Raw genomic sequence first — 72,089 nt, forward strand, 5'->3', positions numbered from 1 at the left:
CCTTTGATTCATTTGTTTGCAAATTTCATTGAGTATGAGAAAACACGACATAGCATAGACAGGAAGAGCAAATGCTACTGCTTTGATTAAAATCTCCTTCCCTGCATGAGAAAGCAATTTCCCTTTCCACCCAGATAATTTAGAATCTAGACGCTTCAAAATAAAAGAGAAAGTCTGCACTTTAGATTTTCCAACAGATGAAGGAAGACCCAGATATATTCCATGAGAATTGACCTCTTTAATATCAATGGCAGAGACTATATCAGTCCGGAGGTCATAAGGGGTTCTGGTGCTAAACAGAACAGCAGACTTTTCAGGATTGATGTGAAGGCCAGAAACTTCTTCATAATCTTGCAATAAAACATTTATCTGTGATGCATTAGAAATAGATGCAGGGGAAAAGATCATGCTATCATCAGCAAAAAGGAGATGGTTAATTTCTGGAGCGAAACTGGAGAGCCTAAAACCCGGTAGTCGAGGGATACCAAGATTGGGACTAAGCCTTTGTGAAAAAGTCTTTTGGCAGAGGATAAAAATGTAAGGGCTTAAAGGACAACCTTGTTTAATCCCTCTTTGTGGCACAATAGGTTTGGACAGGGCACCTTTGATTTTGATTTGATATTCAACAGTGGTGATGCACTGCATAACCCATTGGACCCATTTAGAATCAAACCCTAGATGTCTCAAAGTAATTTCAATGTATAACCACTCTAATTTGTCATAGGCCTTGCAAAGATCCAGCTTAAGAGCCATATATCCAGATTTATATTTGGATTTGCGCATAAAGTGTAAGTACTCATGAGCAAGATATATATTATAAGAAATGGCACAACCTGGAACAAAGGCACTTTGAGTCTAACTAATAATAGACTTCAAAATGGGTTTTAATCGATTAGCCAAACATTTTGCTATAACTTTATATGGAGTAGTGCATAGACTGATGGGTCTAAAGTGAGAGACATCCTGAGGGTGAGTTCTTTTGAGAATTAGGGAAATAATGGTCTTTTTAAGATTGCGCAGCATAAACCCCCCATTAAAAAAGTGTTGCACAGCAAGGGTGAGATCATTGCCAATGATATCCCAGTGCCTTTGAAAGAACCTAGTAGGGAGCCCATCATATCTAGGGGCCTTGGTGCCCTTCATTTGAAACAAAGTTCTTTTAATCTCATCAGGAGAAAAAGGTGAGCAAAGAAGGGAGTTATCTAAAGCTATAATGCATGCAGGAGTGCTACTGAGAAACTCATGGGGAGGGATAGGGTGAGAAGTAGTGAAAAGGGAATTGAAATTAGACCATATTACAGAATTGATTTGAGAGTCTTCAGACAACTAGTTACCCAGATGGTCTTTAATTTTTGTGATAGAATTTTCCTGCCTCCTTTGTGCAGTGGAAGCATGGAAAAACTTTGTATTTCTATCACCTTCTTGTAACCATTGGACTCTAGATCTCTGGCACCAAAAATTTTCTTCTGCTAATAATTGTTTCTCAAGTTCTCTTTTCAACTCAAATTCTTCCTTAGCAGAACTCTCAGAAACAGATTTGGTCTGACACTCTTCCAACAATTGGGATAACCTAGAAAATTCCTTTGAGGCATTATGGAAAATAGCTTTACTCCATGACCTTAATGATTTTGTGCAATTCTTAATCTTTTGATGTAATCTGTATGCAGGGGAGCCAAAGTTGGGTGAGTTCCAACCAAAGGAAATTTGAGAAGTAAGGTCATGGTGATCTTCCCATTTGGTCTCATAATGAAATCTCATGGGACATTTATTTGCTAGGTGTAGGGAGACCTCTAAAGGGGTATGATCCGATCCAACCATAGCATGTCTATGACCTTGGATACTTCCAAATAAATCAAGAAAGTCCATATTGATGAAAGCCCTGTCTAGGCATTCTTTGACCAAATCAGTCCCTTGTCTTTTATTAGACCAGGAGAACTTTGGACCCGTGCATTTAACCTCAAGAAGATTACAAGATTCAATAGCATTTCTAAATCTATCCATTTGGGCCAAGGGTTTAGGTCTACCTCCTAACTTCTCATCATTATGCAAAATCTCATTAAAATCACCCAGAACTAACCAAGGAGAACTTACAGATCAACCCAATTGTGTAAATTCCTCCCAAATTCTTGGTCGTTGCTCCACCAAGGGGTGTCCATAAATGAGTGTTAGGCGAAACTCTACACCAGAAGAGACCACCACAATTAGCAAATCAACAATATTAGAAGAAGAGATAACCGTGATAGAAATATTACCATTCCACATTATACCAATTCCACCTGAATTGCCAATTGCATCCACACTAAAATAGTTATCAAACCTAAGTTTCCTTGATGCATTAAAAATTCCAGCATTTTGATGTTTTGTTTCAAGTAGAAAAACCATGCTGGGTCTAATCTTCCTACATAGCTTCTGTAAGTATTGTTGAGTCAGAGGAGGGCCAAGTCCTTGACAATTCCATGTTAATAGCCTCATTTAGGAAGAGAATTTGGAACACGCGCACCATTCATTTCTCATCTATTGAGGTAAGGTTCCAAAGCTAGCGGGGATAAAGAAAAAAACATGGAAAGGAAACACACAACTATACATTTCCCATAATAAAGAAATAAAGAAAGAAACGTGGAGACTAACCACACAACTATAATACAAAAACAAAATTGCTACACTAGCGCCTTTAAGAAACCCTGTAGAAAAGAAGACAATAAAAAACTTGCAAATAAACTAAAAGAAAACATGGGAGACAATCACAAACCTAGAGAATAAAGAAACAAAAAACACAACACCAATAAATCAAGAAGCACTGTTTGAAATAACAAGGGTGATCATTTTCTGTGAGCTCAGAAATTGAAATTGAAAAGAAAAACAAGCTTCCAGATCTCTTGCTAAACCCCATGCATTTGGTAGAGAAATAAATAACATAAAAGCACTGATTCGGTTGATTGTGATGATTTTTGATATAAACAACACATTCCAATCGAGCACCCTCAGCAGCTGTTAAAGCTCTGTTTTAACATGGTGTCCTCATCTGGGAGAAAAATATTCATCACAAAATCGAATTCTGCACACAAGTAAAATCGATTCACAATGAAGAAACAGCAAAGCAGGTGAGAATAAAACATCTAGGGTGGGGAAGATTGGATGATTAAATAAAACGACAATGAATCGATTCACAATGACAACAAATCGGATGATTAAATGAAACAACAAAACATAAAATAAAACTAAATGACAAAAGGGAATACTAGAAGAAGACGATTTCAGAAAGGAAAGTTAAAAAATTGGTGGAGAAGATATTAACAATTTTTAATGGTTCACCGTTCACCAAAGTATAAAATACCCTATTTAATGGTGGTTGAAGAGATTGAACTACTTCCCAAACCCTGCAGAAAGCATGTTCACAAGAAAAAGACCAGAAATAAAGAAGAAAAGGTCCCAACCTCTCATGGGAGGGAACGCCTAATAGCGTCCGAGAAAACAACTGGGGCGCTACAGGTCGGAAAACCACCGGAAAACAAATGCTTCCGAGGAATGAAGACAAGTACCTGCCGGCAGATGCAAACAAAACTTTCACATAGAAAGAGATAGCAAAGTCTCCAGAGAGAGAACTCAAACAAACCCTAACACAGAGGGTAAAAGAAAAAGCCGCCGATTGCAGCTCAACTCTGTCGAGCTCCACTGGAAAATCTCACGCGGCAGCTCCGTCCCACCTAGTAGCCTTGAGCAGATGTTAAATGTGAACAAACAAAACACAGCCGTGTTTGGAAAAGAGACTAACTAACTGAAACAGATCCCTGCAGCATCCAAGATACACCAAGTAACATTAATATTAAATATTCAGTACAACAAGGTAATAATTGACTTCAGCATGTACAATCGAAGTTATCAGAAACCTTGTTTCCCATGTAGCCCATGAGACCAACTCCCACTGTGAAACCTTCAAGTTATTTATGTGCCTCCTCAACCTCCTATGAACCCAAACTTATACATAAATTCCTACCATCTGCTTGCCCTTCCTTGCCAAGTACCTGTAAAACACTTGCTCGACCTTAGGGGGTTGAGGTACGTCTCCGACGAGCAAGTCAATACCAAAGATTCAATACCAAAGATACATGATCTCAAGAATTCAAACAATTGATCACACAGAATATCAATGCTTACCCTCTTATGCCTGCTTAAGGTGTTTATATAGTGTAAGATATTAGAGTTAGATTTGGAATATAACTCTTGGAAGAGTTATTTACCCGACTCATCTTTTAGATGATTGCCTTATTGTAGAAGTATACCTTGATTGGGTCTCTTGATAAGATGGTCGGATCGACCTCATGAACTAGCATCGGGTTAAGCTTTACAAAGCCAATGGTTGGACCGAACAAACCTACAGCTGAACCGGTTTGTATAGAATGATCATTTTAGTAATTAACATAAGCCCCCCAGTCTCTTGGAGTCGTAAGCTATGTGCTCGACCCAAGAGATTATGTAGTGTCCGGGCATTATGCATTTGGTCGGTCCGATCAAGGTCTCTTTTTTGAAAAATGTAACGTCTTACTTATGAGTAGCCGTCATTAAAGCACAAGAATCGATGCACGTCTTACGAAGTTGCATGAGATTAGACCCATGTCACAACCATCATCTCTCATTAAATGTTGATCATCATTGCGAAAAATCTTTTCATCTTCCACCGTCCACCTGTTTGTCGTTATAACCCTTGGATGAGCATCTTTTGATGATTGCATCACGACCATGTGTTGGAGGAGACCATAGGACCCTTAGATGGGAATCTAGTCACCATTCAAATAGCAGTCATCTCCTTCCTTTTGCTCATTGCGTTTCTACAGCTTTTGGAACTGAAAAATCGAAGTGAAAACAGAAGCTTTCACCTTCGAAGTTTCCTTCACTCTTCTCCCTTGAACTGTTGCTTCACTTCGCCCTTTCACAGTAAACTTGAAACAGTAAGTCTTCTCTGCTCTTCTCTTTCATTTTGGTGGTTTTTTGTATGATAATCAGTTAGGTTTACATCTTTGAAAACCTTATGCGTTTTTTCCTGTTTTTCTTTTGTTTCTGCGTGTATTTCTTTCCTCATTGCTCCACCGTGATTGTCCCTTTACTTCTTAGAATACCATGATTGTAGTCAAGAGAACTTCTGTTGCTAAACAACTTAGAGGAGGATTAGGCGACGAGAACCCAGTAAGTTCTGTTTCTGTAGAAGATTCAGATACCGAACTCCCCTTAAATCCCAATCATGACTCTCGTGAATGGTCCGACCCCTCTACCAACCTTACTGGTCGTGATCCACCTGGTAATGACGGAGAAGAGGTCAGTACAGATTCTTGACCAGTTGTTGTTCGGCAATCCTTGAGTTCCCGTGCTCGTTTCAAAGTTGAACAAAAGAAGTAGAAGGATAGCCTTTCCCTAGAAGAGTACAAACTCGAACAAATCAAAGACCTTACTCCCGACCACATTGATTATGACCCATACTCCTCTGGTCCTGATTTTTTGCCATCATATATGACCGAAGAAAGACTGGAATATTTTCATCAAAAGTATGATATTCCTTCTGATTATATCCTTCGTGTCCCAACTAGTTTCAAAAGGGCGAAAACCCCACTTCTCGAAGAATTTTCCCTATACAAGGATGCTTTGAAGAGTGGTTTTTAAACATTGAAGTTTCTTGGTGTAGAAGAAACACAATTGGGTTGACATCTATCAATTTCATTAACCCGAGAAAATAACTAATTCATAATATGTGGAATTGAAATGCCTTTACCATAAAAAATGAATTTGTTTCTAGTATTTCAAATACACCAAGACAAAATGGTCCAAAGAACATCTATAATATGCATCTCCTTGTAAGCATGAAGCTTGGTATGGATAAAATTGATCCAATCAATCATAGAAGAACCATGAAAAGTAGTGGTATCAATTCCAAGGGGAGACAGGCGCTAGCATTCTTTTGCATAAGGATATGAAATAAAGCATGACATATAGTTTCAATGGAAGAAGCACATACAAGGCACATTGGGGATGGGGAGCAATTTTTATGAAATAAAGAATCACACATTGACAAAGCTTCATGAGATGCTTTCCATATGAAATTTTTAATTTTGGAAGAGTGGGGATGTTCTAGATTTATTTCCAATGAGAAGCTATTGAGGATGATGAAGCAATGTTGCCATGATAATCAGCAGAGGAGAGGCATAGAAAGTAAGCAGACTTAATACTAAATGTCCCATTTAAAGATTTACTCCAAATGTACTTGTCAGGTGTGTTCAGGGAGAGGATAGGCAAAGTTTTTATTTGGTCCACTTCATTGTTGGAGAAGAGGAAAAGAAAGAGAGGAAGGTTCCATTGTAAAGATTGCCAGTCAATTAATTCACTGACTTTTGTTGGGCCATTGGCAAATGGAGTGGAAATGATTTTATGGAAAGGGGAGCTAGGTAACCATGCATCCTTATAAATGAGTGTATCAGAGCTATTGCCTACTTGCTTGAGAATACCACGGATTAAAATCTCTTTACTTGCTATAACGCTTCTCCATCCCCATGAGCAGTTCCTAGGACATTCAACTTCAAGGATGGATTTATGATGAAGGTATTTTGTAGAAATTACTTGTGCCCATAAACAGTCATGATTTGTTAGTAAACGCTAGCTCTGTTTTGCTAATAAAGTTTTTTTAAAACATTGAACATCACGGAATCCCAAACCCCCTTCAAGCTTCCTCATGCATAGGGTTTCCCATCTAACCCAATGAATACCCTGGCCTTTGTTATTTTTCCACCAAAAGGTGTGGATTACCATTGAGCATTGCTCTATCTCATCTGGAGATTTCATTGCCTGGAGAACATTGAAAGTGACTTGCTCTCCATTTACCCTCATAGTTAATTCTCCTTTATGCACATCAATCAAAGTCTTTCCAGTGGCCAAGAAGGGTCTTCCAAGAATGATGGGCACATCTCTATCAGCTTCAAAATCAAGAACAATGAAATCAGCAGGGAAGATGAACTTATCAACTCTTACCAAGACATCTTCAATTTTTCCTTCAGGATGAGCTAAGGATCTATCAGCCAGCTGAAGTGTTACTGTAGTTGGCCTTGCTTCTCCCACACCAAGTTTCTTGAAGATTGACATTGGCATAAGGTTAATGTTAGCTCCAAGGTCACAAAGGGCTCTCCCAATATAATTTTCTCCAATAGCACAAGGAATGGTGAAACTCCCAGGATCCTTTAATTTTTGAGGAAGATTGTTCAGCAAGAAGGCACTACTCTCTTGTGTCATGGCTACTATTTCAAACTCTCCAAATCTCTTTTTTTTAGAAAGGATGTCTTTCATGAATTTCACATAATTTGGCATTTGTTCAAGTGCTTCTACCAATGGTATATTGATGTGGAGCTCCTTCAAAACATCCAAGAATTTCTTGAACTGATGGTTTTGTTGCTGCCTTTGAAATCTTTGAGGAAAGGGGGGGGGGTGGTTTATAAGGCACTTTTTCTGGAGAACCCCGTTGCAATGGAGCTGTAGCTGGTGGTTCAACACTTTGGTTTTCAAAATCAGATTGGTCCTTTTGAACAACCACTGGATCTTCCTTTTCCCTTTCTTCTTGGACAGGAATAGGCTCCTTCGGTTGACTGGAGTTAAAATGAGGTGGCTCTAGATGTTTCCCATTCCGTAATGAAATAACCTTGCAATGCTCTTTGCCTTCACGCCTAGGATTTTCAATATCACTTGGCAATGATCCTTGAGGTCTGTTGCTTAAAGCATTAGCTAGCTGCCCAACTTGATTCTCCAAATTTCTCAATGAAGCTGCTTGGCTCTGAATAATTGCATCATTCTTTGCCATGTATTCTTTCAATAGGAGCTCAATTGATGAAGAAGGTTCCATAGGCTGAATCTTCACTTGCTGTTGAGCACTTGGAAGCTGATAAGGTCTAGTTGGGATAGATGATGGGTCTACATTCTGTCCTTGACCATTCCAAGAGAAGTTAGGGTGCTGCCTCCAACCAGGATTATAAGTGTTGGAATATGGGTTATTAGCTTTGCTGAAATTACCAACATAGTAGGCTGATTCTGGGTTAGATGGACAACTATCAAAGACATGCTGGGTTTTATAGAAGGTTCATAAAAGATTTTTCACAAATATCTAAACCATTGTGTAGCCTGCTTGAAAAAGAAAGTCAGTTCAGGTTTAATGAAGCATGTATGACAACATTTTTAGAGTCGAAGAAGAAGCTAATCTCTACACCCATCATTGTGGCACCGGATTGGTCTATTCCCTTTGAGGTCATGTGTGATGCTAGTGATTGGGCTGTAGGAGCAGTTTTGGGATAGCGTAAGAATAAGGTATTCCATTCAATCTATTATGCTAGTCGGCCCTATCAGGAGCACAACTGAATTACACTGTCACCGAAAAAGAACTCTTGGCAGTTGTGTTTGTATTTGACAAATTTAGAGCTTATCTAGTGGGGGCAAAGGTCATTGTGTTCACAGATCATTCAGCCATCAAATATTTGATACACAAGAAGGATGCTAAACCAAGGCTGATTAGATGGATCTTATTGCTTCAAGAGTTCAATTTGGAGATAAAAGATAAGAAGGGGACTGAGAATCAAGTGGCTGACCATTTGTCTAGGTTAAAAAATCCAAACCAAGCAGCTGAATTTGAAATTAAAGAAGTCTTCCCTGATGAACAACTCTTTGCTGTTTCCCTCTCACAAACTCCTTGGTATGCTGATTTTGCTAATTATTTAGCAAGCGGACTTCTACCCCCTATGATGCCCACTCAACAAAGGAAGAAATTTTTACATGAGGTTAAAATGTATTTTTGGGATGAACCATTCTTATTCAAGCTATGTGCAGATCAAATATTGAAGTGTTGTATCCCTGAGGTAGAAGTAGAGGATGTGTTGAGGCAATGCCATGACTCCCCATATGGTGGACATTATCAAGGAGATAGGACAGCAGCAAAGATCTTGCAATCGGGGTTTTATTGGCCAAGTATGTTCAAAGATGCCTATCAATTCATTCAAAAATGTGATAGATGTCAAAGAGTGGGAAACGTCTCAAAAAGGAATGAAATGCCCTTAACCAATATCTTGGAAGTAGAATTGTTTGATGTTTGGGAAATTGATTTCATGGGGCCTTTTATTCCTTCATATGGCAACCTTTACATTTTAGTAGCAGTGGACTATGTATCCAAGTGGGTGGAGGCTGTTGCTTGTTCAACTAATGATGCCAAGGTGGTTATTGACTTCATGAGAAAGAATATCTTCACTAGATTTGATACTCCAAGAGCCATAATCAGTGATGAAGGTTCACATTTTTGCAACAAATATCTTGGAGCTCTATTGTCTAAATTTGGAGTTCGTCACAAGGTTGCCTCAAGCTATCATCCCCAAACAAATGGACAAGCTGAAGTTTCAAATAAACAAATCAAGTTGATTTTTGGAGAAAACAGTATGCCCAACAAGGAAGGATTGGTCCATAAGGTTAGATGACTCCCTTTAGGCCTACCGAACTGCCTACAAAACACCTTTTGGAATGTCACAATATCAACTTGTGTTTGGAAAGGCTTGCCATTTACCATTGGAACTAGAGCATAAGGTATACTGGGCAATTAAGAAATTCAATTTTGACTCTACTTTGGCTGGTGAGAAGAGAATGCTACAACTCCATCAACTTGATGAATTCAGGCTCCAAGCATATGAGAATGCCAAACTCTACAAGGAGAAAGTGAAGAAATGGCATGACAAGAAAATCTTGCAGAGGGTATTTGAACCAGGTCAGCAAGTTCTGCTGTTCAACTCCAGACTCAAACTATTTCCAGGAAAGCTGAAATCAAGATGGTCAGGTCCTTTTACAATAATGACAGAATTTCCACATGGAACAGTGGAGTTGCAAGAGGGCATCTCTAACAGGAAATTTCTAGTCAATGGGCAGAGAATCAAGCATTATTGGGGAGCACCATTGGAGCGGGACAAATCTTCAATCAACCTTCAAGATGCTTAAAAAGAAGGGAGGTCACTTAGATTTCATTATTTTTAGTTTAATTGTGTGCTATTAGTTCATTAGGTGTTGAAAAAAAAAAATGAATGACAGATAATTTGCTAACATGTATCTTTGGTGTGCAGGGAGTGTGGGGAACAAAAAGAGAATGATTGGGTGTTTTGCCAAACTTATCATTAAATCAAACTGCTGAACAGAACATGTTTCAATATCCAGCAAATTTCACTATTTTTGTTGTAGCGATGTGGCCACAATGCTACTACAAAGTTTTGATCCTCAGCTATGGGTCTTACATTTTCTGTTGACACATTACATTCTCTGTTGAAAATTACATTCTGTGTCGTTGCTATAGCAAAGCTGCAGCAACGCCACAACAACGATTAAACCACTCACCCGACCCGGTTTCATCTCAAACCCAACCAACCCATCAAAAATACACTTCAAACTTCTATTAGACCATGTTGAACCCATACTGATTCGAACCAATTTCATTTTTTTTTAAACCCTTCTAAACCAATACCAACCCAAACCCATAAAACCTCTCATTTAAAACCGAAATCCAACAAAACACTCAGCTCACTTCGTCGACTCTCACAGCTCCATCGTCTCCTCCACTGCAACTCATCATCCTCTTCTCTTCCATTTTATGTTTTTCAAAGACGTTCACACCTCCATTTATCTACATTCACCCACCAAAGCAACCTTCTTCTTCACCGATAGCCCATCTTTCAAAAAAACCCTAACTTTTTCCCCCATTCCATCATCGAATCACTTCTCAGAGGACTACCGGTGCTGTACTAGGTTTCGGGCATGTTTTTGTGGTATCTCGACCTTCCATCTTCCCTACACCACATCAGCTAAGTGTTCTCCCCATTTCTTTTCTTTCCTTCTATATTTTTGAACTTTCGATTTTGCTGTGTTTTTGTTGAATGTTCAATTTGTGGTTTGTGGGTTATTTGTTTGTTCTTATGCTGTCTTAGTGTATGTTTTCGTTAGGGTATATGCAACTTTTCTTATTTGTTTTAGGTGTTATTTTGGAGCTACAATCACTTGCACACACCAATACAACATTTCTGGGTCATTGTTACCCTATGCTCATATCCTCTGTTTTTGTTCTTGCCATTTGCACCTAAAACAACATAGAATTTGTTTGTTAGTGTTTGTTTTTGTTTGCTTAGTTATAGTTCATTGTTTGTTAATTGTTTGTTCTTGTTTTCTACTTTTATGGTGTCTCTGTTTTTGTTAGATAAGGTCTGTTTTAGTGTTTGTTTGATTAGTTGTTTTTATTATTTTTTTATTTTCTACAATTTGTTTGATTAGTTGTTTTAGTGTTTTTGTTAGATAAGGTCTGTTTTAGTGTTTGTTTGAATTCAATATTGGTTGTTAGGGGCCAACCTTGTGCATTCCATTTGAAATGGCCCCTAAGAAGAAGAGCAGAACAGACCCTAGTTCTAGTGCTTCAATGGGTCCCTCTTATTTTGCCTCTCCCATAGCTGAGAACCGCTTCACATCCATCTCCACCAAGAACTTTCTTCCGGAGAAGGGGTTCAAATTAAAACCCAATGAAGCACAAGCCTTTCCATTCATCCCATCCATTATAGCTAGGCATCATTGGGAACAATTTTGCACCCATCCTGGTGCCTACATCCCTTCCCTAGTCTACGAATTTTATGCCAATCTAACTGCCCCATCTCAGGATCAGGTCTATGTTAGGGGGATGCACATACCTATAGATGGACCATCCATTAATGCCTATTATGCATTGGACAATGTGGAGGATGAGCACAATGCCTATCTTGCTTCGGCAGATCCAACTGCCATGCATAACATTATCCAGACTTTATGTTCTCATGGCACGGAGTGGTCATCATCCACCCAAGGTGCATTAACTATTGCCCGCCACACCTTGCAACCAGTAGCCAAAATTTGGTACCATTTTTTACAGACCCACTTGATACCCTCCACGCATAGTCAGACTGTTTCAGTGGATAGAGCTTTGCTCCTCTACTCTATTTTGGAAGGGCATCGGGTTAATGTGGGTCATCGCATTCATGAGGCCATTTGTGCTTGTGCTGCTCGGCAGGGTGGTAGTTTAGCTTTTCCATGTTTAATTACTGCTTTATGTTTGGCTAACCATGTTGATGTGCAGGCTTCTGATGTCCATACACTTAACAAAGGTGCCATTACACACTTCAGTATCACTCGCATGCTTACACCTAGTTCAACTCCCCCTTCCAATGCACCACCTCCTGCTACTGCATCAGCTATTCCTCCCACTTCTTCTACCTCTGGTGCTCCATCCTCTAGTTACACTCAATTGGAACAGCGCCTCAGTCAAGTAGAAGCCACCCAATTTCAAATGATGTTGGAACATCAAATCTCTCGTGACCTCTTCCTTGGTTATATGCGTTATGTGGCTGCCCGTGATCGCGCCCTTGAGTCTAACTTAAGGATGAATAGCTACCGGTTCCAATCTTTTCTAGCTTTTCCCAACTACCTCTTCGCTAATCCTTGGGGCCAAGATGGGAACTACATTCCTAATATAGATGAGGAGGATGAAGCTGAAGCTGCTGCAGCTGCTGCTGATGATGAGTTCCATTCCTTCGATGATGATGATGAGGCCTGGCTTGTTCAGGGAAGTTCTGTTCTCTCTCTTCTTTTACTGTGTTTTCCTTTTATTACCTTACTTTCTTTTCCTTTCTTTCGCTGTGAGGGCACTGCTCATCTTTAGTTTGGGGGTAAGTTTTGCAATGTTCCAATAATTGCATATGTTATCTTCATGATATGGATGTCCCAGTTACTTAATTTTCTTGACTTTCTTTTGTGGTCTGTATAGTTTAAAGTTGTTGTCCAGTTTTAGAGTAGCTATTTTGGGTAGATGTTTTGTGTAGTTAATCTGGCTTTTCATGAAATTTGGATGGTTGTTAAGGAATGTGAATGTCAGTGCCTCTTACTCTGGTTTTGTTGGAAATCTTAGCACAATTCTGCTATAATGATCTGATGTCTGCATTTACTCATGTTTGTGATGCCATATTATTGATGCACCAAGTGATGTTTCAAGCTCTAGAGAACCTGGGGAAAGCTGGATCAATGTGAGAGTTTTTAGGATTTTAGAATTGGTTAAATGAGAACTTCAAGACTTACACATTAGGGATCCCCATTTGGCTGTTTCCAAGAACTTTGTGCATTGTGAATATTGATTGAGGTTTGACCCCTTCCCTTCCCTAAAAGAATAATGCTCCGCTGATTTGGGTTGCCTAGTAACCAGGAATATGCATGTAACCCATGTGTATTTTTGACGTCAACAGTGGCCCGAAATATGAGCATAAAAAAAAATAAAAAAAAATAAAAAAGAGAGAAAGAAAGAAAAAGAGAATAATATTCCGCTGTTTTGGGCAACCTAGTAACAAGGAATATGCATGTAACCCATGTGTATTTTTGACGTCAACAGTGGCCCGAAATATGAGCATGCAAGGCACTCTTGTTTGTGATCTTGTTGAGTAACCGGGTATCTTCATCACAAATGAGCGATATTCGCGTAAAAAGGCAAGATGACAACATTAAAATAAAAATTAAAAAAAAAAAAAAGTTCATAAAGAATAAGTTTGGGGGTCAAATGCTCAAAAGAGTATGAAACAAGTTATTGGGGTTGTAAAAAGATATGGATTCCTAATTAGTGGAGAGGTAATCATTTGGTCAACATATTAGATCAATGAACTAAACTTGATGACCATGATTCAGCTAGACTAGGGTGATCTGGGGCAAGATCCTTAACTTTCACACACACACTTGAGAGCATCCTGATGAGTAAAGTATGACATCTAAGTGTTATTGGCCAAATGTGTTGGATCTGAAAATTTAGAAAAAGATTGAGAGGCAACTTCTGTCTAACACTCATCCTATTGCATGATTAAGCCAGGTTATTTGCTTTTCTTTTCTTTTGATTTCCTCATGCTTTCATTAGTAGTTAGTTGTTGTTTTCATTTGTCTTTATTGCTCAAGGTCAAGCAATGTCTTAAGTTTGGGGGTGTGATAACTCTATGAAATAGAGTTAAGATTTATAACTTTTATACTTGAGATGGCTTGATTTAGGAGTATTTTGTCTTTGTTTTAGTGATAGTATTCATTAGGTGTTGTCTTATTTAGTCTTAACATGTTGCATTTTGTTTAGTTCATTTTTGTCACCATTGCATGAATTTCCCTTCTTTTTATGGATGAATTTGACTGTTTCTCTTTCTCTTAAACATGTAGGTGAAGATTCATAATAGAAGAACATGTCCTCTAACTTTGTTGTAGAGTTGTTGCTGCATTGTTACAACAACGGAGCAGAATATTCTCAGATCCAATTCAAATGGAATTGACCAAAAAGGGCTAACTTAAGTGGACAAAATTCTTGTAAATACATGATGGTTTTCAGCCCTTGATCTCAGGAGGAAAGTTCTAATCCTATGGCCAGAATCTAACCTAATGATTGAAGACATTTATGGAAGAAAGAGAAGAGAGGCAAGGAGGAGAAAGGAGAGACATTTGACCAAGGTGGAAAAATAGAGACTCGGCTGAGAGGAAGGAGGTAGAGAACGAATGCTGGAGCTCTTGTGGAAGCAAGGAGCTGCTGGAGTTGCTGATTTGCTGGAGAAGAAAGCTGGAGCTCATGTGGAAACATTGAAGCCTTAGTTTATTCTTGTTTTTATAACCCTATCTTCTTACTTTCTAGTCTCATGTCAACTATACTTGGTTTTATAGAATTGCTCAATTTTTTTGCATATCTCATTGGGAAGTTGAAAGCATGACATAGTATAGATTGGAAGAGCATATGCCATTGCCTTGATAAGAACCTCTTTACCATCTGAGGAAATGAGTTTTTCATGCCAACCAAGCTTTCTTCTTAATCTATCAGTGATGAAAGCAAAAGTTTGTGTTTTTGATCTCCCAACTAAAGAGGGTAAGCCAAGATAAATGCCATAGGATGGAGCTTCACAAACATCTAGGGTGGAGATGATATCAGTGCAAAGATTCTGGGGGGTTCTATGACTAAAAACTACAGTTGATTTTGAAGGATTGATGTGTAGGCCAGATACTAGTTCATAATCCTAGAGAAGCACATTGACTAATGACGCATTAGTCAATGTGTTTCTTCTACACCAAGAAACTTCAATGTTTAAAACAACAATCAGCCTAATGTTTTATCTTTTCTTGGTATACATCAGATTTATATAGATGGGGCTTGGAACAAAACTACTATACAGGGAGGTCGTGGAGCTATCTTATGGGATTCAATTGGATGCTTTATAGCTGCCTAGGCTAAGATCTGCCACAGTTCATCAGCCACTTATGTGGAGGTTGAAGTTATTAGAGATAGACTTCATTTAGCTTTAAACTCTTATGTTAATAGAATTATTTTATTCTCAGATTGTTAGAGTATTATTTCTATTTTAAATGGTAGTAATCAACCCATTGACTGGGTGAGTATGAGTATTATTAGAGACATTCAGGAGCTTGCTGAAAATTTCTCTTTTGTTGAATTCAGGTTTATTCGCAGATCTTTAAACTTTGCTGCAGATACTATTGCTCATGGAGCAAATCTATTTGCTCTTTTTAGGTTTTGGTGGTTTGTCCCACCTCGTTTTATGTGTGTAAACAATGACTTTTTTTCTCCGGATTATTATATGGGATATGTTAATATAAGATTGATAGCTGTTGGGCAAAAAAAAAAAAAAAAGATGACAAAGGTATCAAATACCTTCATTCCATTAACTTTTTCAGTTCATTTCTAATACAAACTAACTAGAAAAGGTAATTAACCTTTTCAGTTCATTTCTAATACAATCTAACTAGAAAAGGTAACGGAAAGAAGTATTTGATTCCTTTGTTAGCTAAGGGGGAGGTAAGTGGTACTTTCCAACAAAAAAAAGGTCTAAGTTGTCAACTAAGAGGGGAGGTAAGTGATACTTATACAATTAATTTTTGAATACTAGTAACTAACTCTTAAGAGTAAGTTACTAAAAATAACAAAGATTGTCTAACAATTCTTTGAGATTGAATTAGGGGGGAAAAAACAGTTATTTTAGAAAGGTAAAATCTACTTACAAAATTACATAGATACAAGACTTCACTTTGAGGGTAATTTAGTTAGTTCATAAGAAAATATTAATTGGGCAGGAAAAATTAACACAAAATTTGGGACTTATTAGTTCTTCTAAAAAATAAAATCCATTTGAGTAAAATTTGTTTAAAAAAAAATCTTATTAGATAAATCTTTTTCAAAATCAATTTATCTAGGAAAATTTTCTTTATACATAACACTAGGTTCTATGGTTAATTGTACTCTCCCATAAAATGTCCATTACACAGTTGGATCAAAACTAATTTGATGGCCTATGTTAGAACATAAGTTGTGTATAACTCGAATACCTCAACCATAAATTGGGTATGACGTCAACACTTTTATGCATCATGAATCATTCTTTTATCAACCGGTGTCCATCTTTAACCTACCCTTTCTAGAGAAATATAAATAAATTTCTGTTTCATAAAAATTAAATCAATAATTTACATGCTTCGTGTCTAACATTTGCTTTCAAGCAAGCTACTCAGTTTGGATCTCTGAACAACATTGGTGTCTTGTCAATAACGTATATATCACCTACTCCCACAATTCGAACAACAATACCACTGAAGCCAACATTAATACAAATAATATATTTGTGAATCTAGTACAACGAATTGTTTCGGTACAATTCCCTTAAAACGAGGCCGACAACTATGTCCACCAGGTCTGATTGATTCCTGCAGTTATTTAAAGGATAAAACATTAATTAATGATGTTAAAGTAAACTAAAGAAATCTTGTGAAAAAGAACAGTTAGTAGTGTGTTGTGACGAGTACCAATGCCTAAACATAAGGGAGTACTTATAACCCCCCCAGAAGGAAATGGATTTTGCTTACAAAGATATAAAATCCACAAAGTGGAAAGACGTAAGGCTGTCCTGCCTCAAAGGACAAGGGCCTCCAGGCAAGGGAGTGAGCAATATTATTCTCCTCCCATGAACAAAAAGGAATTAAAGAACAGTTAATAAAGTTTGATGCCAGTTTTTTAGAATAGATGCCAAAGAGATGGGACCTTGAATTGGAAGAGTGAAATCCATGTTGCAGCTGAATTAGATTGGAAGCGTTCCTTCGATCAGAACTCCTCTTTTGTGCAGCCCATCCCACTCGCTATTGCTTCAGCATACACCCACCACATGAAGTTCCTTAATTTTTTGAATCCATTGTACTGCCATACTCTCTTTGGTATGTTCTTCCATTGGTGGACACTTGAGGACGAGGGTTATGCAACAACCTTATGGTTAACCAGCATGTGATATGCTGATTTTGTACTAAAAGCTCCACTTCTCGTAACCACCACCCCCCCCCCCCCCAAAAAAAAAAAAAAACACAAAACAAAACAAAAAACACTTGTCTATTAGGTGAAGGGACCGTAACTAATTGAATCTTCAAAATTGCCCTAACATAACTAGGACAAAGCCTCTGGTCGAGCACCTCCTTCATCCATGTCCTCTTGGTTGATCAATTCTGCAATCGTATTTATAGGGCATCCCATCAGTTTCTCCCCCTCAACTATGAAGCTATTTAGAGGCAATCTAGTTATCCAACAACAACAACAATAAGGCTTGTCCCAACTAAATGGGATCGACTACATGGATTCTTGCCCTCCAATCAGTTCTGTTCGAGGCCATGCTAGATACAAGGCCTAAGGTATACATATCATTTCTCACCACTTCTCCTAAGGTTATCTTAGGTTTACCCCTAACTCTTCTAGTTCCTTCAATATGGATTATATCACTTCTCCGTACAAGGGCATTTATAGGTCTCCGTTGAACGTGGTCGTGCCACCTCAAACGACTTTCTCGAAGCTTATCACTTATGGGAGTAACTCCCAGACCAACTCTAATATGATCATTTCTTATCTTATCCATCCTAGTTTTGCCACTCATCCATCTTGGCATCCTCATTTTTGCTAAACTGAGTTTATCCATTTATTATTAATGGACTCTTCTGTTTCCACCATCTACAATAGTCGCTTTTAAAAGGTCAAGGCACTCTAGAATACTTCTCTAGGCCCATGAAGGTCGATTCCAAGGCCGAGCTTCAAGTACATTTGAGTTAGGAAAATAGATGCACTTCTAGAAAATTCTGCCCATAGAGAGTTGTGTTAAACCATAAATGCCAAGTATCTTTACATAACAAGGCCAAATTGTGAAGAATCGGATATCGCAGACCAATACCCCTTATTCCTTGGATTTCACATCTCAGTCCAAGATACTTAATGAAACTTCTTTTTCTCCCTTTTTTGGCCCCAAATGAAGTTGCTCATAGCTTTCCTTACTTTCTATGATGGAAGACTAGTAAGGAGAAGTGGAGAGCAACATATGTAGCTAATACGCATGTACATACTTGACTAAGGTGATCTGCCATTCAGATGGAGGTGATTGTCCCACATGTCTTTCTAGAAAGCTTGTTGAAGACATCCTTCTTAGACATGCTGATGCGTCCAAAATCTGCTCAGCCCTTAGATCTCCTTGTGATGACCTGCAAAACGAAAGCGTCAGACGTGGCCCGACCGCAGGGGTCGGGATTCCACCTCCGAAGGCTAAGTCAGTTGATGAACTTAATCACAAATGGCTCTGCTAGAAGCACAGAGCTAACGAATGAAGAACTGGGAAAGTGATCTAGATCGTAAGCCTCTGATAGTTTACGTCTACCAGTGTGTATGTGAATCTGAGTCCCCTTCACCTCGTAGGCAAGTAAGGTTTATATAGAGTGTACCTTCGAATCTCCTTCATTGGATGCACTTGAGCCTTCTTCGAGTAGTCGTTGGATCTTATCAGTTAGATCTGTTGAGCGATAGACTTCTACTAGTTTGAACTAGTAGAGGACTCCTGAGATAACCTCTAGGTTATCTGATGATTATCCCTTCAATGATGATAAGTGACAGCCGCCAATTTGTACCTGTCGTCATTAGGGTAATTAACCTAATCCATAAGTCAGATTAGGGCGTGCTTGTAGCTGATTTAGTTTTCTTCCTCAGCAAGCTATCTTCTGGATCCGGTTCACTCGGAAGTGAGTCGGTTCCCTTCGTCTCTACTGGGGTCAAGGGTTAAACCGAGTATGAACCCGGTTCAATCATATTTCCTCCGTATCATGAGCCCCCCAGATCAAGCGTTCGGTCGATCCTGAGGGCTTGGTTTTTAACTGGGTTCTTCTTCAGGCAATAGTCTTTGCGTATCCCATTAAATGTCATATCACATTTAATGCGGTGGTCACTTTTCCTCGAGCGTTGTGAGGGCAATGCCATGCGTCTCTTTGCAGTTGACCTATCGTGGCTCACGTAACCCAAACGACGGTTTCTGAATGCCTGTTTCGGATTCGTGAGTTCAAACTTTCAAAACATCTTCCAATCTCGACCGTTGATGCTGAATCAATCTCGATCGTTCCGATCCCCGAACACTCGTGTGGGTGTTTTAAAAGCGGTTCGTTGTCTTCGTAGGTTTCATTCTTCTTGTCTGGAATTTGAACCTTCGTCGTTTGCTTCGCGCCTTTTCGCTCTCGTGCCTTTGCTTCATTGAATCAGTAAGTTTACTGATCCTTTTGCAAAGTTTAAACTTCCTGTCTCCAGTCTTTTTCTTTTTGTACCTTACTAAAACTAGTAATGGCGGATAATAGGGTTTCTTTGGTACCCAATGCCAGTAATAGTAGTGGTAACGAAGCTTTTGCTTCCCTTCCTTCCGAACAGTCGGATAGTGATAACAAAACCCTAACTATCTTCTGGCGCAAATTTGCTGAAGTTTCCCAAAAAAGTTTAGGGAGAAAAGCTAAACTTCCTCCGCCCTTCTCGAGTCTAGATCTTCCAAGATTCCTAGGGTGACTATCGAGTCTTCTAGGTAGTCGAAACAAACCTCCAGGTCTAATGGTGGACGTGGCTCTGTCCCCTCCGTTTTCAAGGAGGAAACCCTTCTTTCAGCAATTCAGGATTTTGATTTTCCTTCTTCTTATCATATTAGGGCTCCCCTCTCTGTCGAGAGGGTTGATTCGACCCTTCCGGGTGAGTTTTCCCTGTACATAGATGCACTAGAAAGCCGGGTTCGCTTTCTTTTTTTCAATCCTTTGTTCTCAGCCATTCTGAATCACTGGGACATTTGCCCTGGAATGCTCCTTCCCAATAGCTTGCGTCTCTTTGTCGGCTTCTTGGGTTTGTGTTTTGAACTTGGCGTTACGCCATCTCTTTCTCTTTTAGTGCACTTTCATATTCTTTCTATCTCCCATCCTCCCGGCTGGGTTTTTCTGTCCAAACGCAATAAGGATGAACTTGATTGAAGGGGCAACATTCTTGCCAAAGGAACTTGCCCTTCCAACCACAAAAGATGGCATGAATGATATTTTTTCTGTCGAGCGCCTCAATCAGATCTCAACTTACCAACCGTCTGGAAACAGTGTACTTCCTATTCTGAAAGTAACCGGGGCCTTCCCTTATCCAAAGAAGACGAGGCGGCCGTCAAGAAGATCAAATCAATTCCATGGTATCAAGAGATACATGGACTTGAGGTGGAGTATAACTCCATCCTTCAGTACTGGGGCTTGGCTCATTGTGAGCTTCTAACCATCATCCTTTAATTTTACTGAAGTGATATGTCTTTTCATAATTCTTACTCTTGTTCCTCTTTGCAGTGCCTCCAAGAATGAATCCTGAGAACCTGCAGGTGAAGGCCGCTAGGGCCGTTGTGACAGCTGAGCAACGGTCGCCCAGAGCCTTAACCACTGATCAAGAAGCTTTTGTTCCCTCTCCCGACCCTTCTTACAGGGGTATCAGGAACATCAGGCCCGTGGCTGATGCTTCGGGTAAAGGGAAGAAACCGATGGTGGAGAGGACAAATGTCTCCTCCTCGCTAGAACCAAAAGGAAGCACGATACAGTTGATGCTTTCTCCCATAAAAAATCCAAAAATTCTGAGGATTGTGAGGAGGTCTTTAGCCCTCAGTGGACCTTGAAGCCGACCGATAGGGTGACACAAGACCCTGAAAAGGCTGCAGAATGGAGCTCCCTCAGTCTTATACCTTCTGATCGTCGGGAGTTTGAAACTCTGGACGATGATGCCCTTGTTAGTCAGTCCACAAGGTACCGGTCTTCCTGCTTGTTCATTTTTTCATAATCTCTTATGACTTCTTCTGATAATCTCCTCTTCTCCAGGAATGCTGTGTTGAGCTTTTATCAGCACATGGAAGCATTGAGCTGGGTTGGCCGCAACGGCTCCTTGTTGCAGACTTGTGAAGAGAATTTGGCCAAGGCCAATTCTGAGATAGACCAACTGGCAGCAGCTGCCAAGGAGCTGCAAAGAAAGCATGACAAGGAAATGAACTCCCTAAAGGAGGCCCTCGACTCTTCAAAGGCTCGCGCTGTTGCTGCCGAGCGCGAGGCTAAGAAGCAGAAAGCAGCTGCCACATTGTTCGGTGACAGACTTGAATCTAAGTGTGCAGAGAACAAAGAATACTTGAAGTTGGCGATTCCCAGCAAGCCTGAGCATATCAAGCCAAAGCTTCGAAAGGATTGTGTTCAGAAGTACCTGAACAGCGTACCTTTCTCCAAACTGCTGGGTGCTCTCAACATCCAAGCTTACCGTTTGCGGCAAAATGACATCTGGGAAAGAATTCTTGAATCCAACCCTTCCTTCGATATAGCTCCCTTTCGTGAGGTGTGTCACAAAGAGGTCTTCGACTGGGCTCGGGAAGAGGATGATCCTTTTCCAGCTGACCCAAAATATGAGGATTATCTTGCTGATGAACTGCCACTCCAAGAGGAAAAGTCACAGGCCGAGTCACAGGTTGCTGCTGAAGAGGACTCTGACAACGACAATCCTGAGGAAGGCTCTTCTCAGGATCCTGAGAAAAGCTCTCCTATACAGGGCTCCTCGGGCAACAATGAGGGAGAGGCTTAGGGAGTTATCTTTTATTTTTATTTTTTGTAAAGATTGACCTCCTTGTTAATGAATAGATACTTCCATGTTTGCCTTAATACTTCCTCATCTCATATTGAAAGCTTGTCTTGAATATCAAAATATAAATGATAAAACTTATCACTTAACTTCACATTCCTTGACGAATGATAATCTTGTAAAGATATCATGAAGAGATGTTTTGGAAAGATGCGTTAGCCTTTATTCTTCCTCACTTCTTCATTTATTGCAAAGTCTACACGTTTCCCTTCTGCTACCTGCGAAGTCCAAACGTTTTCTTGCTTTGGTATACCATTCACTGTTTCCAATGTATTGGTAATACATCCATTATCCCAATGGCAATGCGACGGTTGGAGATATTCTTGTATTAGGTGCTTATGTCCATGTGGCCTTCTTTTGACCGTTGATCTTGCTTGTTGAAGATTTCGAAGCATTTTTTCGATCTAGGCCATTGGTTGCCTTTGGCTCTCAACCGTCGTCTTAATACCTAAGGCTATTTAAAGCTTTTGTGGGTACTCTCCTTCTATCCTGCTATCTGCAAGTTAGATTTGCAAAAGCGACATTCCATCCTTTTGCTTGCTTCCGTATTCCTCGTACTCCAACAATAACTCTATCAGCTTTTGAACAAGTGAGCTTTTTTCTATCATCAATCTCTTCCCCTTTCCCCCTCAGTAAACGCACCAGTAGTAATACTAGGGGTTTATTTAATGGGTATTCCGAGTAATGCATATCTGACAGAGAACTAGGGTTTTCCTTCCTTTTTTTTTTGTGTTGTTGTTTTTTGTACTGATACGGCTCTTTCTGTGTACACCGTGGCTCCCAGAATCGATCCGAACTTTATCAGAGCGAAATCTTATAAGAAAATCATTCCATCGGTGGTTGGGGCCAGTGGGGTGGTTTCATCTGGTGAATCTCTAAACGTAAGGCGACTGCTGTTGGTGAATCTTCAAGTCAGATTCCCACAGCTTCTACTGATGTCACCCCTACGTCTCTTCTGCCTGAAGTGATCGCTCGTTCTTCCCAGGAAGATCTTGATCACCCCTTTGTTGATGGCGCTGCTGATGCCCCTGCTGTAGAGACCGTTCGTGCATCCCTGAAGGAGACCCTTCGGGCATTTGAGGCAACTATGTTGGCATCTAATAAAGGTGCGGTCCCAGCAGGTGTTGTTTCTATTTCCAACTCTAGAGCTTGTTTGGCATCCTCTACCTCTCGTTTGGAGCCAGAGGATTTTGCCACTAGGAAGCGTCGTCGGTTGGCAAGTGATGAAGCTCATCCTTCTCTTGATGTAGCTCATCCTTCTCATCCTTCGCCTGAATTAGTGTCAAACGAGTTTGACAAAGCATTGGAATGGTGCACTGCTGCTCGAATGACTTCTGAGAGCGCAGTTCCTTCCAAACTTCCAGACGAGGTCTTTATGAAGTCAATGGTGATGTAAGTCTTTCTTCATTAACTTTTGATTCTAAATGTTACTCTTCTGCTCCTTTTTAACGCAGAAGTTGTTTGCAGAAGCCTTACTGGTAACTTCCGCAACCAAGTGGAAGCAGCCTCTAGGCTCAATAGGTTGAGCAATGAAGTTTCCAGGCTTCGGGAAATCTCTGAAGCTAAAGACGCTGAGGTTGCTTGCCTTAGGAAATTAGCTTGGGAGGTTGTAGGAGAAAAGAATTCGGTGATCGATCGTCTCCGGTCAGACTTGGATGATGCCAGGGAGAAGATCCGACAACTGGAGCGAGGAGTTGGAAAGTCAGGAGCCAAAGGATCTTAAGCGTTACCTCAAATGCAAGTTGTCATTCCTTTGCCTGAATCCCTTCCAACTGATGTTCGCAGAGCCTGCGTCTTCAAGTATTTACACAGTAAGCCCTTTGTTGATATGCTGAATGCTTATAACTTGCAGGCGTACATGGATGGTGAGAACTAAGTATGGGAATCGATACTAAGGAAAGATCCTCATTTTGATACGACTCCCTACAGTGCTGTTTACCAACCTGGGTCTTCCTTCTCCTAATTGGACCAAAAATAAGATTGATCCTCCGCCTTCTGATCCGGCTATTATGCATTTCCTGGAAGATTCTCATGTTTATTCTCCTCAGGAAGGATTCAATTATGAAGAGCTCGCCTTGAATGCAAGTTTGGTCGAGGACCATACTTCTTCTGGACAAGCTGGACAAAGAGTATGAAATTGCAGAGGATTTTATACATACTGAAATGCTTTTCGTAATCCTCATTTCTCCTCTTCTTTTCCTTGAATCCATACTGATGCTTGACTCATGTGTTTGTTCTAGCAAAGTTGTGCTGATCTTGTATGACTTCTTAATTATCACCGATGATGACTTTCTTTTCTGACCGAAGATTGTATTCAACTCTTGTAATCTTATGTTTGATGTAAAGATTGGCCTCTTTCGGTCTTTTGAAGAAATAAGAAATTAACTTCATCTTGAACTTTGCAAGTCACTTGAATCGCTATTGCACTAGGTCTTAGTTGTTTAGAACAATGCCTTTACTTAAAGATTTCCAGAGAAATTCAATAAGTCTTGAAGGAACTCACTAGGGTTTTAAACCGATGCCTTTACTTAAGGATTTCCTGAGAAATACAATAAGTCTTGAAGGAACTCACTCGGGTTTTAAACCGATGCCTTATAGTCGGATCTTGTTCTTAAATGTGGTGTATGATGACCCCCAATCAAAAGATAATTTGTTGAAAGCCAATAATTGCATTGATTGAGTTGAAAATGATTACATCACGAACAAAATTGAAATCATCATCAAGGATAAAATTTTTTGAGATGCCTGGCATTCCACGAACGGTCCAACTCTTTCTGGGTGTTGATGTTCTTCAGCCTGTAAGCTCCTGAACCGACTGGTTTTACAACCATATAAGGTCCTTCCCAGGAAGGGTCCAATTTTCTTTGGTGGCGTTGGTCTGAAGCTAAGGTGTTTCTCAACACCAAATCTCCGGCTAAGTACCGACGATTCTTTACTCGGGTATTATAATGCGACGCTATCCTTCTTTGATAATGTTGAGTTCGTGCTATTGCCTTTGCCCGAACTTCGTCCAACAAATCAAGACTGTCAAGCAGTCCTTGTTCGTTCGCTTTTTCCTCGAACTCTCGATCTTGTAACGTCCCCGCCATTATCTCCACAGGTGCCAATGCTTCGGACCCATATGCTAACTTGAATGGAGTTTCTCCTGTGGGTGTTCGAACCGTAGTTCTATAAGCCCACAGTACATTATGAAGTTCTTCGACCCATAAAGCCTTGTCAGCTTCTAGTCTTCTCTTTATTCCTTCCAGCAGCGTTCGGTTAGTAACTTCTACCTGTCCATTGCTCTGGGGGTATGCCACTGAGGACATACGATGCTCGATCATATAAGTTCCACAAAATTGCTCAAATTGTGGACAGTCGAACTGAGTACCATGGTCAGTAACGATAATCTTTGGAATCCAAAAGCGATATATGATTGACTCAAGCACGAATTTCTCCACCTTTTTCTCTGTGATTGTTGCCGAGCACCTGGCTTCAACCCATTTTGTGAAGTTATCAATTGCTACTATCAGATATTCCCGTCCGCCCGATGCCTTGGTGAATTTGCCCATGATATCAATTCCCCACATTGCAAAAGGGATGGGATCTAGAATTGAAGTCATGGTTTCCGCTGGGCGCTTTGATACCGTAGCATGAATTTGACAATTGCTACATCGACGAACATATTCCATAGCAGCTTCTTAGATATTAGGCCAATATAAACCAAGTCTTAGAATTTTGTGTGCCAGGGCTCGTCCACCCATGTGAGCCCCACAAATTCCTTCATGAACTTCAGCCAAAGCTGATTTTGCTCCTTCGGGACCTATACATCTTATAAGGGGTCCAGAATAAGACCTTTTGTATAGTCTTCCATTCTAAATGACAAATCTTGCTGATCGTATCTTGATCAGTCTTGCCTTTTTCGGATCCTCAGGTAGTTTGTCATCTCTCAGATATTCGACTATCGGATCCATCCAGCAACGCTATGCTTCAATATAAGAAATTTATTTCTCATGATAACTTGGAAATGTTATCTCTTCATTGTAGACCGAAGGGTCTAGATTTTTTTCTTTGGCATTGGCTAATCAGGATAGCTCATCTGCCACTGTATTTTCATTCATCGGAATCTGAGATATCTTCAAATTCTGAAATTGCTTTTGAAATGCCTGCACAATCTCTTGATATTTCTGCAAGCGAGGTTCTTTAATACCATACTCCCCCTGGACTTGGGTTGACTATAAGTTGAGAGTCACTGTAAATAGTAACATCTACAATGGACAATGCTTTTGACAACCGAAGTCCCGCTATCAGGGCCTCATATTCTGCTTCGTTTTTACTAGCTTCGAATGCAAATCTCAAAGCATATCGAATAATAAATCCTGCTGGACTTTTCAATAGAATTCCAACTCCTGCTCCATCCTTATTACTCGAGCCATCCACATATACCTCCCAATTGGTGGGTATGATGGGATCTTCAATAGTGTCTCCACTGGTGCAATAGTTTCTACTACAAAATCGGCTAATGCCTAAGCTTTGATTGCCGTTCTGGGCTTAAAGCTCACTTGGAACTCACTGAGTTCAACCGACCAGGCCACCATCCTTCGAGACAAATTAGGTTTATTAAGAACTTTACTAAGAGGGAAAGTCGTAAATACCTCTATTGGATGAGCCTGAAAGTATGGCCGTAGCTTCTTGGCGGCTATCATGAGAGCCAAAGCTTGCTTCTCAATCTGCGAATATCGCATCTCCGCATCAAGTAACACGTGACTCACATAGTAAATTCGCCACTGTTTCTTATCTTTCTCCCGAACAAGTACTGCACTGACCGCCGAAAGGGACGCCGCTAGATATAGCTGTAAGATTTCCCCCTTCTCTGGTCGGGATAAAAGTGGTGGTTGTCCCAGTGCCTCCTTTAACTCCTCGAAAGCTTTCTGGCATTCTTCAGTCCAGTTTGCTTCCTTGCTGCCCCTCAAATCTTTGAGTGCCTTGAAGAATGGTAAACACTTCTCTCCAGATTTGGAGATGAAACGATTCAAAGCGGCAATTCTCCCTATTAAACACTGCACATCACGAACAGTTTTGGGAGCCTCCATGTCAATCAGAGCTTGTATTTTGGCAGGATTAGCCTCAATACCCTCTTGTGACACAATGAAGCCCAAAAATTTGCCTAAAGAAACTCCAAAGGCACACTTTTTTGGATTCAGCTTCATTTGATACTTTCGCAGTACTGAAAATACCTCAGTTAAATCTGCAATATGATTTGCTCTTGTAAAGCTCTTTACTAGCATGTCATCAACATAAGCTTCAACATTCTTCCCAATTAAATCCTTGAAAATCTTGTTGACAGCCCTCTGATATGTAGCTCCTACATTTTTCAGGCCAAATGGTATGACTTTGTAATAGTAGCTTTCACGATAAGTTATGAAGGCCGTAAACTTCTCATCTTCCTTATTCATAAGGATCTGATTATACCCTGAGTAGGCATCCATGAAACTTAGAGTTTCATATCCTGGAGTCGCATCTATTAAGAGATCAATCCGAGGCAACGAATAGCAATCTTTAGGGCAAGCCTTGTTGAGGTCTGTGTAGTCTGTACACATCCACCACTTCCCATTTTCCTTCTTTACCATTACCACGTTGGCTAACCAAATTTTCAATTGGTTCTATGAAACCAAAATTCTTCAGTTTTTCAACTTCGCCCCGAACGGCTTCGTATTTTTCAATGGAAAAATTTCTCCTTTTCTGGATAACTAGTTTCACCTTCGGACCTATCAAGAGTTTGTGCTCTGCGACAGCCCGATCAATTCCTGGCATGTTCTTGGTAGACCATGCGAATACGTCACTATTCTTTTGAAGAAAAAACTTCAACTCATCCTTGAATTCCTCCAACTGCTTAGACCCGATATAAGTAATCTTTTTCTCATCCTCGGTACACAGTCTGATTTGTTCCAGCTTTTCCACTGGCTCGGGCCTTTGCATCTCTGCTTCTTCCCGATCATCTTGAATTTCTATAGGTAGGGTAGTCACCCTCCTCGGGCCTTCCTTGTCTTTTAAATAGGCAACGTAACATTGCCGAGAGATCCTCTGGTCAGAGGAAACTTGACCAATTCCCATGTCAGTCGGGAATTTTATCTTCAGGTGTTTCGTCGAAACAATAGCACCTATCTTGGATAAAGATGGTCGCCCGAGGATAACATTATAAGCTGACAGTTCCCGAACCACCAAAAAATTGATTCAGACGGTCGTCTCCTTAGGAAAACTTCCAATAGATAAGTCCAACTGGACAGATCCTTCCGCCACTGCAGATGATCCTGCAAAACCATATAAATGTGTGGATGATGGCTCCATCAAGTCCTCATCCACTTTCAGCTTTTGATACACTTCATAAGAAATTAGGTCAGCTGCAGACCCTGTATCAACCAAAACTCTATGCACTTCTCGGCGCGCATTCTCTACCTTGATGACTATAGCATCATCGTGAGGTAGACAAACGCCTCTTTCATCCTCCTCGCCAAAGGTGATAAAATCTTCACCATTTGGCTTCTTCCGCTTCTGCGTCTCTCCGGTTCCGAAAAATTTAGATTTTGTCTTTAAACTCCGGAGTGATTCGGGTTCTGGACCTCCGAAAATTGTAAGGATCGTTGATCCAGTAGCATCAATCACCTCCTTGTCTTTTTTAGACTTCAGAGCCTCCTTTGATTGTTTTGAACTAACCGAACGATCCCTTTTAGGAGCGGCCTCGCGTGGCTCACGTGGCTCACGTGGCTCCTCCCTTCTTCTGCTAACAAAATTGGACAAATGTCCCTGAGATATTAATCTCTCAATATCTGCTTTTAGATGACGACAGTCATTTGTATAATGACCATAGTCCTTGTGGAGTTGGCAATATTTTTCTCGATCCTGCTGCTCTCCAGGCTTCAAAGGAATTTTAGGTGGCCACTTCAAAATATTTCGCCTTTTGATGATATTCAGAATATCAGCCCGAGGAGCATTTAATGGAGTATACTCACTTTTACCGGGAGATCTTTGCCGCCAAGCCTGAGGTTTTCCAACCCAATCGCGAACATTCTTCTTTGGCTTCGCTTTTGGCCTCAGAGCCTTCTGTTCCTTAGTGGAGGCTTTGTTGTCTCTTGGTGTGCATCTAAGATCTCCATTACTTCAGCCTGGCTCTGGCATCTCTGTACCAACTCAGCATAAGTTGCAGGCATATCCTGTAGTAAGAACTCCAGGAGTTTTCGGTTAGTGAGTCCAGTGAATAGAGCAGTTTTTGCTACTTGCTCATCCAAATTCTCTATCTCTATCGCTACTCTGTTGAATCTTTTCAGATACTCTTTGATCGATTCGCTTTTTCCTTGTCTGATAGTAAACAAGGTTTCTTCCGTTTTCTTGACATGGATTCCACTCTGGAATCGTCCTATGAATTTGCGCGCCAACTCATCAAAGTTTACAATCCTTCCAGATAGAAGGTTCGAAAACCACTTTTGTGCCGCTCCGGTTAAGGATGAACCAAAAACCCTGCAGAGAATTTCATCAGAATTACCTGCAACTGCCATAGTCTGTTGATAATAGCCGATGTGGGCCGTAGGATCTCCGGAGCCATCGAATGTAGAAAAGGTAGGCAAACGGAAGTTGTGGGAAACTGATATCCTGCAATTGGCTCGGCAAAGGGGGTCTTCCGAATAACTGAGTAAATATCCTCGGTTATCCTTCCCCTAGCCAACTGCCCTAGTTTTTTTTATTGATGTTGGCCAATTCCTGACCAATCTGAGTCGGGTGATCCTCAACAATATGATCACGAACTCGAACAACACGATGATCATGAGCTATTCGATCATCACAAACGGCCCGTCCATCATGAACATTCCGCTCATCGCGAAATGCTCGATCATCACGAACGGTTTGTCTAACAGTCAGCGAGTGAGTCCTCACCCCTGTATCCAACCTTGTATTTGTATCGATTGTACTTTCCTGTGGTCTATCGAACCGATCGTCCTGCCTAGGTTGATCGTCCATCCTCCAAGGCCCTTGGTCACCTTCACGAAAGTTTTGACCGATATTCCGATCATCAGCCAATCTTTGATCACGTGGCAATGCACGCCTCCCTGAATCGCGATGATCAGGCTCTTGTGGTAATACCACCCATCTGGTGAGCATACGGAGTGCTTGACTCACCTCCAAGAGTTGAATTTTTACTTGATTCAATTGATCTTGGAATGTCTCTGGAGGATTATGTCTTCCCTGACCACCATCTACTTCAAGAGGTGGTAGACTTCCCTGGGGAATATCTGGGTTATTCTCCCCAGGAATTTGAACACCGGTATCGCGTTGTGCAGCGGTTGCTGCAGCTGCTGCCGATCTAGTCACCATGGCTTTACATGTCATATTCCCACAGACGGCGCCAAATGATGCGTCCAAAATCTGCTCAGCCCTTAGATCTCCTTATGATGACCTGCACAACGAAAGCGTCAGACGTGGCCCGACCACGGGGGTCGGGAGTCCACCTCCGAAGGCTAAGTCAGTTGATGAACTTAATCACAAACGGCTCTGCTAGAAGCACAGAGCTAACGAATGAAGAACTGGGAAAGTGATCTAGATCGTAAGCCTCTGAGTCCCCCTCACCTCGTAGGAAAGTAAGGTTTATATAGAGTGTACCTTTGAATCTCCTTCGTTGGATGCACTTGAGCCTTCTTCGGGTAGTCGTTGGATCTTATCAGTTAGATCCGTTGAGCGATAGACTTCTACTAGTTTGAACTAGTAGAGGACTCCTGAGATAACCTCCAGGTTATCTGATGATTATCCCTTCAATGATGATAAGTGATAGCCGCCAATTTGTACTTGCCGTCATTAGGGTAATTAACCTAATCCATAAGTCGAATTAGGGCGTGCTTGTAGCTGATTTAGTTTTCTTCCTCAACAAGCTATCTTCTGGATCTGGTTCACTCGGAAGTGAGTCAGTTCCCTTCGTCTCGACCAGGGTCGAGGGTCAAACCGAGTATGAACCCGGTTCAATCATATTTCCTCTGTGATAACACCAAAACTCGGGGGGGTTATGAAAATATTTGAGAAAAAAAATTTAACGGATACATTCCAACGGTGGTTTTTTTAGATATTTTGGGGAAATCTTTGAAGTATTAGGACTAAAGGTGTGCAATTACTTATTCAAGTTAATGGCCTGACTGCTGGCTATGCAATAGTTTCCAAACAGCCCTTATAGCTTCACAACTTGAGTGAGCATGACTTGGGAGAAAGAGCACAATCATCCCCAGCGAGGAGGTAGCGACCGGCTGGGCTTGACCGTTAACTTGAATGCCTTTTATATTATGTTTTATTTCTTCCATGTGATGATACCACTCAACACTTGTGAACATTAAATAAAAAGTAAAAGGAATCGGGGGTCCCCTTGGGATATACCCCTTGTTGGGGTGGCTCTCCCGGCTTAATATAATGATTCATGTGTCAAGATCATTTGAAATCAAAAGCTTGGGAACAAAAGCTGATTGGATTGGATTGATAATACTCAAGAGGATCTCCTTCAATTGGCCCACCATGATATTTAATATGAGTTTTTTTTTACTACACCTTCAAGGTTAATAGGCCTGAATTGTTCAGGTTTTTATGGTGTTGGACTCTTTGGAATGAAGCAAACATAAGTCTTGTTTAATTCTCGGTCCAACTCTCCCTCACGAAAAAACTTGATGATGACCTCCACAACTTGGGTTTTTGTGAGTACACCTCTTCTATGCTTGTTGTGCAATGGTCATCTTCTTATTGCAACTTAAAATCATGTTATTATTTTTGCCTTTATTTTCACTTGTAATGGATGAATAACTAAAGACATTCAAGATGAGGTCTCTCGGTGTATGGTTTTTGTTGATAATATTGTGTTAATAGACAAGACTCAAGTGGGGATTAATACCAAGTTAGAATCATGGATAGCATAATGTAGTACTGTATTTGATTGATAAAATGGTAGCCAAATAGGACCTTTCACAGGGAATCAAGTTCAAATTTGATAGATTTAAAATGAAACAGAATTCAGATATAAAAGAGGGCTGAAACTAGAGTGGTATTATAAGGATAGTAGCATAAAAGTATGGGCTGAATAAATCTTGAATATAGGGGCAAAACCATAATGAAGAAATTGAAAGGACAATATGAGGGAATTGAGAATAAAAATGTAACACCCAAGCTTCACACCGTAAGGTGGATCAATTGGATCGAACACCAACCTACCTTGATCAAACAAGGACTCTCCATAGAGAAGGAATGCTAACAAACAAATTTGATTTCAATTGATGAGTTTTGAGTTGTGTGTCCTCACCTCCTACATAAGTTTCTTTAAATAGCATTCTAAAGAGACATAAACATTAATAGTAACATCCAACCACTAGCTAACACCACCTACCTATTAATAACTCAACTACTACCTACCACTTGACAAAGAAAAACTCTTTTGACAATGAGTTCTTTTATTTTCAAAGCACAACCACTTTTATTGAATTTTTAAGAACTAGACTTGGGCTTAGGTCTAGACAATGGAGATCAAAATATGTGGGCTAACTTTAACCCACTAAAACAATCCTAGCCCATCAATGGGCTTCTTCTTTCTTAAATATGTCTTCAATTCTACATCAACTCTCTCTGGCTTAAAAACATTCATCTCCGATGAATGAATGAATGACATGAAATATTCATACAAATCGGGGTCAAGTTTCTTGAAATTGTCAGCATGAATCCAAGTGCTATCATGTCGTGGACAATTCTTCCATTTGACGAGGAAAGCATGGTATCCAGTGCCACGACCAGTGGTTTTGTAAGAGTCACCCATAACCTCCTCAATGATCTCAGTGATTGGTGGCTTGAGTTGGGGTAGCCTCAACATTTGTTCAATGTCTCCATCATTAGAGTGGTGTCCTACATTAAGATGTAAGTCACCCACGTTGAAGACATTGCTTATGTTCATTTCTTTTGGTAGCTCGAGTACATAAGCATTTAGTCCAATGCGTTTCAGCACATTGTATGGATCCATCTTCTTTGGATGGAGTTTGTTGTTACCCCATGTTGGAACCTTTTTGGATTGACACGAACCATCACCATGTCTCCCGATTGAAACTCCACATATCGTCAATGACGAGCTGCTGTAGCCTTGCAGACATCATTACTGAGACCTATTCTTATATGAACATCAGCATGTACCTCTGTGATATGGCACAAAAACTCGTCAGTCTCAATACTCATGCATGCTTATGGTGGTAGTGGGATGAGGTCTATAGGCTGTCGGGGTTGAACTCCAAGTAGAAACTCAAATGGAGTATGACCTGTCGTATGATTAATTGAGCTGTTGTAACAAACTCAGCTATGTCGATTATGGACGACCATGTCTTCTCATTATCATGTACCAAGCACCTCAGTAAGTTTCCACTTTGATTCACCACCTCTGTCTGCCAGTCAGTTTGTGTATGGAATGTAGTTGAAAAATGTAACTTTGTGTTAGTTTTCAGCCACAATGTCTTCCAAAAGTAGATTATGAACTTGATGTCATGATCTGAGACAATGCTACTCAGTAGCCCATGTAGTTGTACAGCCTCCTTAAAGAATATCTTTGCAATGTGAGATGCATCAAAGGTCTTGTGACATGGTATAAAGTGAGCCATCTTTGAGAATTGGTCAACCACAACCATCATAGAGTTGTATCAATCTTTTTTTGAGGGAAGCCCAAGTATGAAATCAATACTAATATCAATCCAAGGTGCATGAGGAACTGGTAATGGTGAGTACAGACCTACATTTGGCTTCGTTTCCTAGGCTAGTTGGTAGACTCTACTCTCTTGATTACATTATCAACATCCTCTGCAATATGAGGCCAATAATACCAATCAGTAACTTGTACTAGTCTTATCCCTCCAAAATGCCCTCCCAAACCTCTACCATGCAACTCCCATATTATGTGATGTCGTAGGGAGGAATTTGGAATGCATAACCGATTTCCCAAAAACAAATACCCATAGTGAAGTGAGTATTTATAATGTTGCCTGCCTTGCTCTAACTCCTTGTATGGCATGCTGAAATCTTTGCTAGATGCATACTTATCACGTATCTGATAAATGCTAACTGCATGTGCTAAGAATGTGCTAAAAGTAAGTACTTTTCGACTCAATGCAACAGCCACTGTATCCTCCTTTCTAGCTTTGTACTTCATTGCAAACGCAAACTCTTGTAGATAAGAAACCCATTTAGCATATCTGTTCCTAATCAACTTCTATGAATGTTTATACTTGAGGGCCTCATGATCAGAATAGAGAATGAACTCTTTGCCAAAAAGATAATGTCTCCAATGGCGTAACACATGTACAACAACATAAAGCTCCAGATCATATGTCGAATAGCATCACTTGGCATCATTGAGTTTCTCGCTATAGAAAGCGATGGGGTGCCCTTCTTGCATCAATACACCTCCTAGACCAGTATGTGAGGCATCAGTTGCTACCTCAATATACAGTCAAAATTTGGTAGGCAAAGTATTGGAGCCTCTGTCACCTTTTGCTTGATAAGATGAAAGGCTTTGGTTGCCGCTGTTGTCCACTTAAACTCGCCCTTGCCTTGCTTCAAACACTCAATAATAGGTACCAAGACTGCACTAAAGTTCCAAATGAATCTCCTGTAGAATGATGCAAGTCCATGAAAACTACGAAACTCGATGATTGTCTTCGGCATAGGCCAATCTATTATACTTTTTATCTTCTTTGGATCAGCTTCAACCCCCTGTGATGAGACAATAAAACCAAGGAACACTAACCTTTGGTAGCATAAAGGAGCATTTCTTGAGATTGAAATATAGCTTCTCATGGCAAAGCACTCTTAAGACTTGTTGTAGATGATCGATGTGATTATTTGGATGATTGTTGTAGATCAATATATTATCAAAGTATATGACTAAAAATTGACAAATAAAAGGACAGAGTATGTGTGCCATAACCCTCATGAATGTGCTAGGTGCATTCATCAGACCAAAAGGCATGACTTCCATTCGAATAGTCCATCCTTGGTCTTGAAGGCAGTCTTCCACTCGTCTCCAGGTCGAATACGAATCAGATGATAGCCACTTCTAAGATCTAATTTAGAAAAGATCTTAGCCCCCGGATAGCATGTCTAACATGTTATGAAGCCGTGATATAGGAAACCTATACTTGACTATAATCTTATTGATTGCTCTACTGTCCACACACGTGTCATGAGCTATCCTTCTTTGGAGTGAGTAATGTTGGTATGTCACATTGACTTAGGCTCTCCTAAATGAATCCTTTATGTAGCAACTCATTCACCTGCCATTTGAGTTCTTTGTGCTTTGTTGGGCTAAGGAGATAAGCCGGTAGGTTTGGTAACACCAAACCCGGTACCAAATCATGGCATATTGAATATCACGCATAGGAGGTAGCTCATTAGGCAACTCATCAGGAACCACATCAGAAAAATCAAAAAGTAACTCTTTGATGGGTGGAGGGAATGTCACCTCAGGTGGAGGGGTAACTTCCCTTGTAACAAGAGCCAATACCAGCCCTATACCATAGCTAGTGTGAGTGAACTCCTTGTGAGGAACAACCAATAGCTTCTTTTGCAGTATGAACAACAACTTTTGTGCTTCATTGGTCCCCTTTTGGTTGGTCCTCAAGGACCTCCGCTAATGCATTTTAGCTAGGACATTGACTGCGTGGAGGACAGTGTGAAGTCCTTTTAACTTGAATACACACTAGTTTTTCCCCCGTGATTGTAACATCATTATCGTGCATCCATGGTTGACCAAATAGAACATCAGTAAGATGCATAGGGATTACATCACACCATACCTCTTGCTTATATCGATGGAGCTTCAATGGTATGGAACACCGTTGATTTACCTCCAGAGTATTCCCATTCAGTAAGGATACTCGATATGGTTGAGGGTGTTTCTCCACCTTCAAGTTTGCCTTATTCGCAAAAGTGTCTAAAGTAACGTTGACGCAGCTCCCACTATCAACTATCACCAAAGCAGTATTATCTCCAGACTTCATACGGATGTAGAAGATACAATTGTGCCGCCAATCCTCTCCTTTGGTTTCAGCCACCAAGATGTGGCTTACTATAGGAATGCCATAAACATCACATCTACTAGCATCATCCTCATCATATGCAGCTTCGTCATAGTCACCATCATCGAGTGGGTATGAGAGTAGATCAAGATCTTTTTCCACTGCTGACTTTTCAATCTCAGCAATAGCATTAATCTTTTGACGGTGTGGGCAATATTTAGCATAATGTCCAGCTTCTTGACAATGAAAACATTGTGCTTGGCTGCCACTAGTCATAGAGCATTGCCTTATCTTGTCGGGTAGGATATGTGGGTTGAGCAGGGGTTGTTGTAGTAGGTTTTGGTGTTGGACAATTTCGCGTAACCTCCCCAGCTTGGTACCCACACATTCTCTACATCCACAACGCCATAGGCCCCATTGATTTGAGGCCATAAACCCAATTTGAAAAGTGACAAGATTTGATCTCCCTTTTTTGAATTCCTATACGAGAAGAAAGAGAGTCAAATTGTTCCCTATATTCTGCAACTGACAAGTTCCCTTGATGAAAAGAAATTTACTTGTCTTGTTGTTGCAATCGAAAAGTAAATGACAAATACTTCTCTCAGTTTTTCCTTCATTTCCTCCCATGTAGTAAGAGCTCTACCACGATCTTCCGACTCATATTCACGAGTTCTCTACCATTCACATGCAGCTCCAACTAGCTTGATACATGCTAGCTTCATCTTTCGTACCTCCGATAGTTTATACCAATCAGAATAGTCATCCAACGTTGCTAACCAATCATAAAACACTTGAGGATCATGCTTACCTAAGTATTTTTTGAATTCAAGCGCAACCTTTTGAGAGTCACCAACATGCCTATTGAATGTAGGTTGTTCTCCAGCGAAAGAACAACGAAATAACTTCGTAGGTGCTCCTTAAAAGTTGGTTGCATAACTGGAATCCTTTGGAGGTCTTCTCCTTATATTTCTCCAAGTAGGAAATTGGCTATAGAATGAGCTGGTTGGAATTCATCACCAAGTGGGCGGGGGGGGGTGAGGAGCATGAGTAGAGGCAGCAACTGTGAGCCTCTCGTCCAGTTGCTTCTAGTTTATAGTGATTTGGTTGCTCAGTTGTGGAAACATCTCCATCATTGCCGCCATATGATTAGTTGGACTAGATGGTCCATAATTTTCACTTTCTGTCATGGCTCTAATACCGAATAATGTAGTATTGTATTTGATTGATCAAAAAAATAGCCAAATTGGACCTTTCACAGGGAATCAAGTTCAGATTTGATAGACTTAAGATGAAACAGAATTCAGATGTGAAAGAGGGTTGAAACTAAAGTGGTATTATAAGGATAATAGCATAACAGTACGGGCTGAATAGATCTTCGAAACATGGGCAAAACCGTGATGAAGAAATTGAAAGGACAATATGAGGGAATTGAGAATAACAATGTAACACCCGAGCTTGACACCGTTAAGTGGATCGAACTCCAACCTACCTTGATCAACACAAGGATTCTTCATAGAGAAGGAATGCTAACAAAGCAATTTGATTTCAATTGATGAGTTTTGAATTTTGTATCCTTACCTCGTACATAAATCTCTTTATATAACATTTTAAAAAGACATGAAACTTAATGTTAACATCCAACCATTAGCTAATACTACCTACATATTAATAATTCAACTATACCCAACTCTTGACAAAGGAAAACTCCTTTGACAATGAGTTCTTTTATTTTCAAAGCACAACACTTTTTATTGAATTTTCAAGAACTACACTTGGGCTTCGGTCTAGAGCATGGAGATCAAAATATGTGGGCTAATTTTAACCACTACAATAGTCCTAGCCCATGGCTTCCATGGGCTAATTTGGGTGATAGCTTTAGGCCTTTGATGGGTCTAACCCAATGGACTTCTTCTTTCTTAAATATGTCTTCAATTCTACATTAGAGTAGTTTTTTAAGCAAAAGGCTATAAATTAAGTCAAACAAAGATAGAATATCTAGTTTGTAACTTTAGTCATGATCAAGCAGAGGATGGAGGTGGTGAAACTTGACGATAAGGAGATTCCTCAGGATGATTGTTTTAGGCGTACATAGGTTCAATCATAAATAAGAGAGGTGATAAAGAGGATTATGATTAACCAAAAAAAAAGATAAAGAGGATTATGTTTCCCAAAGAATTAAAATAGAGTGGATGAATGGAAAGATGTGTCTAGGGTCTTTTGTGATCGACGTATTCCATTAGAGCTTAAAGGAAAATTCTATAAGACCATCATTCAACCAACTATGATGTAAATGCAGAGTGTTGGGTTGTTAAAAAGAATCATATAAATAAACTTAGTATAACAAAAATGAGGATGCTAAGATGGATGAGTAACAAAACTAGGAAAGGTAAGATAATGAATGATTATATTAAAGTTGGTCTAGGAGTTCCTCTCATAAGTGATAAGCTTCAGAAAAGTTATTTGGGGTGGCATGACCATGTTCAACAAAGACCTATAAATGCCCATGTATGGAGAAGTGAGATAATCCAGATTGAAGGAACTAGAAGAGCTAGGGGTAGACCTAAGATAATCTTAAGAGAAGTGGTGATAAATGATATGCATAGCTTAGACCTTGTATCTAGCATGGCTTCAATCAGAACTGATTAGAAAGCAATAATCCATGTAGTTGATCCCATTTAGTTGAAACAAGGCCTATCATTGTTCTTTTTTTCTTTTGTTGCTTGTTGGATTGTTGTAGCATGAAAGAATGCCAAGTTCTTGTCCCCATCCTCAATCCATTCTACTCTAGCCTATTGCAATTCACAAAATCCCCCCCCCCCCAGTAAGCTCTTCTTCAAGTTGAGATTCCAACATCGTTTCGGCCAACTGAGACCCATATGAAGAAGGCTTGCTTTGCAGCTCAACTAGCTTTTCTTTCAAAACACCAATTTTTGGTTGAGGATGCCCAAAGACATGCTTATTCCATCTCTTCAGTTCTCTTCAGTGTACTTGCTTTTTACCAAGCTGTGAGGATGGGGTACCTAAACACAGTTGATGCCATGCATGAATGACTATGTCTTTACATCAGGCGTGCCTAATCCATGCCACCACAAATCTAAAAGATCTAGGTCTGGTTGAACATCCACCATTAGTGCAAACTACAATTGGATTGTGATCCAAGACCCATGCCAGGTCTACATTCTCATACAACAATCTCATATCGTATTCACTATTACTGGGATCCAGTCTAATTCTACCGAGCTTGAACATTTGTTACTCTATGTAAAAGTTGATCCTATTGGAGCCTATATCCATCAAATTACACTGTTTCATTGTGTGCCTAGAGCCATCACAATCACTTCTCCCTTCTCGGTTTCCATATTCTCTTTCATGGAAATCTAAGAATGAGTTGAAATCACCAAGGCTTGTCCATTCTTCTTGCTGATTCCTACCCAACCGAATAATGGTGCACCATAAGCTATATTGAGCTTCTCTGTGGTTCCCTGTAGAAACATGTTAGCCAAATTTTTCTCCCATTCTCCATTGGCACATTAACAGACTGGTGTATTGTATTTTCAGCTGTATTGGCTCATTCCATGATAACACCAAGCCCCTAATCATTCCTCATAGCTCCGCAGTGAACTGAAAATAAATCTTAACCATGTTCTAACCTTCATAACCTTTTCATCCTTGCATTTAGATTCCATAAGAAATATAATACCCCAATTCCTTGAAATTCAGTTTAATTTGAATTTTTGAAATTTCCCAGATGAAGTTTCTTCCAGAGTCCAGATCACTTTAGAGTCAAGCTAAAGTGAAAATGAGGTTAGTAGAAACTTAGTATTATTTTACTAGAATTTATGAAATTTAATAATATGGGGGTTTTTGCATTTAGACTCTTGGTGCCAGAAACCCTAGGTTTGGGCTACCTTAGGTGGTTTTGAGCCCAATTAGGATTTAGTGGGGGTAATTAAGTGATTAAAATAACACTATAAAGGTGTAACTTAAAAACAAGGGCAAAAATGACTAAAATACCATTGGTGGTAAAAATTACCAAATTGCCCCTGGTGGGGTAGGTGCCATTAAGTCATTGTTGACCTACCACATGGGGGTATCAGGCCTTAAATAGTGTTTAGGCATTTAATTAAACCCATGTGACGAATTAAAATCACTTAAGTATGGGTAATTAGTAATTAATGACAAAGGGGTAAAATGGTCATTTTAGTTTTATAGCGGGTGTTCGACCCATAGGCCCATATAAAAGGGACCCAAATCATGAAAAAGGGATATTTTCAGCCCTGCAAAGAGGTAGACGAAGAAGAAGGTGAAGCTATAAGGCGCCTAAAGTAGGTGATTTTGGTTAGGGCTTTGGTTTCTCCTTAAAGATAGATCAATTCACAACCTAAATATTTTGGATTAAGCCACGTGCCAAGTATATGAAGTAACACTCGAATTTGGAACTAGGAAAGGTGAGATTACAAGTTTAAACCATGATTTAAGCTCACCAATGTTAGAAACCTAGGTTTAGTGAGGTTAATCTAGTACTTATGCAACCAATTTGTTAAATAAGCCCAAACCAGAATTAGGGCTTGTGTAATTCCGGAGTACACTGTTTTAGCAGACCTGAATTGATACATGTTCAATGTGTAATTTATGCTATTATACCCAAAATGCCCTTATATAAACCTAAAATCCAAATTTGGGCTTGACCTAATGCCGCAATGATTTTAATCTTACCACTGGGGGTGGTGGTCTAGTGGTCCCAAGCTCACTCCCAAGTGGTTTGGTAAACCTCATGTCCCACGTTCGAATCCCCTCTACTCCTCTGTTTCTTGCATTGGACAGTTGTGTGCTCTTTGGCCTGGGCATGAGTGCTACCGGCTTTTGTGGACTATACTAGGCCTCCGGTGGGTCTCCGCTGACGGGGCCAGTGCTTGCGCTGGTAGTGCACAGGGCTAATGCTTGCATAGGTCGCACTCGATAAAAAGTCCGAACATTGCGTAGCGGGGGGGCGCTAGGTCGCCGCTACTGCATCCCCTCTTTTGTTTACCAAAAAAAAAATGATTTTAATCTTTAAGGGTAGAGTATGAACCCCTCAACTAGGGCTTGAATTAGTCAATTGATTAAGTATTTGATAGAAGCCCTAAGGGCTTGATCACTTTGGGACAGCTTTGAACTGTTTGGTTAAGTATAGGGCAAAAGCCCCAATTTGGTAATGGGATGAAACCCTAATCTGGGGAAATGTATGTTGCCCTATAATTTGTGGAATGCTAAGGTGTTTGGCCTGTTGATTGTGTTATGTTCATGTTGTTCTTAATGTGGAAGAGCTCAATTAGGGCAGAAATGGAACATTGACTCGTTGTAAGCCTTGATTTAGGCGATTCAGGCCCTGATGTATTGAGGGCAGCTTGGTATGACCAATGGGTCATGTTTAATGGGCTGGGCAGGTCTTTATTGAGGTATTAGGTATGGTAACAGCATAGGATTTAATCCATGAGTAGTGTATCGGAGGTTAGTCTATTAAAAGAAGCTCAAAACAAGAAAAGAAGTAAAGGCCATTCAGTGATCCGGTTAAGCCCTAAATTGGGACTCAATAAGGAGGAATTAGGAGGCTAAATCTAACCCAAGAGAGTGTAAGAAGTGTATGAAGACTTAGGGGAGAAATTCCAGCTGAATCAGCCCTAAAGGGCAGCTCCATGGCATCCAGAGCAGCCCTGGAGCAATGCACTAGGAGCAGCTGATTTAGCAGATCTGTAGCTCCTTGCTCTGCTCTTTGGGCTAGAGTTCCAAGTGCATAGCCTAGTTTTTCCCCGGGAGCTCTAATACTTCTAACCTTGGGAGCAACCCATAGTCACCAACTCAGATCTGATGCAGCAGGGTTTGACCTAAAATAAATAGTCTAAGTACGTCTTAGGCTGAAGGTAAATTGAATGTTTCCAATATGATAGGCAAAGTCCGAAATTGAAATCTGGAATTCAAGTTCAAGCACCAAAGCCGAGAAGACTAAGCAATTTGGCTAAGGTGGGTGAATCTTAGGCTTCTCTGTTTATCTCCCTTGGTCATGCATTCATGTGATATTTTACATGCATGGCATGGCATAATGATGTTGTTGATTGCTTTGCATTATATATTTGCATCTCTTGTGGGGCTGGACAGTGGTGGTGGTGGTATTGGTGAGTATACCACTTGTGTGATGTGTGTGCAGCCTGTGACTATTCTTAAGCCACTATGATATGTTTATATGTTGAGGGTACTGTGACTATATGATTATGACATGGATTTGCCGTGGGCAACATGATATGTAATTTGATATTTCTAATGTCCAAGTGGCGTTTATGATAAAGATGCACCATATTAATTGTATCATCCATATTGATTGATTCTATTATTGCACACATGGCCTTTAGTATGACTATGGTATGTGACATAGGTTCAGACTTTAGACCATGTATATCATCATGGTAGAATGCATAGTTAGGGCATCCCCAATGCTGCACCCCTTGCCAACAAAGGAATAGGTGTTGACCAACCAATGTGAGCCCAAGATGATGTTATGAGATATTTGTGTGTTATATGATATGTTTGGCCACATGCTTGCCCGGGGGAAATGTGAGTAGCCAATTTGAAGGACTCATCCAACAGTGCCCGCTTGTGCTTGCTAGTCGACTTCCAGCCTTACTATTGAAGTACCTCCCATGTTCCTTGTGGTCTCCTTCTATTACTAGATGCGCTCTTTCTCCTTGGAGTGGATGCAAAAGCCTTTTTTTTATTTAGTTTTGATGAAAATTGCCTACTGCAAAGTCAAGACCTAAGGTCTCCACATGATGCATGTCGTAAATACAATTGACACAACTACACTTAGGAATAAAGGCCAATTGGAGGGGAAGACTAGCTGTTTAAGGAGGTTGAAACCTATGTGTCATAACTTTGGAAATGACCTTCATAGCAGCTTTGCTTAAGCTTACCCATCTAAATTGTAGGATTGTCTATGGAATGACACATTTAGGGAGCAAGCATACCAATGTATTGATACCTACAAGAAAATTTCCATTGATAAAAAAAGTCATGGACAAAAGCTAAGAGATCATTACTTCTAAGGTCCCATAATTTTTTATAGAAATTGGGGTGGGGGGACCCCATCAGGCCCTCACACCTTCAATGGTCCCATCAGCATTTATAATAGCTTGTTTCAGTTCCTCTGAGGTAGATGGTGCACACATCCAATTATTGGTCTCATCATCATTACAGGTCTAATGTATTAAAGTCCTTGCAATTGAGGCATATCAATGGGTTCATGTTTGAAGGTTTGGTCATAATAAAGGATAATTTCAGAAAAATAACTCAGATTCATATTTGGTCCAAGTACCTAGGGGAAGGCAGGGCTTTAAGATTTTATTAGGATGGTGTTGTTGCACTATGCATGCATGGAAATAGGCTGTGAGTTATGATCTACCCATTGCAGCTAAAGGGCCCTGAACTTCTATTGCCAGATCACTTTCTATTTGTTTGATTGTTCTTCCATTTCCTCTTGGACCTTCTAGATCTTCCGCAGATTCTCTTCGTTACTAGGCCCACCTTGTACCTCCAATCTCTTGGATAAAGTTTGTAATTGATGTTGTACCTTGCCAAAAAGTTGTTGGTTCCTTCATTTGGATGATAAATGCAAACCTGCAGTGCCTTGAGATTACCTTCCAAGCTTTTGTTGCAACTTGATTACACTACTCATGCCTCAACCATGTTGCCTCAAACCTCGATGTTCTAGGATATTTCGACAGCTTGGGCATCCAATACTATCAATTTGTTATCTCATCCAAATGCAACCTTAACCAAAACCACCGATCTCTCATATGAATTAAGCCATGCTACATTCGTAAATGCTCAACTGAGTTTCATCCTAGCAGTTTCTATACCCAAAAGCTAATTGCACCATATAAACCTTGGCCCATGTAATTTCTTAAGCAAATTACCATAAGAAACCATGTCTTCAAAGCCTCTGATTTCCCTATTAGCTATGTTCATTTACCTCCTTTTTCTTTCCAAGAAAGGAAAGAGCTACGTCTCCAATTAGATTGCAATGAGTATGTTGGTTTATCTTAATCAATTTCAATTTATCCCAAACTACTTGCATGTTTGCATTCATGAGGTCCCCATAAATAACAAATAAAAAAAAAGGATTTTGCATTAGGTTTACTGACTTCCACATCTATTATCCTATTACAACTGTGTAATAGATTCACTTGTAACTTTGGGCTCCAAAATAAATCCAACCCACCAGAGTGGCCTATTGGAGGAACAAAATGAAAACTATTCCAATTTAAGCATTCGGCTTATTATTCTATCTTTCTCAAGAAGCACTTAGTCTCCATCAAGAACACAAAGTCAAAAGAGGTATAGCAAGAGAGATTTTTTAGGCTCTTGAACGTTAGGGTCCTCCATAACCGCTACATGTTCTAGCTCAACAACATCATGGCATTCTATGGGGCTGCTATCCTATAACCTTGGATGGGCATGATGTTAAAAAGTGTTATTTCCATAGCCTCCATGTTCAATCTTTTTCTATTGCTGTTGTCTCCTCTTTTTAGGCTTTTGCTTCACTAAAGTATTGGCTCTAGCTTTCTGTGGGTATGTTTTAGCTGGATAGTTGATGAAGGGATTGATATCTGCCCTTGGGCCCCCAAGCTTCATGTTATGTCGTATGGGTAGTGTGAGTTGGGTTATGATCACTGAGGTACATTCATTCAGTTGTGAATTTGGCTTATAAGAAGAGAACATACTTGGCATGTGGTATTGGGTTGGGTGGTGTGACATGGGGGCAGGCATAGGTTAAGGCCTGATGAGGATTAGGGTTTACCTAGGACTGTAGATTTGGTGTTTCTGTGGTCTAATGTGCCACGTTGACCATAGTGGGGCCAGAAGAATGAAAAAGGGGTTTTATGATGTTTTTGAATGGGTACAGTAGTGGATTGGGTATGTAGGTTAGATAATAAGGACAAGTGGGTTGTTTGGGCTATAGGTCATTGCAAAAAGGTTTGAAGAATTTGTCTGGTTAATGAATTCAAGTGGGATGTTGGGAATTGATCATGCTGACTTGAAGAGGGAATAATGTTGAACAGTGTAGATATCACAGATTCAGGGGATGCAGTTACGTTCTCATGATTAGTGGGATTTAGTGGGGACCAATGAGACGGTGGGGAGTGGATAGGGGACATTTGTCTTGTACTATCAGACCTCTGTTTGGTGCCATCGCCTTGAGACTAGTATTAAAATTCAGGGAGTTCTGGTTGTCAGTTCGTTCATTATGGATTAGAAATGGAGTTTGTCTTTCTTTCTTTTTTCTCGGGGAACTAAGGTTTGTCTAGGCTAGCTTACGTGGAACTTAACTACATCCTCAAAGGTAGCTTTTTCATATCATTTAAATATAAAGTGAGACTTTGCCTCTAGCCTTGAGGAGATTCTAATTTTTGACCTCATATTATGAGACAATGGTCTTTTGCCAACTGAACAACCCCGATTGGTTAACTTGCGGGAGTTTCTCATACCTAAGATTAACTAAAGAATTGATCTTATTCCTGTTCCTATCCTTCAATGGTATAGAGAGCTTTAGCAATTGCATCGTATTCAGATTGATTCAGCAATTGTCATACTCCAAGGTTTAGCCAAATTGTGTTTCTCTGATTAGCATTATCTTTTGAGGATGACCTATCTTCACCACAATTCTACTAGGAAACTCCAACCAATGCAAGTTTGACAACAGAATGTGGAACTAGACCCAGAATGCCATAGAATGCATGGGGATATTATCTTCTCCAGCTAGCACATCACCTCAACAGTAAAATGCTACCTACAACAAGCCTGGAACCTTCATTCTAAAGATCCATTTTGATAAGAACCCATATTTTAGGACTTAGAGAAGAAGGTCAGAAAGGTGAGGACAAAAATTAGAGGACAGGAAATTGTGAAAGAAGATGAATAGAGAGAAGAGACTTAGGAGTTGAGGGATAACATTCTTCCTTTTATGAAATTGCCTTGCCCTATTACATTTATAGTTTAGGACTTCTTCCTATTCTTATGACTGTTTTACCTCTAGTATTCTCTAACCATAATCTACTTTTGAAAAAATGACATCCCAATCCAAATATCCCTTACAATTTACTCTCATATAACCCATACCTACCATATTATGTAAAAGGAAATTGGATGGGGTTTTGGGATTTAGGGACCTTAATTGCTTTAAAAGGCTTTGTTGGCCAAGCAGGTCTGGAGGTTTATTACCACCCCTGACTCCTTCTGGGCTAGGGTCATGTCTACCAAATACCTTAGAAACCAAGATTTTTCTAAGAGTGGCACTACCAAGAAATGGCCTTGGGGTTGGAAAAGTGTCATCGCTGGGAGGGACTTGTTGCTTTTGGGATTGGGAAGGAAAGTGGGTAATGGCACAAACACACTCATTTACCTAGATCCATGGATTCCCTCCCTTCCTTGCAAAACTATAATGAATCATCCCTTCCCTAATGGACCCATTTATGTTAGTGAGCTCATAAATTGGAATGAAAATTCATGGAAAAAACTCTTGTTGAATTCTCTCTTTTCCCCACTGGAAGTGGAAGAGATTATGATGCTACCTATACTATCACAATTTACCCTTCACTCTTGGTACTGGACAAAGCAAGTACAAGGCAAATTCACAGTGAGGTCAGCTTACTTTCTATGCCTTTCACAGGTTCCTAATACTAGTTCTATGGCCTCTTTTTCTTCTTTATCATCATGTTGGAAGGAGATTTGGAACATCCCCAATCTCCCAAAAATTAAACACTTTATATGGAGAGCTACTAGTGAGGCCATTCCCACTAGTGAAAATTTATCTGCAAAGGCTGTCTTTCTCCTTTATGTCTCTTGTGTGGTCAATCTATTGGATCTACATTGCATGCTCTCATTTTCTGTGATTTTTCACAACATTGTTGGCGGGCTTCCCCACTTAGACTTAATTGTTCAGATTTTACTAGGTCATCTATTCATGATTGGATAGATTTCTTACATGCCAAATATAAGAACACAGATGATTTACCATCTATTGACATCAGATGGAGTACTCTTTGCTGGATTATTTGGAGAGCTCGGAATGACTTCCTATTTGAAGGGAAGCGGCCCTCTTTGAAAGGCTCCCTAAGAGCATTTTGGGCTCTCTATTATGATGTGACTTTATATACATCCAATCCTCCTGGAGAGATACCTGATACAACCCCCCTTCCCTTAATTCTCCTATTATTGAATTTCATTTTTAGGTTTCTGTAGATGGAGCTTGGGATAAACATAGTAGAAAGGGAGGACGAGGATGTATTCTTTGGGATTTCCATGGAAGTTTTTTGGCAGCAAAATCATGTCATGGTTTGAGTCTCTCGGCTGCAATGGTGGAGTTGAAAGCTGTTCAGGATGGTTTGCTACTTGCTAGAGATTTGCAAATCACTAAGTTAGTTCTACATTCGGACTGCAAGAGTGTGATTGATGCCATTAATGGTAGTGACAACTCTTTGGACTGGGCATGTTGTTGTTTGGTAGATGAAATTCTTAGACTTAAAAACTCCATTAATTCAATATTTTTTAGCTTTGTTAGTAGATATTGTAATATTTATGCTGACTATATAGCCCGCGGGGCTAAAACGGTTAACTTATTTAGGGTTTGGAGGAACTATCCACCTTTGTTCATGTTGGACCATAATTTTGTTGGCTTCAAGGGCGTTTCCTTAGAGTATCTAATATGAATCTTCTATTGGACAAAAAAAATATAACCCATACCTACCATACCTTGAATTAGTGGGACTCTATTGGGACTTTGTGGGGGCAAGCAAGGAATATAATAGAAGTAAGTGGTATCCAAAGGTGCAACTTTTTCTTTAAGATTTTTTTTCCCCTTCTGTTCTCTCACTTTATTACATTATACGTGGGTCCATACGTTTATTTTCTCACCTTTTTTTAATCTAGTAACCAAATCATGCCTATAGATTAGCAAAAGAGAAAAAAAAAATTATGCCTATAAACAATGGAACGTTAAAAGAAAAATCCTTGCAGAGATATAAAGCCAATAAAACAAAAGGATATATTACTCAAAAGAACATGGTGGATTTGAGAATTACCCATTTACTTGTCGGAGTTCGATTCCCTTTTTCTCCCCTACCACTTTGAGCGCATCTTTCCAACTCTCGATGATCTTGGAATCAAATTTGTCTTTGTTTTTCTGAAATGACGCTTCAACGTTTCCGGTGAGATCGCGAACGTCCGATGGGTTAACGTTGAAGAATATGGGCAGGATCTTTTGACCGTCAGATCTATGGGATTTAACAATGTCAGCAAGTTCCGTAAGACACCATTTGCTATCCGCATAGTTTTCAGAGAAGACGACAATGGAGATTTCAGACTTTCGGATTGCCCAGTACAGGTACGATTCAATCTGTCCCCCAACCCAGAGAGCTTCGTTATCCATAAACACATTGATTCCCACTCTTTTCAATTCTCTGTAGAGAAAACCAGTGAAGTTGTTGCGTGTATCTCCACCCCTGAAACTGAGAAACACATCATAACTTTTAAACCGCTTATTCGTATCCAATATTTCTAAAGTCGAGTCAACAACCAACTTCACTAGCCTTGATTCGTCCCTGCAAACATAAGTCTTTCAATGAGTAGACGAATAGAGGAAGGCAAGCTCCCAGGAATAGGTAAAGACACGGTACAAAATTACCCATTCTCTTGACTGAGATGGAATCCCCTGAGGTTCCCTACCTCCCTGAGCACCTGCATCCATACTTGTACGGTACACGGATCAAAATTATCCTCCAACTCCCGAAATGAATGAGTTCGAACATCCCTCGGTTCAACACCGATGTAGATGGGAAGAATTATTGAAGAGTAAGTCCTTTGCCGCTCAAATATCTCCACCAGTTCTTGGAGGCACCATCTGCTATCTGCATAGTGTTGAGAGAAAACAACGATCGACACTTTGCATATTTTGATCATCTTCAGGGACTCGGATCCGATTTCTTCTCCACCCTGGCCACTCATAAACACACCGATTCGATGTCTTTTCAGATCTCTGTTAAGGAAGCCAGTAAAGTTATTGCCAGTATCTTTACCCACGAAACTGATAAACACATCAGCATCATTTGATCTAGAAGCGTGGGAAAGTGCCGCCATGAATTTCCAGTTACAGTTGCAGTTGCGAAGAGATGGGGAGCGATTTAATAGAAATTCAGCCTTTCTCTTTGGTAGACGTGTAATTCGACTTTTGGTTTATAGTAAGATTTAGAGAAGACCTTGATTAGTCAACTTTGGTAGTTGGTGGCATCCACTTGATTGTTTTATTTTTAATTTTTTTATGCCAGCTTGCGCGCACCACCACAATTCTCAGGGAAAGGGTAGGGCTGCAACTGGGCCAGGCTTTTGCAATCCCAAGCTCAGTCCCATATAGTATAATTTGAGCCCATTCCCGCCCTAGCCCTAGTTCAGGGCCAATGATTATTCTCCCTGGCCCTAAGCCCTACAGGGCCAAGCCGAGCCCTTTCCCGCCCTAATTGGACCTAATTGGGCCGAGTCAGGATGGGTTGGCCCTGATTAACCCTGATTGGCCCTGTCCCTGGCCCTGATTGGCTCTATCCCTGACCCTGATTGGCCCAGGCCCTAATTGGCCTTCTCCCTAGCTTTAATTGGTCATATCTTTGGTCATAAATATCAAATGTAAGACCGGTAGTAATTAAAATACATATTAAAGTAATTCAATTCTTAAATTCCAAACTCAGTTCTGGAAAATAAAATAGTAAAGATGTCAACAAATAATCCAAAACTTATATTCAATATGTATTTAACTATTTATATCCATTTAGATTTTAGAGAAATAGAGAAATCCAAATTTCTAGGATTTTTTAATTTGTTATTCGATGAAAATTATAGTTATTATATGTAAGCTCGAAGGGAAAAATAAAAAGATTTATCTCAATTCTCAATTAATTTCTAACTTCTAAGACAATGATCAAACTTCATTCCAAATTTCCAATTTGTCTTTCCCCCAAGTCTCTCTCTCTCTCTCTCTCTCTCTCTCTCTCTCTCTCTCTCTCTCTCTCTCTCTCTCTCTCTCTCTTATTCTGTTTTTTCTCCAGAACAAAGAGTTAAAATTATTCATGAAATAGAATAAGTAGAGAGAAGAATTGTAACTAAATTTAGGCATATTTGAAAGTCAAGTCAATTATAGAGAATGTCACGCAAACTCTTTTTGTAAACTTAGAAACATCAGAGATTCAGAATTCAAAAGGAATCTGATAAATGAAAATTTTATCTTTAAACTTAAGCCGTAGGTAGGTATGTTTTCATTCACAACTGTTCAATAAATTGTTATCTTTATTCAATACAAAAAATTCATATTCAAAACCTTGTTAACAAGTAAATCGACGATAATTTAGTATTCAACAAAAAAAAAAAGTAATTTTTTCATAGTTACAGAAAATGATGTTTTAGTTACAAACATAGCTATACATTTTTAATAATTTATTTTTAAAATATCATAGTAGATTTGTTAAATATTCATGATGAGAAGTTGGGGTATAGATTTGTTAGATATTAATTCTTTATGTAATAGTTTTTATTATTTATAATATATTATCTCGCCTTAGTCAAAAAACAAAATCAATATTTTATTGAACTAAAAATGACTTTGTTGGAAAAATAAAGATTACCTTAAAAATAATATAAAAAGTGAATTTATAGTCTAATATGATCAAAGTGACTAAATGTCAAAATCAAGACTCATGTCAATGTTAGTATGAAGATCAGGGTAAAAATCTAGTACCGTAGTACATGATCATCGTCAAATTAATATTAAGATTAGAGCCAAAATTAGGGTCAGGATCAGGCCAAAATGAAATAGATGATTATTACATTGGTAATGAGGTTATAATTTATTTTTATTAATTTTCTACAAAACATGATCATGTTTATAAAATTTGACACGTGTCAAGTATCCACCCATATGTATTACAATTAATTCCTCTCCATGTGGGTAGAGGGTCCAGAGTCTTTAGACTCAAATCAGGGCCAGGATCAAGGTCAAGATCAGGGCTAATATCAGGGCCAGGATCAGGGCCAAGATCAAGGCCAGAATCAGGGCAAAAATCAAAGTCAGGATCAGGGCCAAGATCAGGGCCAAAAATCAGGGATGAGCTGGGCGAGCCAGAGAGTAATCCCAGGCCCGCCCTTGGCCCTAGTTCAGGGCCAGAGTATTTTGGCCCTAACCCGCCCTTAGGGCCAAAATCTTTAGCCCAAGCCCTATTCGGGCTCAGGGCGGGTCAGGGCCGCCAGGGCCAAACTTGCACCCCTAGGAAAGGGGCTTCGCCCCTGGCCCCAAGAGGATTCGAACTCTGATCTCTTATGTGGAAAGGTTGGTCTTTTGCCAACTGAGCCACCCTTTGGGACCACATGATTTCCTTTTATTCGTCTCCTCTTTTCCCATCACAAATCTTCAAACGCATTATTAATTACTATTGACCCATGTACTATTTAATCTTATTATATTTTTTATATTTTTTATATTTTTAAAAATTATTAATTCAATTATTGTTGTTTGAGAAAAAAATTTTAAGTCTATTTTTGACACATCTATTTTGTTGTAGATGTATGATATGTGTTCCAACATTACACTAAATGGTTGAAATCTATTTATAAAACACATCAAAGATTTGTAATTAAATTTTAAAAAAAAATTTGATGTAACTTGTAAATGGACCTCAACCTTTTGATGTGATATTGGGATACATGTCACACATCTACAAGAAAATGGATGGTCCATTTCCTTATGAGAAATGGACATGATATTAATCTTGTTGGTTAATGATGATGTAATAAATTTTTTTTTTATTTCAAAATTTCAAAAGAATATTAAAATTTTTATATTACTTATTTATTATATTAAATTATATTATTACCCTCAGTAATTAAGAAAAATAATTACATTAATTTGGTAATTCCTTGTTTCTAGCTTTTATATATCTACTTTTTAATTTAGTGTTTTGTTGAGTTTTGTTATTTACTTTTTAATTCCATGTTATTAATTTTAATCTTATTAGGCTTTTTATTTATTTACTTTCTAATTGACATTATTAATTAAAAAAAATTCTTTTCTTAAGAAAAAAAAAGAATTTAGGAAGTTTTTTTTCAATGGTGTTGATTCTGTACGGTACCGGTAATTCGGTACAGACGGTATGGTATTGAATTTGAAAACCTCATACCGAAACCGTACCATACCGAATTTGTACGGTACAATATGAAAACAATAGTTTAGAAAACAGTACGGTATGAAAAAAAAGGGCACGGTTTGATATACGATTCGGTTTTGTTACAGTATGAAACCCATTTTTTTATTATGGAATTTTTAGCCATTCCTAAACCGCTTCCTTATTGGGGTAAAAACAGAATTTATTAACTAAAGGGAGAATACAACCTACTCCTAATTGGTCAAACATTAGAGGCCAGCGAATATTGGGGGATGGGATGGAGATAGTTAGGAAAGCTTCTTGTGTAAGGGCACTTTCCTTTGCCAGAACATCAGCTATCATATTAGCTTCTCGATAAGTGTGTCGAAAAGTGATAGAAGCGAATGAGAGCTTGAGATTTGTAATGTCAACTATGATGGGGAATAGCTTCCATGGTGTTTTTGGTGGCTTGCGTTGCAAGATGTAGAAAAGAGCCTGATTGTCAGTCTCCACCTCAATGTTGGACAAATTAAAATCATGAGCCCACAACAACGCTTGACGCACTACTAAAGCTTTGATGGTGATTATATCTTGAACCTGTGTGACTCAACCAAAGCAAAATATTATTTTTCCCTCTATGATCCCGAGCTATTCCTCCATATCCGCCTACTTTGTGGATTGAAAAATAGGAACCATCTACATTCAATTTTATGGTGTTGGAATTTGGAGGATCCCATTTAATATGGGGCGGATCAAGACTCAGATGCCCATTATGCAAGGCTCCCTGACTATATAATTGCAGGTTTTTCCAAATACGAAAGGAAACCTTTTTTGGTGAAGGTCTTTCCTGAGTATCAAACTGACCTCTGTATGCTTTCCACATAAGCCATAGTGTTGTGAGAATATTCAAAGGTTGTTCAGCTCAGGGATCATTTTTCCACTGATTGAGGAGGTATACGACTTTGTCCACTAGGTGGCCCAGCTGTTCTAGGATGGTAAAGTGTAAGTTCTCCCAGATTGCATGGGCAAGCTGACAACTAATAAAGATGATATTAGGATTTGTTTGTTGTTCGCCGCAGTGAAGGCATAGTGTGGAGCATGAGCAACCTCGCTGTTCCAACAAAGAAGTGGTAGGCAATTTTTGATGTAGTACTTTCCATAAGAAGTGTTCGACTCAAGGCAAGAGTGGTACTTTCCATAAGCTTTTCCAATTGTGTGTTGGCTGAAAACTACCAATTTTGAAGCCCTTAAATGGGCACAACCATGTTTACCACATCCTGTTTGAAACTTGGATGGACTTAATGCAAGTGAACTAGTGAACTACATAATTTATATCTTGTTTTACTATATAAGTCACAAATTTACAGCAAGTGAACAATGGGCATCCTCCTATGCACTAGAATCATAGGCATGGCAAAGAACCAGATGAGATTACACAACTTTGGACTGTTTTAAAGCAGACCAAAGCAAGACCTAATAAATTGGTTGAACAATTCTCACCCAATAATCTTACTAAATTACAAATTTTTTATCTAAATACATTGTCATCTATCCAGCAGAATCATAGGCATGGCAAAGAACTAGATCAGATTACACAACTCCATGTTTTGTTGCTATGCATCCTCCCTTCCACGCTACATTATTCCCTACAATTTAAAATTTAGTTTTATTATAAAAAATAAAGCTGACCCCTATAAACAAAGTTAAAGAGAAACATATGGATTTAAGGACCGACCGTCCAGTGGTTGTGATACGTAGGGATTATGATCAGACTGGGTTCATACCTGGTCCGACCCTTGACCCCGGTCGAGACGGAAAGAACCGATTTGCTCCCGAGCAAACCGGATCCAGAAGATGGCTTGCTGAAGAAGAAAGCTTATTCGGCTGCAAGCGTGCCCTAATCCTACTTATGGATTAGGGTAATCACCCTAATGATGGCAGACTCGAATTGACGGCTGCGGCTAATCATTATCGAACGGATAAACATCGTATAACCTAAAGGTTATCTCAGGAGTCCTCTACTAGCCCAAACTAGTAGAAGTCTATTGCTCAACGGATCTCACTGATAAGATCCAACGACTACCCGAAGAAGGCTCAAGTGCATCCAACGAAGGAGATTCGAAGGTACACTCTATATAAACCTCACTACCATACAAGGTGAGGGGATCGAAAAGAATACTATCTGAGACTCAGGTTCAGATACATACTGATAGACCTAAACTATCGCCGATCTCGCTATCTAGATCACCTTTCCCAGTTCTTCATTCCTTAGCTCTGCGCTTCTAGCGAGCCGTTTGTGATTAAGTTCATCAACCGACTTAGCCTTCGGAGGTGGACTCCCGACCCCGGCGGTCGGGCCACATCTGACGCTTTCGTTTTGCAGGACATCACGTGGAGATCTAAGGGCTGAGCAGATTTTGGATGCATCAGGTTGGTAAATTGGATTCAATCCAAAATTCAAAATTCAAAAAATATATATATATAAATGATGAGTAATTGAACCATATATCAACCAATGAATTTGATTCAAATGCACATGGAAGTGTGTGATTTGAACACAACATGATGTTAGTTGATCACTTGAACCCCAAAATGTAGACAAATTTGAAAAATCATATCTACCTTCGTATCTATTCCTAAAACCGTAACATTGGTAGCCATCAATGGTTCAATTTATCATGTTTCAGCTGAATAGATGTAAAAATAAAGAATAGTGGCATCTTCATAACTTTATCCAACTCTAAATAAACATCTGAATTCTGGTTTCAGAATGTGATCAACATCATATCTACACAGTTCAGTAACACTTCTTGAAAATTTTAAAACGAAATCTGCAGCAACTCGAGACTAGTCATAAATCAAAACACATCAAACAATGGCAAACAGCAAGAGCCATCTTTAACAGATTTGGACTTAGATCTTGAATCGGATTTGGTTTGTACCATCATTGAACCAAACCAAAACCAGTCTGAATACCCAAGCTTGTCTCAGGAATCTGAATCGATTGACACCCTTATCTGTGTTACCGTTGAAGAAATATCTAGAGACACATGTAAGTTAATGCAAGTTACAACCCTATTGCTTATGATCTTGCGAATCACTTCTATGAATTGGCTGTGATGCATCTCAGTTACGATCGAGATGCCGACTGAGCCCCTTTAATCTCCAGAGACTCATTTGAGAAATAAGCCTCCGTCTAATGGGATTTCCCAAACTACCATTCAATACCTCAATCTCCTCAAAGTCAGCATCAAAATGCCTAAAGATCTGTGTCAGTAGGTGCCCAAAGTTGAGGTTTGCTACCCAAGGTTTTCCACCCTATAGGTCATAGTATTCTAAATGATGTAAGTCATATCTATAGAAAAACCCACATAAAGAGTGAAGTGAGTCACTAATGCCTGCATCATGGTAATCTTGTTCTAGCGCCCTCCCTTAGGCACAATGTTCCTACTGACAATACAAGAAATTACTCAAGCTAAGGAGATCATATACTTACTTTTCTCCATGTTGTTGCACTGTTGGTTGCAAGCACATAATAGATGAGGAAGCGGTCGGTGTATTGCAAGGCATTGTCTGATTCACTACCTTGTGCAATCCACCTTCTTTCTTTTTGGACATAAGGGACATTCAAAATGTGACCCAATGCATAATGGAAAAGTGAATGACGATATTTCTCACTCAACTCTAAATGGCCAAGCTCCCACACCGTTTGACTCCTCAAGGAATGTTAGGTTGCTATAGAAATACCTGACAAGATTAGGGTAGACAGGCTCACACATGTTCAACGTACACTCCCACCCAAGTGCTTGGAACCTCTCTGCAACTTTGAACCTCGGGACCTCTTCAAGGTTAACAAATCCCCCATATTCTATTTGGTTGTTCCCAAAGTGGGTGAGTAGAGGTTGTTTGCCTCTTTTATTTTGAAGAGATGTGGTAGGTGAGGTCCTTCTCCACGACCATGTCCACGTCCACTTCCACGAATGGGTGAGTGATGACCTCCTCGAACAGCCATAAGGAAATCTAATAAAGCAAGATGAAAAGAAAGAGTGAAAAACAATTAGATAATATGAACTTACAATTTGGAGAATGGAAATAGTAGAAAGAAGTTGGCAAAGCAAGATTTCTACCAAAACATAGGTTCCTAAGGAAAAAGGAAAATTTCAAATCTAACATGACATTGAGAAAATTTTGAGGTAAACAAGAAGAGTACCTGAGATTGGTGGTAAGAATTGTAGAGGAGTTGTTGTAGAACCGCAAGGAAACCCCAAAATCACCTCTAGACACGCGGAAAAAAAATTTCTCTAGAGATGATGTAGAAGACTATTTGAATGAACAATATTGGTGGACTTGATTGAAAAATGATATACAAGACTATGTTACCAAGTGTAATACATGTCAGCGAGTGAAGGCCATTAGAAAACCATCATCATATCTCTTACAGCCACTCCCGGTACCTAGTTGGAAGTGCGAGGAGATAATGATGGACTTTGTCAAGGGCTTGCCTTGTACTAGTAGGGGAATGGATACAATGTGGGTGATTGTGGAGATACTGACTAGATTATGTGGACAACATAGTGAGATTCCAAAGGGTACCAGTTAGCTTAGTATCTGATACAGATTTGATAATATTTATCTCCCAATTTTGGAGTAGTCTTCAGAAGGCTTTAGGAATGCAACAGAATTTGAGTACAACTTATCATCCATATTGTAACAACCCCCATATTTCTAACCCGAGATCCCTATTTCAGGTCCAAGAACCCGAAGGTCTAGTCGGGTGAATTTGTGGAGTGTCCAGATTGAAGTCCATGATCCATACCCTGAACCCATGGATCTGGATCCTTTATCTGAAGAGCCTGCCTTGGTTGGATTTTGGAATTTTGGAAGTCAAGTGTTGTTCAGAGATGTCCGGAATGAAGGTAAGATCTCCCCCATCTCTTCTTTAGGGCTAGGTTGGCCTTGAGTATCAACCCCCTAGCAAAAGCACCCTTGTATGGCAATTTACATGGGGGCATTTGCTAGTGGCGGTCGATCAACCAAGCGACCGCTTGGAGCGACCGCCCGGTCTGTTTTCAGGAATTTTACCCTATTTTGCCCCCTGACTTCTATAAAAGGCAACCTTCGTCCAAGTAACAAATATTTTATTCGTGGTTGCTAAATTTGGAGGTTAGACGGCTGCGGGGAAGTTCCGAAAGAGACTCGGAGGCGCTGGCAGTGACTTGGAGATCAGTCCTTTCCTTCTTTGACTCTCTGGCGTGAGGTAATGAATTAATCCTTTGTTCTTTACTCTCTTTGTCCGTTAAATTAGTGTTAACCCATCCCCTCGTCTTTCTGGTTACCCCCTTGGATATTTTTAACTCTCTTTTTAATCTACTTGAGATGAATTAACCGTAAACGAAACCCTGTTTTGGTGAGAAGGTTAATCTAGTCAAGGGGAGAGTTCTGGGTAATCTATTGATGGTAATGATTAGTTTTCCCTCACCCTTTTGGCTTAGGGAGTATTAGATTTGAGACTTAGGTCAAGATTACTCGAAATCCGGTTTGAAAATGAGTAATCAGAGGCCTGAGTTTCGGATTGAAACTCACTGTTTTTGGGGCGGTCACTAGTGGCGGTCGCTCAACCTAAGCGACCGGCTCAAGCGACCGGCTGGTAAACAGAGACCAAATGGTTTTTGGTTCTAATTCAAATTGATTCATTTAACTTATATGATACTATAACCCTGTGTATAGGTAATCACTGTTTGAAAGAAAAGTCATATAATAATTATCGGATTTAATTTTACAGACAATCTTACTTATATGCAGGTAAGGACAATTCATCCTATCTCTTGAATAGACTTATAATATGTTAATCTAGTGTATATTTGAAATCATATTTCTTTATATATGCTGTTGTTTATGTCTTATATAGAAATCATATTACTTTACTGCTGTTTGTCTTACTTATATACATATTGTGTTGATTATGAGTGTTATGTATTAATGGTGGTTGGTATATGGTTCTGATGGATGAGGTATCTATTTTGGGATATCTTAGCTAGGGATATCAGAAGGATGTGGAATGAGACACATGCCTGTTGATGTCTCCAGCACTGTCTTTATTATTTGATGGCATTGTTAGGTAGAGTCTAGATTTGCATGGTTAGGTACCCCACATGCTACTACCCTTTCGGTTGGGGGATTGAAACCGAGTGACTCGTGATGACAGTGAAGTGACATTGTGTCCCACTGTTAGTCATATAAATGGTAGGGTTGCATATGTTAGGGTTGGGCTCATGGATGTCCAAGGATCGGACCGGGTGTCGTGAGGAATCATGAGAGCATCCGCCCCAATAATATGTGGATGACCATAGGGTTAAGGAGTGGAGTCCAATAGGAGTAGCCAGTCCGTGAGGATTCTTTCTCCTAGGTTGCGAAGGATACTGAACCGAGTTGGTTGGTGCCATAGGGGATGTATCTAGACTTCATATAGACATGTAACCAGTATGACCTTGCATTGGATTAGAAACCCCAACATGCGCCAGTACTCATTACCAATGGTCGTGGTAAGAGAGTGTTGACTTAACCCCCAGCCATGGAATTAAGAGCCCGGTGTGGACTTTACCCTTTTTCCCAGGATCCCTACAGAGGTAGCCAGTCCTTGCCGGATCAGAGTGATGAGACTTACCCAGAGGAGGGCTGGTGTATAACTTAAAGCATGTCAGCTATTAGAGACCTGCATAGTTAGAAATCATAGTATCATTCATATTTTGCATTAATTCATATTATTTATATATCTTGGCATTATTGGATAATTGATGGGATTGTGATTGTTTCTTACCGAGTTCTCTAGAACTCACGTCTTTATTTTGTATTGTTTATTAGCCTGCACAAAAGAAGGAGTTATACAGGAGGATGGACTGGTTTCCTATGAAGGAGCCATCCCGTATGAAGAAGATGCGGCACCGTCAGTGGGAGATGGAAATAGCATGTGCGGGAGCTCCTGTAGCTGCATGGAGTGCGCTTATCGCACCTATTGATGATCAGAGGCGGAAGGTGGTCAGGAAGTTTGCTCGGCGAATATAGTTGAATTGGAGAACACCTTACCTTGAGATCCATGAAAAACACTTTTTAGATTTAGAAAAGGAAACTGGGAAGAAATTGATATAACTTTTTGTTTACTTCCGCTGAAACCTTTATCCATTTTATTCATTATTTCTTTCCTTTATTATTGTTATTGGAGTATTTTGGACTCCTGTAATTCATTTAATTTTGTTATTGAATAGTCTTTGCTCTTGATTATCTTTATTTGTCTTAAATATTGTTGATAGACTAAAACCTTGGATCTTGTGACGGATCGCAACCACGGGTTGTTGGGCGGGTAATCGAGTCCGGCGGGTGGGGTGTGACACATATACACATGGTCAATTTGAGCTGACAATCCAAGTCCTAGAGGACATGTTTTGTCACATGCACCCAGCCGGTACCCCATCGGGCATACCCGGGTATGTGATCCACAGTCCCGAAGATCAAGTATCGAGCAACCATGCCTCCCACATACGCGATAACACAATCATGAACGATAATAATCATGGTTTAAACATATAATAAAGAATCATGAATAAGATAAAATAGAAAATCAGAGTGCGGGATAAAGATGATACCAATATATATAGAATCTAAAAGGTAAGAAAGAGAGTGATCAAAAGTCACTCCCTCACATAGCAACGGAAAGTAGCAAATTTAAGTTAAGTTTACAAAACCAATATCTAAGGAGTATATCAAGAAAGTTAAGTTACAGATCCGGTCTTAATAAGAATTCAAAATGTAACATCAAACAAATGTTTCTTCGGTCACATAAAACACACCCTCATAAGTATAGATATCCAAAGTCCAGTATAGCTGCTCCAACACCAGTGTCGGGCTAATCTTGGTGTGTAGCATAGTCCTCTTCGGTACCCTCACAATAATCTTTATAGTAGCCACTACCCTGAGGGTAGTGTGACTCATCAAAGGGTGCTTCGAAGGACGTGCCATCGGACTCTTCAAAACCTGTAGAATAGTCTAACAAAGCAAATGCACAGAAAGGAATGAGTTCAAAGGAACTCAGCAAGGTAGTTAATCCATAATACATAAACCATATGATACAAGTCATAACATGATGCAAATGATATGAGACAGATGATGCAATTATGATTCTAACTCTACATATGCTAGTCTCTATAATAGACATGCTTTAAGTCATAACACCATACTTCTTTGGGTAGGTCTCAAATCACTCTTCCCTCAACCATCCAAGTATCTTGGGTTCTCTGGTGTGAATTGGGTCCTGCATCCATCTCGGACAATTCCATGGCTGGGGTTTAGGTCACCACTCTCTCACATCACCATTGGTATAAGTATTGGCGCATGTCATTGTAAAGCCTAGCCCAATGCAAGTCATCTACTCAGTCATACCATGTCAGATCCAGATACGTCCATTCCTCACCCCGGGCGATCCTTTCCAGTATCCTTCACACTAGAGTCACGGATATTACTCATCGGACTCATTAACGCCATTGGTTATCCACAAATAGTAGACGGGAAGCTCTCACGGATATAACTCACCAATCTTTGAGCGCCCGTGAGCCCAAGTCTGACTATTTGCAACCCTACCAACAATGGCCCCTTTCGGGTATCCGTAATATGATCTATGTCCTCTTATGGGTTGGTTACCGGTCTTGAGCGCCCATTAAACCATACTACTACCACGGGTCGTTCGGTCTCAATACCCTTCCGATTCGGGTCTGATATGACAAGGACATCATAGCCATACACCTAGACAAGTCCTATATATGTCATCCAATAATCCGGGAAAGCGTCGATGGACACCTTCAGAGAACATCCCATACTATTTCCTCCAATGTCCACAGACAGAAATGTCAATAGGACATTCCTCAATCCCAAATTATACTTATCCAATCACATTCTCAATTCATCATATCACACATACATGATACATCATCATATTGAAAGTCATATCATAACATCGTATAATTCAAATGTAAAACCCAGCCCTAACCTTGACCCGGAAACCTTGTTATTTGTAGGTCCGATGACCCGAAGTAAAGTAAGAAGTCAGCTTTGGGCCATCCCAGTAGAGGACTTGGTGTCTGGCTTTGAATCCATGAAAGTTGATGATGAGGTTCTATTTATGGAAACTGAATCCTGATGAAGATCTGATTAGTTGATGGACTTGGAGTGCTCTCTATCTTGGTTTGAAGGCATTTCTACCTATTAGGTAAGTCACTTGACTTGTGTGCAAAACCCCTTTAGAATTGGATTTGATCTGGACCTTCAATTCCCTGTTTTGGTCTTGCTGTCAGCATTGGTCGACTGATTGGTCGACTGGGCCAGTCGACCAATCCACTCGACCAATGAGTGCTGTCTTTGGCAATTAGGTTGTTCTTGCTCTATTTAAGTCCAATCTCGAGTCCACTTCGTATTTGCTGCCTCCAAACTCTCTGGAACGAACCAAAGACCTCTGCAAGTCATCTCTCTTGCATCCTTGGTGTTTTCTTGACGGATCTTCGTCGAAACTCTTCTTTTTGCATCAAAAGGTATGTCTACTCTCTCTTCTTCTCCTCCATCTTTGTTTTTCTTTCCTTTTTGAGTTGAGACAGTAGAAGAGATGCTGCATTCTCTGTTGCAAACATCTCTGAACATGTTCTCATGATCATCCTAAGGATTTGAGGCTAGAACAATGATCTTAACCATGATCATTGCAAGCTTTTGAAGGAATCATGATCAAACCATGATCTAATCTTTGTTAAACTTCTAATCTGAATTCTGATCTCTTTGGATCTTCTATGTTGATCATGTTAGTAGTTAATTACTGTGTTTTCCTTCCATGATCCATAATCTATAAATCTCTAGTTGTTCTCTTCTACCATACTATGTGTTCTTCATGATGCATGGTAGATACATATATGGTAGGTTTTATTTCCTTATTTAGATTTATGCTTCTAAGCCTTATTCCATGAAGATCTAAGTATGTTTTCATGATACCTTTACCTAAAAAAAAACCCCCCCCCCTTTTTTTTTTTTTTTTTTTTTTTTTTTTAAAAAATTTAAAAACCTTTTTTTTTTAAAAAATTTTAAAATTTTTTTTTTTTTTTTTTTTTTTTGGGATATCTTGATTGGATTAGTGTTTTGAGGTCCCCTATATGTTAGAATACTACTGATGTAGTCTACCCCTTGATTAGTACCCTTTTGAACCACCAAATTCGGATTTCATATCTTAAAACTCTGTTTTTTTAGGCTACTGTCTACATTGGTCGACTGGACCACTCGACCAATCCACTCGACCAATGAGTACAGCAACTCCAGAATTGGTCTATGTTGGATGTTTTGGTATCTTTTCTGTTAGGGATCTTTCCTAATATGTTGTATATACTTGTTTAGGACCTTCTTCTCAAGTTTGCCGAGATCTTACTTGAATTCTTAGGATTCCTTTGCGAGTTATAAAAGGTAAGGATGGTTATTTCCTTAATTACATAGATAGCATGAATCTAGTTTCTATATTTGAATATCATAGATATGATTCCTAAATTAGATTCTTACAATGATATACTACCGTTGCATAACTTTGATTACAGTAGCATTACTTATTCATATTGAATTGATTCATGTATGATTTACTTACCAATGTTATACAAGTGATTGCAATTATTGATTTCTTTCCATATATGAAGTTACCATATATGTGATGATATGAATTGATGCATGTGTATGCTTAAGTATGGTTTGGAAAGGAGAGGTGTCCTTTTGACACTTCTGTCCTTGGACTACTACGGGAATATTATGGGATGTTTCCGGAGATGCCCTCTGGACACCTTCCTAAACTGTTGGATGACATATCTAGGATTTGTCTAGTAGTGTTTGGCTAGGATGTCCTGTTATGTCGAGACCCTAATCGGAGGGGTATTGAGACCGAACGACCCGTGGTAGCAATGGGGATTCATGGGCGCTCAAGACCGGTAACCAACCCGTGAGAGGACAGGAATCACATTGTGGGGGCCATTTATTGGTAGGGTTGCATATGGTTAGACTCGGGCTCACGGGCGCTTAAGACCGGTAACCAACCCGTGAGAGGACGTGAGAGCTTCCCGTTTACCATATGTGGATGATCAATAGGGTTGATGAGTCCGTAGTCAGGGACTATGAGGACTCTAGTGTGAAGGATACCGGAAAGGATCGTCAGGGACGAGGAATGGAAGTATCTGGATCTGACTTGATGTAACTAAGTAGAAGACTTGCATTTGGCTAGGTTTTACCCTGACATGCGCCAGTACTTATACCAAATGGTTGTGAGAGAGTGTGTTGACTTAACCCCCTGCCAAGGTTTGTCCTGAGGGATGAAGGACCCATTACCAATCGGCTGCTCAAGACCGGTGAAATGATCCGTGAGAGAATCCAAGATATCTTAAATGGTTGAGGATGTGAGTGGACTTTCCTAAAGAAGTACGGTGCTATGACTTAAAGCATGTACGCCAATAGAGACCAGCATACATAGAGTTAGATTCATTCATTCATTGTTTGTCTCATATCATATTGCATTTATGTTTGTTCGGAATCCTGCCATTTATGTTATTATGGATTTTTAACCTGCCTTTCTGAGTTTCTTTGAAACTCATTCCTTTATTGTACAATGTTGTTAGACTATCCTCGCAGTCTTGAGTACTATGACGGTCCCTATGGAGAAGCGCAAGGCGAAGAGGCATATCTCCGGGAAGGTGATTGCGGTTACCACAATTACTCTGAAGATCCCGCGAGTGGTTATGCTCCGTACGATGCTTAGTCCGACCATTGAGTGGAAGCGTCCTTGTGCCATTTATGAGATTTACACTTACAAGGATGTTGTCTATAAAGTGGAGAACAATTTAGTTACCCAATGTACTTGCTACTGGGATTAGATTTTGTCTAGTTTATTCTTTAGAGCTACTTTTCCGCTGGATGTAAAGTGGGATTTTTGCTTCACTTTACTTATCTGTTTGATACTCTGATTATATCTATTATTCTGATTCATTTATGATTCATTCTTTCTTTATTGGATCTATGATTTATCTTCCGCACTTTTATTATGATTGTTCATGATTATGTTATTGTTTATGTGGGAGGTTGATCACTCGATACCTGATCTTCGGGCTGTGGATCACACTCTCGGGTATGCCAGATAGGGTACCGGCTGGGAGGGCGTGACAGATGTAATGTAAATAACAATAATTAAATAGACATGATATACAAGAGTAATTAAACATGTTACTACTGTTAAAAGACAACTACAGTAGTCATATGATGTCTAAATAGAATTGATAAGCAAAGCATATCAAGTTGCCAATCATCATTGAATAAACACATAGTCCATGTATATGGGTATAATTGTCCTTACCTTAATTGAATTGGAGATAATAGCAAATACCACTTAGAATAGTCCCCAACTTAGTGCTTGAACCCTAGACAACATATATGCAACATTAGAGAAGGAAACAATCAAATCGGAGATCAAACGAGCAAGAGTTGAGTTGCTGTTTTCCTTTGGTCGACTGATCCAAATTGAGTTGGGTTTTCTCCTACAAGTCAATCAACAAGTCTAGAATAGATAAATACCTTCAGAACGAGATCGGAAGTGCATCACGTACTTCAACTACGCTCCCCCCTTCTAAGTGCAGTTTCTCACTGAACACTAACAGTGTATCCAAGTAAGGGGCATCACTGTCAATATTCATAGGCTCTGAGTCATACACTGAATCTTCGACTATGAAGGCCCACAAGTCTCTTCTTCCACTACTTCGGGTCTTCGGACCTACAAACACCAATGGATCCGGGTCAGGGTCAGGGTTAGGAAAAGGTTGGATTTCACATGTTTAGAGCTTTGTGTGGTTGACATGGGCAGAAATTGGGATGTTCACCTAACATTGATGGAGTTTGCCAACAATAATAGTAATTAGTTGACCATTGCAGGGCTCCATTCAAGGACTTGCATGGAAGGACTTGTAGCACTCCTCTATATTGGGATAAAGTAAGTGAATGCCAAATATTGGGTTTTGAATTGGTAGAAGGTATTGATGCTATGGTGGACATGATAAGAGAAAGAATCAAGATGGCTGAGTCCAAAAAAAAAAAATCCTATGCAGAGAAGAGAATGACAAATTTATACTCAAGTTGGTGAGCAAGCATTCCTAAAAGCATCACCTATAAAGAGGGTGACACGATTAACCATTAATGGGAAGCTTAACCCTAGGTACATCAGTCATTCGAGATCATCGAGGAGGTTGGGCCAGTTGTCAGTTAGCCCTTCCTCCAGCCTTAGCAAGCGTGCATGATGTGTTCCACATTTCTATGCTATGAAAATGCATACGGAACCCAGAGAACTTCTTGCAACAAGAGCCCAAAGGCTAAGGTACAAATCCCACCTATAAAGAAGAAGTGGAGAGATCCTAGATCGTAAGGACGTGCAGTTGAGGAATCAAACCGTATCATATATGAATATTTGATGGCAGAACCATGCCCTTGAAGAGGCATCTTGGGAGTAGGAAGATGTGATGAAGGAGAAGTATCCTCACCTCTTTGGTAACCCATGTTTGTTTTAAATTTCGAGGATGAAATATCTTTTAGGGAGGGAGGATGTGAAATTGATTCAGGTCTAAGAACTTAAGATCCTAACCCAAAAACTCAATTCTAGGTCTAAGAACTTAGGGATACAATAAAAGAAAATTGTAGGCCATCCAAATTGAGACCATTGGATTAGGATTAGAATCTATGGATTTGGATGGTGAGGATGGTGATTTCAGTATTTTGTTGGATTTTGAAAGAAGGGCTGACTCGAACCTAGATGGACTAGGAAGGTGGATATCTAGCTCGTGGATGGAGAAGTTGGAAGGTGCCCAAGTCCAAGTAAGAGCCCTTGTTAGGCTTCCTAGGGTTAGGCAAGTGTCTGGAGTGAAGCACATCGAAAAACTACCTTTCTATGGTAAAATAAAGGGAAAGGAAGTCATAGGTCGCTTGACTGACCTCCACATGTGGCGATTGGTCAAACTAGCATGGGCAGTTTCAAGTTTTTTTAGCTTCTAACACCTATATATAATAATCCTAAACCTCATGAATAGTTTATTGTTAGACAGCTGAGAAGCCTAGAAGGAGTCAAAGCTTACATCGGAGCTGAAAACGGATCTTGCGAGGCGAAGCACGATTCGGTTATCGGTTTTTGATTTTGAAGGTAATCAACCAACCTTTTCATCTTTTCCATTGTTTATCTTCAATTCATGGATGAAGGATGTCTGAAATCAATGTTGGGAATGTGATTCGATTGGGAAATACGTGTTTTCCAATATCCCCAATCGAATGTACCATGTGAAATGAGAATCTTCGCTCTACTAGTTGCTGAAATTTATCTCAAAATGGATCTCAGAGAGTCTCTGATTATTAGAATTACACATCTAGGTTGTGGTTTGTTCCATTAATGTTTGTGAGTGTTCTTACATGCGTTGGGGACAGAATTCCTGCCCAAGATCGACCCAAGACCTAATGGAAACGAGGGATCGAAGACAGAGAGTTTGGACCTAGTGTTGTTCTTGCACCAGGGGGCAACTGCCTAGGAGCAGTCTGGCTCCTACTTAGATGACGACCCCTCTATGATGGGTTGTAGGCTCTATTTTGTTTTGTTTTGGTTCCAAACGTAATTCCAACTATATACTTATGTTTGTAGGGATTCCAGTAGCTTTTTAGCACTTCTATATGTAAAGTTTGATATACTTTGGAGACTTCTGAACGTTTATTAGGTGAGGAATACAATCCTCACATATTCATGACTTAGTTACATGCCTTTTTAGTTTGATTCGATATTATGCCTATGTTAATGGATGATGATGTCTCTTGTTGGTAGGGCATGCATATATGCATGGAAAATTGATGGGATCTATGCTATCTTGATATTTCTTTAATTATCTATCTTGATTATGTGAATTGTAATAAGATGGGTTTGAGAAGTTGTGCAGATGCATTCATGTATATTTTTTGCTAGGCGTTGTGGTTTAGGCCATTGCCTTTGGTGCCTTACATATCATAATAAATTATATGTACATTTTAGGATGCCTAGATTACATGGCTAGGAACCCTTAGCGTGCTATGACCCTGTTGGCATTGGGAATTGAGGCTGAGTGACTGGTGACAATGGTACTTGGGTTGGTGGGCATCTAACACTGGTGAGACTCCATGAGGAGACACAATCATAGCATTGTGTCATTCATGGGAGGGTTACATATGGTAGTTGTAGGGCTCGTGGGTGCCCAATTGGTGAGACTCTCTGAGGGGACACAGGAATGTTCACCCTATTATAAGGTAACGAGTGCTTATCCGACAGTCGGTAGCCATCCTATGAGGATTTGACATTCCCTAGACTTTGAAGGATATTGGACCAAGAGGCGCAAAGCATGAAGAAAGGTATCTGTAGCTTGAGTAACATGTTAGCTAATTAACAATGTTGCATTAAGCTAAGTGTTTCCGTGGCACATGCTAGGGCCTGTTTGGTTACATGAATCTAGAGATTTCAAATCTCTGGATTCACGAATCTGAGAATTATACCCGTTTGGTTGTAAAAATCTCTAGATTCATGAAATCTACAGATTCACGTTTTTAGTGTAAAAAGGTGAATCTGTAGATTTATGGATAAGGGGTGAAATCCAAAGATTTCAAAAAAGCTATACAATTGTACATTCACAAAAATTATGTCGATCAAATAGTTTTTTAGGATGAATCCATAGATTTCATTCTACAACCAAACACTTAATTTTATAAATTATGACTCCATAGATTTGAAGTCTATAGATTTGAAATCTCTAGATATTTGAAATTTTCAGACTCATGTAACCAAACAGGCCCTAAAGCTTCTGCCTAAATAGAGACTAGCATTGCCATGTGTTGCATCTAATTATATTATTATTTTAATATTGTGTTGGTATGCCCCAATACTTTGGATTAATTAACTAGTACAGTTTGGACCCCAAATCCATAGCCGAGTCAAAATGCATTTTCATCCATGGATTTCCCATACAATGGAATTAAACAGAACTGAAGGCGAGAAAATGACCAACGTAATTTTCTGTGCACCTAGAACCAAGAAGTTGATCACGACATAGACCTAATAGGTGGACCCCCAAGGAGGGCCCGCAATTTGTTGACCAAGACCCATTAAGGTTTTATTGTATAAATGCCTTGGGTCAGAAAACATTGCAAGGGAGGTGAATTGGTCAAGTGAAGTTTATGGAAGAAAAAAAAAAAAGGGAGAAGAAAGGTTGGTCAAAGAAGAGGAATGGGAAAGCAAGTGATGACACTTAGCGGTATGAGAAAGTAAGGGTGAGACTTAAAGGAATAGGAGAGCAAGTGGTGACATTTAGAACAATCGAAGAGCTTGTGGTGACACTAGTAAATAAATGTCACCAAATCCTATAAATAAAATAATAAATAAGTGAAATATAGGGATTAGGTGGTGGAAAAATGGTGGAGGGAGGCCCACCACCCACCATCGTCCTCTCCCACCAATGTGGGTTAAATCAAAATAAATAAATAATATATAAATACCATATAAGGTTGAATAAGAGTAAAGGGGTGGGGATATCTGCGTGCTGGAGAGAGAGAAACTGAGAGAGTGAGAGAAGAAGTTATGGGTTGGAGAGAGAAAGAGAGTAAGAGTGCAGAAGTGGTACAAGAATACCAAATTTTTTCTCTGTTGTGGGAATTTTCAGGGACTTCTTCATACCAAAACTGGCACCCAACGGGTAAAATTTCTCAAGCTTAAATTGTTCGAAATTTATGGTTTCTTAATTCCCTAGTGGTTTGACTGGTATGTGAGATTAGAAATCCTAAATTTTGGAACCAAGTTGTCGACTGGTTCAGTCGTTACTTTTTTTGATAGATTTACCCCTCATACAAAATTGACCGTAATTTTTTCATTACTTGTCGAAATTGAGAGATTAAAAATGCGTTGAAAAGAGGACTTGGAGCCTACATTTCTTATGTCTATGAGAAACCCCAAATTTGACAAGAATGTAGTCAAAACCGTTGATGAAATATTGATACATACGAAATCCAACAGATCAATCAGAGTCGGTTTTGAGTTGTACCATATAAATTAGCCATTTAATATGACTGCACAAGTCATATTATAAATAGATTACGTTTTGACTTTATTGGTGATATAGGGGTAAAACAGTAAATTAGTAGCGGAAGGCATCTGGTTTGAAAAAGACAGAACAAATTGGCATATCTCTGAGTATAATGGTTCAATTCATGTTATGTATAATTTTACTGTATTTTTATCCATCATGAGTCGTTTGAAATATTTACACATTTTGACGCATATAACATATACAATGATGTTTTACTGAATAATTAATTGATTCAGCATATAATTATTCTATGCATGATTAATGTGCATGTAGGTGTTTCATAATTTTTGTTATGATTAATAATCTAGTGAGTTTCTTTAATTATAGATTATTTGTTTTGTTTGCATTTAAAATTATTAAAAAAAATTAATAAATGCAAAATTGAAATTTATCATACTAACAAGCACTATGGCCAAAGTTAAAGTGGAAACATTAGGTCAAAACCAATGATAGTAGACTATGAGGTGTACATGGCCTTGTGCCCAAAGAATAAAACCACTTTGATGGTGTAGCTTCAGTGGTGTAAGGTAGCCACTTTGGTGTTGTAGAGAAACCACTTCGATGGTGTAGCTTCAGTGGTGTAAAGGTAGCCACTTTGGTGTTGTAGAGAAACCACTTCGGTGGTTTAGAGAGATGTATATCATCCATGGATATGCTTTGGCTTATGGCTATAATGTAAGAGAAAGAAAAAAGAGAATATTTTGAAGAGTTTGGATATTTTATTTTGGAAATATTTTTCGGAGCATATATTATGTGAAAGAATGTTTTTATTATGGCACATGCAACGATACATATTTGGAAAAGATTGAATATTTTATTTTAAAAATATGTATGTCATGTTTTATTCTTGTATGTAGCATGATTATTTCATAATACTTATTGCCTGGTATAGCTCAAACCCAATTACCATATACAGACAGAAAGACAGACAAAGTACAAGGGTAAAGGCAAAGCGATTCAGGAGCAAGATTAAGAACCCGATGTCTCTTTTTGATTATGCTAGCTATTTCTGTTTGTAAAGGACAATTATATTTAAGTATTTTAAGGGTTTGTATAAGATGGTTCAATGGCTGATATAGATTTCAGTAAATAGACGACTATATTTATTGGTAAACATTTTAGCGTATAGAGTTGCCATTAGATGAACTATTGCGATGATATTTTGATGGTATTATTATGAAAGAGTCATTAAAGAGAAGTATCTACCATGTCACCTAGAAGGGCTTAGGTGTCATAGGCCCCCTGGCCCTAGTAGTTGGCGGATTGACAAGCATGGTTAGATCTTAAACGCATCCCACATTACATTGCATTGCATTACATTTTCATTATTGATGTGATATTATGGTTTTGTGGATATTGCTAATCTCGCCAAGTTCTTTGGAACTCACTCCTTGTGGATATATGTTTTAGACTTTACAGCAGGATATGACGACTAGGCCATAGAGGAACACTTGACATTGATGAAAAAGTATGGGGTTCCAGCTGTGGAAGACTACAAACCACACAATAGTTTGTGTGAATGTCTAGAGTGATCCTATGGCACTCGACCCTTCCGAAACAAGTTTACTTATCTGTAAAAATATTGAGATTATTAAATAGAGAGTATGTCATTTTGTTAGGTTCATTGAAGGATGTAACTAACTCCAACATTATTCTTTCAATTTCCTTTTCGAGACATTTGAGATACTTTATCCATTTCGGACATATATATTATGGACTTGATTTATTCTTGCTTTGATTGTGATGTTGTGTGTGTATATTGTGGATTGCAAAGTAACTTGATCTTGTGACTATGGATCACATCTATAGGTATTCGATTGGATCTGATACCGTCAAGTGGAGTGTGACAGTTACTGAAGAGATATTTATGAAATTCGACACTTTAAACATAAGAACATTGCTAAAATCCTCTCAATACTCTATTATAGTTCCTCCATCTGCTACACGAGGAGGATGAAAGTTGGAGTTAGAGTTGAAGTCGGATTTGGAATTAGAGTTGCAGGAGTTGTTTATGATGCTACTGCAACCTCTTAATTAATTTTCCAATGGATATTTATGTTGAAGACAGATGCACAACTATAAAGAAAACACAACCAAAAAACACACTCAGAACTATACGGAATTTAACCAAGTTTGACAAGATTGCCTTATATACAATAGAGATAAAAGAGTTTCCATTATTCCTAAAAACTTCACACCACTCTCACATCTTACAAAGTGCAATCCTTACCTTGCCTCCATTTGTAGGCAAACTTTAATCATAACCTTCGGCATTGTATCCTTAGGGCAAGATTGGGTTTCTTTATCCCCTACAAGTAGAACTCCATCCATCATCTTGTGTTTTTACCGAGAAGTCGATGTCGAAGCCAGTGGGGGAAGCACCTGATGTTTCTTGGCCACAATTCCCTCAAGCTTCCTTCTTGAACTTCCAAGGAACGAGGGGAAAAGAAAAAAAACAAGAACAGAACAAGAGAGAGAAACTAAACGATTTACTAAAAATTGCATAAAAGCTATGGATCCCCGTTATAATCATTTGAAAAAATATTTAATAGATCTAATGAGCATTTAATCCCCTATTATTTATACCCAATATTGACAGAACCTCATAAACAACTAA

The 72,089-nt window shown here is 39.5% G+C and overlaps 3 protein-coding genes across 3 annotated transcripts in view; all 3 read right to left on the reverse strand.

Moving 5' to 3' along the window:
- Positions 1-6,639: 6,639 nt before the first annotated feature.
- Positions 6,640-7,269, reverse strand: LOC149007772 (uncharacterized). The gene has a single exon (XM_089167149.1). It carries the CDS (start codon positions 7,267-7,269, stop codon positions 6,640-6,642), a length of 630 nt encoding a protein of 209 aa, XP_089023275.1.
- A 9,192-nt stretch (positions 7,270-16,461) lies between these two features.
- On the reverse strand, positions 16,462-49,302 carry LOC149007773 (disease resistance protein L6-like). Its single transcript, XM_089166687.1, has 3 exons — positions 48,797-49,302; positions 48,195-48,713; positions 16,462-16,779 (listed from the first exon to the last, which is right to left on the reverse strand). The coding sequence occupies exons 1-3, from the start codon at positions 49,246-49,248 to the stop codon at positions 16,704-16,706; spliced, it is 1,047 nt and encodes a 348-aa protein (XP_089022813.1). The 5' UTR covers positions 49,249-49,302; the 3' UTR covers positions 16,462-16,703.
- Positions 49,303-71,302: 22,000 nt separating this feature from the next.
- The window catches only part of LOC149007774 (disease resistance protein RPS6-like), a 2,456-nt gene continuing 1,669 nt past the window's right edge, over positions 71,303-72,089 (reverse strand). The window contains exon 3 of the mRNA XM_089166461.1: positions 71,303-72,089. This exon is cut by the window's right edge and continues 22 nt beyond it. Coding sequence (XP_089022587.1) covers positions 72,027-72,089 — 63 coding nt within the window. The 3' untranslated portion in view covers positions 71,303-72,026.

The sequence above is a fragment of the Hakea prostrata genome, chromosome 8 (genome assembly GCF_041222555.1).
Source record: "Hakea prostrata isolate BN-2017 chromosome 8, UWA_Hpros_2, whole genome shotgun sequence".
Lineage (NCBI taxonomy): Eukaryota > Viridiplantae > Streptophyta > Magnoliopsida > Proteales > Proteaceae > Hakea > Hakea prostrata.

What these genes read in the sequence shown, in the direction of transcription:
- LOC149007772 (XM_089167149.1), bottom strand. Translation starts at nt 7,269, where the DNA reads ATGACACAAGAGAGTAGTGCCTTCTTGCTGAACAATCTTCCTCAAAAA.
- LOC149007773 (XM_089166687.1), bottom strand. Translation starts at nt 49,248, where the DNA reads ATGGCGGCACTTTCCCACGCTTCTAGATCAAATGATGCTGATGTGTTT. An exon ending in CATCTCAGTCAAGAGAATGG is followed by an intron (nt 48,714 to 48,796) that starts GTAATTTTGTAC and finishes TTATGTTTGCAG; the next exon opens with GGACGAATCAAGGCTAGTGA. An exon ending in GAACTCCGACAAGTAAATGG is followed by an intron (nt 16,780 to 48,194) that starts GTAATTCTCAAA and finishes AAATAACTGCAG; the next exon opens with GAATCAATCAGACCTGGTGG.